The sequence below is a fragment of the Orcinus orca genome, chromosome 9 (genome assembly GCF_937001465.1).
Source record: "Orcinus orca chromosome 9, mOrcOrc1.1, whole genome shotgun sequence".
Taxonomy (NCBI): domain Eukaryota; kingdom Metazoa; phylum Chordata; class Mammalia; order Artiodactyla; family Delphinidae; genus Orcinus; species Orcinus orca.
In genome coordinates, this window is record NC_064567.1 from 59,834,424 (window position 1) to 59,906,512 (window position 72,089).

The 72,089-nt window shown below is 38.5% G+C and overlaps 1 long non-coding RNA gene and 1 pseudogene across 1 annotated transcript; one reads left to right on the top strand and one right to left on the bottom strand.

The window, feature by feature from the left end:
* Window positions 1-6,746: 6,746 nt before the first annotated feature.
* On the bottom strand, window positions 6,747-47,300 carry LOC117199826 (uncharacterized). The gene is made up of 3 exons (XR_004481159.2): window positions 47,190-47,300; window positions 10,088-10,466; window positions 6,747-8,461 (listed from the first exon to the last, which is right to left on the bottom strand). It is a non-coding gene; the product is annotated as an uncharacterized LOC117199826 (long non-coding RNA).
* Window positions 47,301-51,063: 3,763 nt separating this feature from the next.
* Window positions 51,064-52,185, top strand: LOC125965363 (heterogeneous nuclear ribonucleoprotein A3-like; annotated as a pseudogene).
* The last annotated feature ends 19,904 nt before the right edge of the window (window positions 52,186-72,089 follow it).

A 72,089-nucleotide genomic window follows, 5' to 3' on the forward strand; every position in this document is an offset into this window, starting at 1 on the left:
GTAAAAGGTACAAATTACTAGCTATAAAATAAATAAGTTACAAGGATGTAATATATAGCACAGGGAATATAGTCAATATTTTATAATAACTTTACATGAAATATAATCTATAAAAATATCAAATCATTGTGTTGTACACCTAAAACTAATACGATATTGTAAGTCAACTATACTTCAATGAAAAATAAATTTTTAATTAAAGTTTTAAAGAATCATAAATAAAAAATAAAATAAAACAAAAATCTCATTCTGGGGGCAGAATATCCATGACTTCTGAATGAAGAAATAATTATTCTCATTCTAGACTAAATGCATTTTACTTAGAGAAAGGAACATTCTTCACATTTCCCAGAGATCACAAAAGAAAATTTAAAACATTACAAAAGTTGTGTGGCTGCCTTATGAATTAGTCCTTTAATGTTTTAAAAGCAAGTACAGCAAATAAGCTTCATAGCAGTGCATTTTTTCCTCTAAGGGACCAATGAAGATCTCTGTGGTTAGTGATATTTTTAATTCAGCTCTGGACTTTCTCCAGGAAATCACTCATAATTACTAATTGTATTTTTGTAAGTTAATGAAAGGATGCAGAATTTTTTCAATGCCTCCTTTCACTTGTGTAATTAATGATGTTGCTTTTTTACATGATTGAGTAAAGCTAAAATACAGAGACATGAATTAACTGAGAAAGCTTCTTTGTGCAGTCTGATAGAAATTAAGTATAAATCCTAGTCATGCAATTGTCTTAAACTATTCCTTCATCATCATTTTTCTTCATTTTTTGCTGCTTAGATTTATAATAAAAACTAGCAGAAAAGAGAATCATTTAGTGAGGTTGTTTTAAATGTAGTTTTCCATTGATTTGTGGACAACCATATTTGCAAAAATATATTAATGGGATTTCCTCAGAGAGCTTTTTCACAGTGTTGAATTTAACTGAATGTCAGTAAGAGTAAAGCACCCAGAGTGTATTCTCTGATGCCTCCAAGATTTCCAGACTGAAATTTAGATAGCTCCTTAAATTTGTGAAGTCAGGTCTTTTCAATAAAATCTCCAAACACTGAACACACTATCAACCAAATATTCAATTAACATTTAAAGAATAACAAACAACTGCAAAGTGCACTTGTTTTTTTAAACAGATATGGATTTTCAGCAAAAGAAACTATATTCTGGGCAAAAAGCAAGCAAACAAAACTCGAGACCAATAAATTTAAAGGATTAAAATCATACACAGTTTTCTCTGACCACAGAGAAAATTAAATTAGAAAATAACAAAAAGAAGACACCTAGAAGATTCCCAAGTATTTGAGAATCAAATAAGACACTTTTGAATGACTCATGAGTCAAAGAATATATCACAAGGGAAATTAGGAAATATTTTGGTGTGAAGGAAAATGAAAATAAAACTTTCAAAATTAGAAAAAAAAAATCTCCAGTTCTTTTATTAGATTGAATGGAAGTTTATGATTTGGGGGAAAACATTCTAGGAATAATAAGGAGGAAAAACTAACGTTTTGCATCAGAAGGTGTTGGTTTCCCTTTCAGACTCTTCTGATAACTAGAAGGGCATCATCATGGAAGTACACAGGTAGTCACAAATGGTATGTGTTTCTGAGCCTCTTAAAGACTGTTACAGAAACTTAACCATGCATTAGACTCTTCTTTCCCCTTGCAAGCTCCCTGCTATGTTGCTCTCTAACATATCCTTCCTTCCTTCTTTTGTTCCTCCCTCCCTCCCTTTCTTTTTTTTTTTTTTTTTTTTTTTTTTTTGTGGTATGCGGGCCTCTCACTGTTGTGGCCTCTCCCATTGCGGAGCACAGGCTCCGCAGCGGCCATGGCTCACGGGCCCAGCCGCTCCGCGGCATGTGGGATCTTCCCGGACCGGGGCACGAACCCGTGTCCCCTGCATCGGCAGGCGGACTCTCAACCACTGCGCCACCAGGGAAGCCCCCTCCCTCCCTTTCTGCTTCCCTCCCTTCCCCTTTCCTTCCTTCCTTCCTTCCTTCCTTCCTTCCTTCCTTCCTCTTTCCCTCCCTCCCAACTTTCTCACTCTCACTTTCTTGTTTAAAATTGCTTCTTTCCTTCCTTCCTTGCTATTATTGTTGTTGTTGTTGTTGTTTGCTTTATTTTTCACAAAGGAGAAATATTCCAGCCCTTGAAGATAGTTTGAAGCCAGGCGTTTATTCCCAGTTTGGGCATGGAGAAGAGATTCACTACTAGATATTTAAAGCTCAGCTAAACATTCAGTCTGTGATTGGAATGATTAGGTTGTAGGCTGATAGCAGGGGCACTGAGTGCAAAGTAACCCAAAACTACTAAGGAGGTACCAAGAGTTATATGTCAATGAATATCAGGTTACCTAGGACCATAGTCAGATATCAGGAGAGAGGAATGATCAAATACAAAGCATTATACTACTACTACTAGCAAATAGTTAAAGAGTGCATACTATGTGCTAGGTACTTAGTATATATACTCATATTTTTTGACAACAGTCCTATGAACCAGGTACAATTATTATGCCCTTTTTATAGATTAGGAAGTGGAGGCACAGAGGAGATAAATAACTTGTCCAAGATCACACATTAGTATAAGGATTTAAACCCAGGCATTCTGGCTTCAAAATCATCCTCTTAGATGTGGATGTACATAGAGACTGTCATACAGAGTGAAGTAAGTCAGAAAGAGAAAAACAAATATCGTACATGAACACATTTATGTGGAGTCTAGAAAAATGGTACAGATGAACCTATTTGCAGGGCAGGAATAGAAAGGCAGACATAGAGAACGGACATGTGGACATGAGGGGGAAGGGGAGGGTGGGGCGAACTGGGAGATTAGGATTGACATATATACACTACCAAGTGTAAAATAGATAGCTAGTGGGAACCTGCTGTATAGCACAGGGACCTCAGCTCAGTGCTCTATGAAGACCTAGACGGGTGGGATGTGGGAAGGCAGGAGGTCCAAGAGGGAGGGGATATATGTATACATATAGCTGATTCACTTCACTGTTTAGCAGAAACTAACATAGCATTGTAAAGCAATTATACTCCAATAAAAATAATAATAATAAAAATAAATAAAATTAAAAAAAAAAAAAACCAGGGAAAGATTTCTGCAAAGAGAGTTATGCAGCCTGAGAAGAGCACAAGGAATGAAGGAGTGTATTGTGGTTAAGAACATTGGCTCTGGAATCCAGACAGAGCTGAGCTTAAATTCTGCTTCTGCCACTCCATAGCTGTGAGACCATAGGCAAGGTACTTTTCTGAGCCTGTCTTCTCAGCTCTCAAATCTGAATAATTATACATACCTTTCAACATTGTTGTGAGAATTAAATGAAGCAATGTCTGTTAAGTTCTTTGTAGCCCAACACCAGGCACAAGGTGCTTAATGAACAAGACATTCATACATATACGTACATACAGGTATGGATAATCTGAAGGGTGGAAAGGAGCCTGGGAATTTCTAAGTGGGAAGAAATGTTCTTTATTTCTGTGATGAAGAATACTCATTGGTCTTTTCCTATAGAGGTGTTGAGTTTTAAAATAATTTTTTAAATTGGCAACTCTTATTTAGTTTTCAAGAATTCACCTGTACTTTTGAGGCTCCTTCTGAAAAGGAGCAGTGTCCATCACTATGCAAAAGACACACACACATAATATTGGGACAAACCTTTTTGTGGCTTGGACCTCTTGCCAAGAAATATAAATAGAATGGATGAAAAACACTGGAGGTGAAGGCTGTGCATGACTCTCCCAACCCTCAGCCAGTGCTGATGCACTTACGTTTGATACACACTTTAGTTAAGGCAGTAAACAAACTTCACAGCCCAAGAATAATTTTGGATTACTTATTTCGACGAACACATTCCCACTGCGTTCCTACTGATTATGAATTAATTCCACTCAGGTATTTCTCACAGGGAATGTTTTATAAAATTATCATATGCAAATAGCTTGTGGCATATTTACCCTTTTTTATTTATTTATTTTTTTATCCACACCAGTTATTTTGTGGAGTGCTTCTCCAGCAGCACATCAAAACTTGCTTTTCAGTCATTAGGCACAAAATAAAGACTTCTACACTTGGTATTGTTTCACAAGTCTTGGAACTAGATGACTTAGTTTTCTTATTTCAGAATCTGAGAATCCCAAAGTATGAAGGCCTGTTCTTTGCATATTCATTTATGCCTGGCGACTCAGACAGGTACGGGGGAGAAAAAAATCATCACGTGGAATAAATTGCAGTATTGTTAGTCTCAACATGCAAAGTTATTCTATGATACCTAATTTCAATCTGCTATGCCTAATTAAAGTGGTGATAAAATGAGAAATAGAGAATCTGAATTTTAAATAAATTTTAAAATATATGAGCATTTTTAAAGAACTTAGTGGTAGAACACTTCCAAGTAAAATAACCCATCATGCTTAAAATAATCTTCAGAGTCTTTCCTTTTGGTGGGATTGGCAGACCACCCTTCAGAAAGCTTAGGCGGACAGTCTCACAGTAGACCAAGAAGTTGGTTCTTTTTGAAGATAGTAAATAGAATTCATGCTCCATGTTGCCTGAGGAGGTTTAAGTGATGCATTTCATACTCTATCTTGGGCTTAGTGAATTCCAAATTCAAATCTAATACCAAGATTAAATTAGAAGCTCAGAAGCTTTGTGGCAGAGACTTTTGTTTCTCTCAGACTTAAACACGTAACTGGTCAGACTGTGTCAGCTCATGATGGCACCTACTGAGAAAGATAGTCCTTAGGTTAATCAGGGCACAAGCTAGTGACAATATATTTGGCAAAACATTTCCATATGTAAAAATTTAAATACAAAGTGTTATTCATCAAGATGCTAACAGTGTATTAGTAAGCAAATACATCTATGTAAAATAATGAGTCTGGTTTTTGGACAGCCTAGGAAAACCCAGAATCACATGTTTAATTATTTGGTAAGTAGCAACACAGGTCACCCCAGGGAATCTCTGTCTATTCGTGGTAGTGCCTTGACCTAAACCAGCTTCACAACTACTAGACATTGTCCTCAAGTTACATGGCAGCTTAATTTGCCTGTATATGCTCATGAGCTAAAAGACATGACAGAAAAGGATGTCTGGTAAAGAAAAAGGGCACCAACCCACTGTACCTCCAATGTCTTGGGGATCCTAGAGGTGAGCTAATCCCATGCAGTGCTGAGGTCTTATATTTGCCACCGTAGCTACTCTGTGAGTTCTGGACTGAGTGGAAGCCCTTTCTTCTGCTGGGGTCTGTGTAAGAGATTTCAGTTTTCTCTAAATGGAATAGATGTGGCTCAGAATCAGGCACCCAAGACTACTGCCAGTTTTCTTTCTGTTCCCCCTTTCCCTGCTATGGAAGCCACAAGACACAGTGGAGGTGAGGAAATGCATTTTTCAGAAAAGCAGAAGGATTCTCCTAAAAAGGGAGGCACTGGCACTTTGGATCCTCGGAAGTGGGAGAATCTAAGACCAGATGAAGTCCTAGTTGGAATAATTAAGGTAAACAGCTAATTAGAGGCTTTTGAAGCCTGAGTGGATGGAGGAAATGAGAAATAAAGGTGAAGTAAGCCAAAATGGCAAGCTTTCTTGAAAAATTGCTGCCTGAAGCCAAGAGGCATGAAGTTCTGCCAAAGAGAACAGAGACTGGAAGGTTTCAGACACAGAAGGGATTCAGAATTATTGCTTTGTAGACTTAAGAAGGAAGGGCCCAAATCTAGTGATAGAATATATTTAACCCATCTTTAAATGCTTACAACTTTTAAATATTGTTCTTTAATATGTATGCCTCTTCATCCATTAGGCTATTAGAATAAGTCATTCCAGGTATTCATTTTTTTTTGCCAAAAGACTATATTTACCAATTCACAGTAACACTAACTTGGCTCTTCTTGGGAAAGTCCCACTAGTTGCTTCATACAGCCATAAAGTAAGGCGCCATTATTCATTGGGCAGGGGCTTCTTGAACTGGAACATTGAAATTGGGAAGAACTGCCCAGCCCAGCCTTTATCAGGGTATTCCTACACCTTCCCAGTAATAAAGACCATACAATCATGTCCATCCCAGAGAAAATCCCTAGTGTCATCCTAAATTGCCATGGTCCCCTTGGGTACATGGAGGATGCTGAGTCATGCCCCAGCTCAAAGCTTTATTGTCTTTCCACCTCAAACCACAGAGAATTTATGTATTAAGCTCAACAGCTTAAACTTTCCTCTGTGGCCTACTGCGTACTCCTGGCCCTTGGTGCAGTGTGCAGTGTGGCTTTAACAGTTAAAGTATTTTCTTTATGCTCTACCAAGGAAACAGGAAATCATACATAATTCTGGTTGTAGTGGCATTAAAGAAAAAGCATCTCAGCCTGCTTTCACATACCTAATTCAGATAGGAAAAGACAGTCTTAACCATAAATTCCAAAAAGGAATCCAGAAGTAAACGTGGAATCAGGGGAGTGACTGAGAAATACGGAGATTAGAAATCTAAATGTCACAAATATATATTTACAAAAATGTTCATTGCACTATTTTTCATGATCATAAGAAATTGGAAGCAGCTTGAATATCTATCAGTAAGATGATGGTTAGGTTAATTATACAACCACCATACCATGGTGTGTGGTAGACAGGGAGATTATATGAGATAAAGGAGTGTGGTAGATAGAGAAAAATCCCTTATACATATTGTTAAAAGGAGAAACGAATTGCATAGCAATACATAGTGTATAATCACATTTATTTCATAATCAACATTATGCATATACAGAAATATTATACATATATTCTTAAATGCATTTTTTATATGGTCTGAGAGAATATTCCTATCAGTGGTTACTTCCGAAGTGGAAAGTGAGTTGGGGAATGAAGGGGGAAAGAGAGACCTAGACTTTTTTACTGCACTGATTTAGGATTTTAAAAAATGTTTTTACAATGAACATATATTATTCACATATCACTTATTTATATAAAAAATAAATAAAGGTGAAGAGCAACACCTAATGGTTCCTTACCTTAGTATCTTAATTTTTTTCTTTTCACCTTATCCCGTTTTCTCTCTCTCATTCTCCTAGGGATTTTTATAGATACCTCTTCATTTTTATAACACTTGATAGAATCATGTTCCTATGCTTTTTTAGGCCAGCAAATATTGATGGATTAATATATCAGGGTCTCAGTGGTTATATTAATTTGCTAGGGCTACCATAAAAAAATACTACCGATTGGGTGATTTAAACAACATAAATTTATTTTCTCACAGTTCTGGAGGCTAGAAGTCCAAAATCAAGGTTTGATTTCTTATGAGGCCTCTCTCCTTGTTTTCTGTTTCTTGTGAGGCCTCTCTCCTTGGCTTACAGATAACCGTCTTCTTGCTTTGTCCTTACATGGTATTTCTCATGTGCACACTCAGCAATTTGTATTTCAATTTCCTCTTCTTATAAAGACATGAGTAAAATTGGACTAGGGACCACACTAACAGCCTCAGTTTAACTTAATCATGTCTTTGACGGCCCTGTTTCCAAATACAGTAGCATTCTGAGGAATTGGGGGATTAGGGCTTCAACATATACATTTTAGAGGGACAAAATTCAGTCATAAGAATGAACCGGAGCTCAAAATTTTCTTTAAATGTTCACATTTGTCCACCAGAAGAAACCATAAAGACCTTGAGTCCTTTAAGTGCAGATCTGTGTTCTTAAACGAGGACTCCTTGTCACCTCCAGGCCACTCCAAGGGAATGGGCATGCACCAAAAGTCAGCACTTTGAGACCCCTCTCATTCACCTCAAGGGAGGTGGTATGGCACACCATGGTGAAGAGAGGATGGGCTTTAGAGTGAGACTACCTTCTCTGCCACTTACCTGCTCTTCTTAGACTCTAGTTTTCCATCTGAGGTAGGAGGACAGTAATACCTGCCTCAGGGTCAGGGCCAACTACATACATTTTTGGCCTTAGAGCAAAATGAAAATGTGGGGCCTTGGTTGGGGTGGGGATGTCAGTCTTCCCAACCCACTGGCAAATGGATAACACCCAAGGGATTGTTACCTCTGTGCTAGAACATAGGTAGTACCTGGATCAGGGCTGGGCAAAAGGCCTCCAGCCACTCATTCCAGTTGTCAGCTACCTCCTTGCTGCACTGAGATGCCCCAGGAGACACACGCCTGACCATGATCCTCCCCATGGTCATGTCCAGGTCTCCAGCAGGAACAGACGGCAATGATGGATCACAGCCTCTCCTTGTCGATGCAACCTGGTTGCCACCCCAGAAGAAGGGTGGCTTATTTCCCATGTGTGGGGATGGGGGAAGGGGGAGGTCAAGTGCTGCATGCAGCTCCAGGTAGTGGGGAGCTGGGGGCTGAGAACCTGTCCAGAGAGGTGTGGAGGTGGTGAGACATGGGACAGCATGTGAGTTCAGGCTTCAAATCCCCAGCGCATACTTCAATGTTCTATCGGATTTCACCTACAAACCACAAATTCAAAGATAAAATTATTAAGAATTTCAAAACACTAACTGCAGAGCATTAAGCCCCAAGTACAGGGCCCTTCTGAGTACAGTGTCCTGTGCGAACGGGCTGATCTCATGCTCATGAAGCCACTCTGCTCACGGCTAAATAACCTAAGAAGGGCTTACTTAACACAGAGCCTGATACACAGTATGAGTTCAGAACAAGAGTGTCTCTCTCCATTCCCATTCATTAAAGGAAGCTTAAAGTTACTCTTGCATAATTCACTGCCTTCATAGGACTTCCTGTCACTTATCAAAATGAGTTTATCAAAGGATCCAAACAAAAATAAACCATGCCCTCTCATCCTTCAAGACCCAGCTTAATTTCCATCTACTTCAATAAGCCCTTGCTTTTGAATTAACCTCTCTATTTCCTCGGGTGGAAATTCTCCAAGAACTTTGCTTGTTCCTGTATTTAAACTCTGCCTTAGTCCAACCCAGGCATGTTGGACTATAGACATCAGAAGGCCCTGGGAGACAAGCTAGCCTCATCTGATTGTGTCCTTATAATACCTAGCACATGAAAATAAGTTTGGGGTTGAATTAAATCCAATGGAATTGAAATGGATTCTATCTATTCTAAGGAAGCACTTTTCTAATTTCTGAGTTTCTCATTCCCAAGTTTGGTTATACATTTTTAAAGTAACACTAAGTGACCTAAAACAAATACAGGAAAAAGCCAAAGCTCTAAAATGAGTTTAAACGAATTCTGGGTTTTCTTTGAGATTTCAGGGAAAAAGTTCTAGTCCAACACAAACAAAATGTTCTTACCAAATGATAATTAGCCAGATTGCTAAGTACATACATGAAACTCCGTAAATTCAAGACATTGAATAATATTTAAATGGTAAAGTGACAAGGCTTCCATTAAGTTATTATTTAGGAAAAAAGTGTCTATCCTAGCACACCTGTAATATTCTTTAAAAAACTGCATGATATGGACTTGAAGAGAATGTAGAGATATGAAAAGACATTGATTTGTCAGGATGATGGGGTTATAGTAAAATTATTTCTTTATTTACTCTTGTGTTCAATACATTTAGGAAATAAGCTAAAACAAAATGTTTCTATTCATACTGCTACTTAACTTTAGTCCTCGAGTATACTATTCCTTCACGAATACTAGTCCCAAGGGAAGGGTAAGGTTTTGACTAATCAAGATTTGTCACATTTGGAAAGAAAACACAAGAACAACCGAATTCCCCTACCAGATGATTTCCTAATATTCTTAACTAATCAATTTCTAAGATTAGTGGACTTTCCTGTTAGTTTCTTAAGAGGTCTAAGATTCCTATGAACATTTATACCTTTTTAAAAGCATACCTTTGGCATTTTATTCAAACTCCATTCATTACCGGTATGTGCCAGGTGATGGATTCTCATGGATTGTTTTTCCTAGAATTTGCCTCCCACCAAAAGAGCATAAACTATCAGTTGTGGTGTTCCCTAAATATGTGATGATTATCAGGAACACTTTTTGTAGACTTGTTCTGGAAGATTTTATTTAGGCAAGGGCCAGCTATTTGTAATATCCTCTAACTAATTTATCGCAGACAAACTTGTTCTATTTCAAATACCAACCTTAAAGAAGTAGGACTTCTAATAAGCCAAAAACCATTCCTTGTACTTTGAGAGTCCTTTGGCTTATAATAGCTTGTGGTCTCTGCTCCCATGAAGTTTTGGCAACCCTCACTTAAAAAAAAAAAAAACTCAAAAGAAATTCACATCTGGATTCAATTGATTGGACTTTAACCAGCCTCCATTGCAGTATGCAAATAATCGTCCTCCGTGGTATGTACTTCATGGCTGATAAAACTGAGGTGTCTTATTCTCAGAGCCCCAAACTTCTTTCTCATTTCCTTCCTTCCTCTGATACCAAAACCTTTCAAACAGACAGATGTCTTCATCCAGAATGCATCTCAAATGCTGGACAATATTGCCGAAAAACGTCAGTGCTGTACTGCAAAACATAAAACAAGCAGATGTGAAATTTCATTAACAAGATTGCCTCACTGTGAGGCAAACGGACTCCTTTCAACCATCTCCATAAGAGCAGACTTAGAATATGGACACAATTCTCTCCACATCTCTGTTTTCCTCACTTAATTCCTCACACTTTTATACTGACCCATGCTCTCTCCACCTCCCACTCACCCACCTGTCCACAACATCCAAAGTCCCCTTGTTTTTGCAAATCTAAAGGTCATTCATCTCTTCCCTTCTTTCAACTCTTCACTGCTGTCTATATTTTGTTTCAATGACTTGCTTATTTTTCATGATCTCTCTTAAGATGTCTAAAACATGGAGATTGTTTTAATACTTGGAAAGTGACCTAGGACACCCAAAGAAAGTAAAGTAAAAATTTTGGCATGCCCAAATTTCCAGAATACCCAGTAATCTGAATTTCCTAAAATCTGGAGGCAGATGCTTCTAATACTAAACTCGAGAACTTGAGGACAGCTAATCAACATGATTATATATTATATATCCTTAATTTCAATTCTAGATGTGAAGCAATATGCCTACACAAATGTTCCCATTGATGGTCTCTGCAATGGATGCTAGTCCATTTGAGAATTCAAACTTAGATATATCATCCTATTAGTTTCTCTGACATTTATCCCCACCCCCACACCCCCAATTTCAATTCCATGTGAATTTAACACAGGTGCAGACTCAGGCTTAACATAAGGGAGCAATTTTCTGATTCATTCGTGTAAGACCCCACGGGAAAGGGAGAACAAGATGTACCAAGGTAGTATTGTATTGTCAAAAAATTAACTTAGCTTGTTTTTCCACTGAGGCAAAACTACCCACATCCAAATGCTTAGATATGTAAATTAGGTCTCACATACAGTTCTTGTCTTAGTCATAGTGTGGTAGCATTTTGAAAACTCATTCTCAAGAAAATAATTTTAAGGGAATATAGATAGATGATTATTTTAATGGGATTTTGAGGGGAGAAGTCCATATACATTGTTGTTTCAGTTCTGCTGGGGGCAGGGATGCAACAGCAAAAAATAAGGTGGTCCCTCCCCCCAGTCACACTGCTCTGCAAAAGCCACTCTTGTTCTGAAAGGAAATGGCATGTTGAAACATTTTTTATTATTATTTATTAAAATTCTTAGGTTTTATTAGTGCAGGGCTCAGTGAGTCTTCTAGCCGAACTGTACAGTTATTCAGTGCCTAGGAGCAGAATGGAGGGAGAAACTAATTAGCATAGCTCTTACATCACCACCAGAAATTCTTTATTTGCCTTCAGGATCCACATTGCCGTGTGCTGATCAATATGACAAGGTCAGTAACCGTGTTTTTGTAACAATGAATGCTAACAAACTCAGGCCTCACACACATTGTCATTGTTTAACAGGGTCAGCTGAGTTAACTGAGAGCATTATGCATGTACAGTGCCAAGAAGACCCCATCAACAGTCAAATATACAGTGTTATCATTTTAGCATAAGTAGTGGAGCAACAGATTGCCCAGCTGTGCGCAAGTCAGATTTATCCAAAGATTGTGCACCAACCGTTGAGCCATAAGAAGGATTTATACCATGGCACAGGGGCACTGGACAGGGAGATGGGAGACAAGGGTGCTAGTCTTGCCTCTGCCACTTCTTCTCTGAAGGCTCAGTTTACACAGCAATAGGATGAGAAGTCAGACCAGATGACTTTGAAAACCTCTTTATGCCCCCAAGGCTATGATTCTAAGGCAGTGTACAGGATAAATGCATTGCCATTATGAATTTCAATGAAAACATAGTTTTAATATAGTATGTTTTGTACTGAGTTTCTATTTTTGTTACTTTGGCATTTGGCAGAGAGATAAAGAAACTGAATTCCAGCAAGTCTGGTTACCTCAGGTGGCATATGTGCAGGAACTCAGAAGTCTGTACAAGATGAATCACGTGATGACTGACATGTGCTCCTTAGGCCTTGCAACATCATCAGCCCTATAATACAATCTACTTAGCACTTTTCTTCTAAGAAATGCTGTTTAAATGTCCAGTGGGAGTGTGTGACTCCCTTTAGAATACCGGGGAAATAAACATTGTTTAATCCGTTTTTCCATATTGAGAAATGGAGTTGATTCCAGTTAAGTCAATATTAGGATAATTTTAAGGCTTAACCAACAATTTTTTCATTTTTGTTATTAAAATTTGCTTTTTTAATGTCATCACACACACAGAAACAATTCATAAATATCAAATATTAAGACAGAGTGGAACTGTAACAATTGCCTAGAAAGAAGAAAACCCAATATTCTATAAACAAGTAACAAGGTTCTTTTGGTGGAAGAAGGGAAAACAAGGATAAAAGAAAAACTGTCTAGGGCTTCCCTGGTGGTGCAGTGGTTGAGAGTCCGCCTGCCGATGCAGGGGACACGGGTTCGTGCCCTGGTCCGGGAAGATCCCACATGCCGCGGAGCGGCTGGGCCCCGTGAGCCATGGCCGCTGAGCCTGCGCATCCAGAGCCTGTGCTCCGCAACTGGAGAGGCCACAACAGTGAGAGGCCCACGTACCGCAAAAAAAAAAAAGAAAGAAAAAAACTGTCTAATGGAAAAGTACCATAAAGTATTGTAGATTGACATATATATAAGACAAAAAATATGAAGGAAGGAGTGTTGCTTTTAAATCCATTTTAGGGGGCTTCCCTGGTGGCGCAGTGGTTGAGAGTCTGCCTGACGATGCAGGGGACACGGGTTCGTGCCCCGGTCCGGGAAGATCCCATATGCCGCGGAGCGGCTAGGCCCGTGAGCCATGGCCGCTGAGCCTACGCGTCTGGAGCCTGTGCTCCGCAACGGGAGAGGCCACAACAGTGAGAGGCCCGCGTACCGGAAAAAAAAAAAAAAAAAAATCCATTTTAGTATAAATAGACATCTTAGAAAACAATTTATTTTTAATGCAAATTGTTCTACTGTTATAGCACAAACTTCCTTTGCATATCGTATTGGTTAAACTATGTCTTTTCAACCTTAATTTTTTATAATAAATTGTAAATGTTTGGGCCTTTTAAATGCTTGATGCAGTGTTATTATTCTGCAGCAAAACATTTTTCAGATGTGCAACATTATTTTACAATAAATCCCTCAAGATGAATATAGTTGCTGGAGTCCCTTGAAATTTATGGCATTTAAGACTATGTTTCTTCAGTGCGGGGGCTCTTCAAGGGAATTTTTGACCGCTGATGCAAACGTTAGTAAGCAATGCACTTGTTTGGTTAAGACTTTTAGCCTTGACCTCCAGCTTTAAACCCTTGTCCTTTATTAATCACGTGTTTCCTGAATGAAAGAGAATATTTTCGGAGGGGGAAAATTGTTCTGGGACTGAAGGAGTGTTATATACCAAACAGACATGCCCAGATGACAAATAACCCCTGCATGATAGCCAGGGTTCATCCAGCTGGTCGGCCCCATATTTTGTGATTGATGGTGTTGATGTTCTAAATAGGCCTAAGATGTGCCAAGTATAAGAGCCATAACAAAGTCCTTCAGATTTATACTGTAGATAGAAGGAGGAAGCAAGAAGGCATGTTCCCAGCACATGGCAATTCTAAGAATGGTGTCATGATTACAAGTAACCTTGCAGAGTTTGTCTGGTTTCTTTCGAAATTAAACAAAAACTATTTGCTGGTCAGGAATGAGTAGGGTCACGTAAGGTCTGTCTGAACCTTACGATTACTAAAATGTTTCTCTGTAACTGGACACCTCCTGAAACTAGGATGACATTGGAATCCATTGTAGGGATTAATCCACTGATTTTTCCTTTGCCTTTTGAGGCTTGAGAAAATAACAGTTCTTTGCTTTAAAAGAAAGAGAGAAAGAAAAGAAAAAGAAAGTGGCACCATGACATATATTGAAGTCATTAAATATTTAAAGTAAAAAACCTTAAAGATTATTTAACTTAATCCTACTCTCCTTACATTTAGGAAAATGGGATGTTTTTATTTTAATTTAATTAATTTATTTTTTATACAGCAGGTTCTTATTAGCTATCTGTTGTATACATATTAGTGTATACATGTCAATCCCAATCTCCCAATTCATCCCACCACCACCACAACCCTCCCCCTGCTTTCCCCCCTTGGTGTCCACATGTTTGTTCTCTACATCTGTGTCTCTATTGCTGCCTTGCAAACCGGTTCATCTGTACCACTTTTTTAGATTCCACACATATGCATTAATACATGATATTTGTTTTTCTCTTTCTGACTTACTTCACTCTACATGACAGTCTCTAGGTCCATCCACGTCTCTACAAATGACCCAACTTCATTCCTCTTTATGTCGGAGTAATAGTCCATTGTATCTATGTACCACATCTTCTTTATCCATTCATCTGTCAATGGGCATTTAAGTTGCTTCCATGACCTGGCTCTTGTAAAGAGTGCTGCAATGAACATTGGGGTGCATGTGTCTTTTTGAATTATGGTTTTCTCTGGGTATATGCCGAGTAGTGGGATTGCTGGATCATATGGTAGCTCTATATTTACTTTTTTAAGGAACCTCTGTACTGTTCTCCACAATGGCTGTATCAATTTATATTCCCACCAACAGTGCAAGAAGGTTCCCTTTTCTTCACACCCTCTGCAGCATTTGTTGTTTGTAGATTTTCTGATGATGCCCATTCTAACTGGTGTGAGGTGATACCTCATTGTAGTTTTGATTTGCATTTCTCTAATAATTATTGATGTTGAGCAGCTTTTCATGTGCCTCTTGGCCATCTGTATGTCATCTTTGGAGACATGTCTATTTAGGTCTTCTGCCCATTTTTTGACTGGATTGTTTTCTTTTCATCTTGTTTATAGTTTCCTTTGCTGTGTAAAAGCTTTTAAGTTTAATTAGGTCCCATTTGTTTATTTTTGTTTTTATTTCCATTACTCTAGGAGGTGGGTCAAAAAAGATCTTGCTGTGATTTATGTCAAAGAGTGTTCTTCCTATGTTTTCCTCTAAGAGTTTTATAGTGTCTGGTCTTACATTATGTCTTTAATCCATTTTGAGTTTATTTTTGTGTATGGTGTTAAGGAGTGTCCTAATTTCATTCTTTTACATGTAGCTGTCCAGTTTTCCCAGCACCACTTGTTGAAGAGAGTGTCTTTTCTCTTGTATATCCTAGCCTCCTTTGTCATAGATTAGGTGACCATAGGTGCATGGGTTTATCTCTGGGCTTTCTGTCCTGTTCCACTGATCTATATTTCTGTTTTTGTGCCAGTAGCATATTGCCTTGATTACTGTAGATTTGTAGTGTAGTCTGAAGTCAGGGGGTCTGATTCCTCCAGCTCCGTTTTTTTCTCCCAAGATTGCTTTGGCTATTCAGGGTCTTCTATGTTTCCATATAAATTTTAAGATTTTTTGTTCTAGTTCTGTAAAAAATGCCATTGGTAATTTGATAGGGATTGCATTGTATCTGTTATAGTTTTCTGAGTACAGGTCTTTTACCTCCTTAGGTTTATTCTTAGGTATTTTATTCTTTTTGTTGCAATGGTAAATGGGAGTGTTCCCTTAATTTCTCTTTCAGATATTTCATCATTAGTGTATAGGAATACAGGAGATGTCTGTGCATTAATTTTGTATCCTGCAACTTTACCAAATATATTGATTAGCTCTAATAGTTTTCTGGTGGCACCTTTAGGATTATCTATGTATACTATCATATCATCTGCAAACAGTGACAGTCTTACTTCTTGTTTTTGAATTTGTATTCCTCTTATTTCTTCTTCTTCTCTGATTGCCATGGCTAGGACTTCCAAAACTATTGAATAATAGTGGCGAGAGTGGACATCCTTCTTTTGTTACTGACCTTAAAGGAAATGCTTTCAGTTCTTCACCATTGAGAATGATGTTTGCTGTGGGTTTGTTGTATATGGCCTTTATTATGTTGAGGTAGGTTCCCTCTATGCCCACTTTCTGCAGAGTTTTTATCATAAATCGGTGTTGAATTTTGTCAGAAGCTTTTTCTGCATCTCTTGAGATGATCATATGGTCATTATTCTTCAATTTGTTAATACGGTGTATCACATTGATTGATTTGCATATATTGAAGAGTCGTTGCATCCCTGGGATAAATCCCATTTGATCATGGTGTATGATCCTTTTAACATGTTTTTGGATTCTGTTTGCTAGTATGTTGTTGAGGATTTTTGCATCTATATTCATCAGTGATATTGGTCTGTAACTTTTTTTTTGTAGTATCTTTGTCTGGTTTTGGTATCTGGGTGATGGTGGCCTCATAGAATGAGTTAGGGAGTGTTCCTTCCTCTACAATTTTTTGGAAGAGTTTGAGAAGGGTGGGTGTTAGCTATGCTCTAAATGTTTAATAGAATTCACCTGTGAAGCCATCTGGTCCTGGACTTCTGTTTGTTGGAAGATTTATAATTACGGTTTCAATTTCCTTACTTGTGATTGGTCTGTTCATATTTTCTATTTCTTCCTGGTTCAGTCTTGGAAGGTTATACTTTTCTAAGAATTTGTCCATTTCTTCCAGGTTGTCTATTTTATTGGCATAGAGTTGCTTGTAGTCGTCTCTTATGATGCTTTGTATTTCTGTAGTGTCTGTTGTAACTTCTTTTTCATATCTAATTTTAGTGATTTGAGTCCTCGCCCTCTTTTTCTTGATGAGTCTGGCTAAAGGTTATCAATTTTGTTTATCTTCTCAAAGAACCAGCTTTTAGTTTTATTGATCTTTGCTACTGTTTTCTTTGTTTCTATTTCATTTATTTCTGCTCTGATGTTTATGATTTCTTTCCTTCTACTAACTTTGGGTTTTGTTTGTTCTTCTTTTTCTAGTTCCTTTAGGTGTAAGTTTAGGTTGTTTATTTGAGATTTTCTTGTTTCTTAAGGCAGGATTTTATTGCTATAAAGTTCCCTCTTAGAACTGCTTTTGCTGCATCCCATAGGTTTTGGACCATCATGTTTTCATTGCCATTTTTCTCTAGGTATTTTTTGATTTCCTCTTCGATTTCTCCAGTGATCTCTTGGTTATTTAGTAACATATTGTTTAGCCTCCATGTGTATGTGTTTTTTACATTTTTTTCCCTGTAATTTATTTCTAATCTCATAGCGTTGTGGTCAGAAAAGGTGCTTGATATGATTTCAGTTTTCTTAAATTTACCAAGGCTTGATTTGTGACCCAAGATGTGATCTCTCCTGGAGAATGTTCCATGTGCACTTGAGAAGAAAGTGTAATCTGCTGTTTTTGGATGGAATGTCAATTAAATGTCAATTAAATATCAATTAAATCTATCTAGTCTATTGTGTTATTATTTAAAGCTTGTGTTTCCTTATTAATTTTCTGTCTGGATGATCTGTCCATTGGTGTAAGTGAGGTGTTAAAGTCCCCTACGATTACTTGTGTTACTGTCGATTTCCTCTTCTATAGCTGTTACCATTCACCTCTGTATTGAGGTGCTCCTATGTTGGGTGCGTATATATTTATAATTGTTATATCTTCTTCTTGGATTGGTCCTCTGATCGTTATGTAGTGTCCTTCCTTGTGTCTTGTAACATTCTTTATTTTAAAGTCTATTTTATCTGATATGAGTATGCTACTCCAGCTTTCTTTTGATTTCCATTTGCATGGATTATCTTTTTCCATCCCCTCACTTTCAGTCTCTTTGTGTCCCTAGGTCTGAAGTGGGTCTCTGGTAGAGAGCATATATATGGGTCTTGTTTCTGTATCCATTCAGCAAGCCTGTGTCTTTTAGTTGGAGCATTTAATCCATTCACATTTAAGGTAATTATCCATATGTATGTTCCTATTGACATTTTCTTAATAGTTTTGGGTTTGTTTTTGTAGATCCTTTTCTTCTCTTGTGTTTCCTGCTTAGAGAAGGTCCTTTTGCATTTGTTGTAGAGCTGCTTTGGTGGTGCTGAATTCTCTTAGCTTTTGCTTGTCTGTAAAGCTTTTGATTTCTCTGTCGAATCTGAATGAGATCCTTGCTGGGTAGAGTAATCTTGGTTGTAGTTTCTTCCCTTTCATCACTTTAAGTATATCATGCCACTGCCTTCTGGCTTGTAGAGTTTCTGCAGAGAAATCAGCTGTTATCCTTATGGGAGTTCCCTTGTATGTTATTTGTCATTTTTCCCGTGCTGCTTTCAATAATTTTTCTTTGTCTTTAATTTTTGTCAGTTTGATTACTATGTGTCTTGGTGTGTTTCTCCTTGGGTTTATCCTGCCTGGGACTCTCTGCACTTCCTGGACTTGGGTGGCTATTTCCTTTCCCATGTTAGGGAAGTTTTCTACTATAATCTCTTCAAATATTTTCTCGGGTCCTTTCTCTCTCTCTTCTCCTTCTGGGACCCCTATAATGTGAATGTTATTGCGTTTAATGTTGTCCCAGAGGTCTCTTAGGCTGTCTTCATTTCTTTTCATTCTTTTTTCTTTATTCTCTTCTGTGGCAGTGAATTCCACCATTCTGTCTTCCAGGCCAGTTATTCGTTCTTCTCCCTCAGTTATTCTGCTATTGATTCCTTCTAGTGTATTTGTCATATCAGTTATTGTATTGTTCATCTCTGTTGTTTGTTCTTTAATTTTTCTAGGTGTTTGTTCTTTAATTCTTCTAGGTCTTTGTTAAACATTTCTTGCATCTTCTCGATGTTTGCCTCCATTCTCTTTCCGAGGTCCTGGATCATCTTCACTATCATTATTCTGAATTCTGTTTCTGGAAGGTTGCCTATATCCACTTCATTTAGTTGTTTTTCTGGGGTTTTATCTTGTTCCTTCATCTGGTACATAGTCCTCTGCCTTTTCACTTTGTCTATCTTTCTGTGAATGTGGTTTTCATTCCACAGACTGCAGGATTGTAGTTCTTCTTGCTTCTGCTGTCTGCCTTCTTCACATTGAATCTTTAATTTTCTTATCCTAACTTCCTTGTAGTGTTGGAGGGTCTCCTGCAGAGGTGGGGGGTGGGGTGGCTGTGCCTCACTGTGGGGACAAGGACACTGGCAGCAGAAGTTCTGGGAAGTATTCCTTGGTGTGAGCCCTCCCAGAGTCTGCCATTAGCCATACCAAAGAGCCCGTAGGCACCAGTGCTCAGGAAAATGGGATGTTTATAAATCAGGGAGAGTCATAAGAACTTCGTGCTGTTTATTTTTTAAGGCATTTATAAACAATTCTTTTTTTTGTTAATGTCATAATAATTTATCTAAAATCCATATGCAGTCACACATCTAAACTTCCATAATTTTCTCTTCTGGGACAGTGAAAAAGAATATGCTCCTCGGGGCAGTGGGGACTTCAGACTATACTACAAAGCTACAGTAATCAAGATAGTATGGTACTGGCACAAAAACAGAAATATAGATCAATGGAACAGGATAGAAAGCCCAGAGATAAACCCACGCACATATGATCACCTTATCTTTGATAAAGGAGGGAAGAATGTACAGTGGAGTAAAGGCAGCCTCTTCAATAAGTTGTGCTGGGAAAACTGGACAGCTACTTGTAAAAGAAGGATATCAGAACACTCCCTAACACCATACACAAAAATAAACTCAGAATGGATTAAAGACCTAAATGTAAGGCCAGAAACTATCAAACTCTTAGAGGAAAACACAGGCAGAACACTCTATGACATAAATCACAGCAAGATCCTTTTTGACCCACCTCCTAGAGAAATGGAAATAAAAACAAAAATAAACAAATGGGACCTAATTCAACTTAAAAGCTTTTGCACAGCGAAGGAAACCATAAATAAGATGAAAAGACAACCTTCAGAATGGGAGAAAATATTTGCAAATGAAGCAACTGACAAAGGATTAATCTCCAAAATTTACAAGCAGCTCATGCACCTCAAAATCAAAAAACAAACAACCCAATCCAAATATGGGCAGAAGACCTAAATAGACATTTCTCCAAAGAAGATATACAGATTGCCAAACACATGAAAGGATGCTCAACATCACTAATCATTAGAGAAATACAAATCAAAACTACAATAAGGTATCACCTCACACTGGCCAGAATGGCCATCATCAAAAAATCTAGAAACAATAAATGCTGGAGAGGGTGTGGAGAAAAGGGAACCCTCTTGCACTGTTAGTGGGAATGTAAATTGATAGAGCCACTATGGAGAACAGTATGGAGGTTCCTTAAAAAACTAGAAGTAGAACTACCGTACGACCCAGCCATCCCACTACTGGGCATATACCCTGAGAAAACCAGAATTCAAAAAGAGACATGTACCACAATGTTCATTTCAGCTCCATTTACAATAGCCAGGACATGGAAGCAACCTAAGTGTCCATCAACAGAGAATGTGGCACATATATACAAAGGAATATGACTCAGCCATAAAAAGAAACGAAATTGAGTTATTTGTAGTGAGGTGGGTGGACCTAGAGTCTGTCATACAGAGTGAAGTAAGCCAGAAAGAGAAAAACAAATACTATATGCTAACACATGTATATGGAATCTAAAAAACAACCAAAAAAATGGTCATGAAGAACCTAGGGGCAAGGAGGGAATAAAGACGCAGACCTACTAGAGAGAATGGACTTGAGGATATGGGGAAGGGGAAGGGTAAGATGGGACAAAGTGAGAGACTGGCATGGACATATATACACTATCAAATGTAAAATAGCTAGCTAGCGGGAAGCAGCCACATAGCACAGGGAGATCAGCTCAGTGCTTTGTGACCACCTAGAGGGGTGGGATAGGGAGGGTGGGAGGGAGGGAGATGCAAGAGGGAAGAGATATGGGGATATATGTATATGTATAACTGATTCACTTTGTTATAAAGCAGAAACTAACACACCATTGTAAAGCAATTATACTCCAATAAAGATGTTAAAAAAAAAAAAAGAATATGCTCCTGTTAAACACTTCCCTTTGGTTATAAACAATTCTTTGAAAGCAGATAACATATGGAAAAGCCAAAAAGTCATATTTGAGCTTTTCAAGAAGAGGCACAATGATAGCACTTCCCATTTTAAAATGAATATTAAATAGAACTCATATGCATGGGAAGTTGATACTGTTATTTTATGAGGCTTTCATTAGTAAGAGTTCATATCCTCATGTTTATGTAGCAGTTATTTTTGTGAACCTTCAGAGCACTGAGGAAGCAGATCCCAGTAAACTATCCCCCATTCCTCATCTCCTGTATATTTGCTAAATTGATTCCACTGGGTGCTTTAAGGAACAGTTCTAGGAAACTTATTCCTGAGATTGATGTAAGCATGTTGGTCAGGACAATTTCTATGCAGACTCTTTGAGAAATTTCTTTCTACTCTTAGTATGTGAAATAGTTGTGCTTCTCTGAGACAGTGTATTTACATTTATCATAAAGACCCTGAGGTGCACATAACTCAGGGCATTCCTTCTTTGCATTGGCCATTAAAAAGCGTGGAACCTAATTGGAAACCCATCTTTCACAGTAAAATAGGGCTCAACAGTGCACATTTCAGTTTCTAGTCCATTCCTGGGCTCATTAGCTGGTCCTGTCTTTTCTTTTCATTGTAGATTTCTCACTAAATTGTGTTATCTTGCTGTATCTATCTTTGTGATCCTCAAGTTTTCTGGGAACAAAATAAGCCTGTTAATTAATGTTTTGATTCCTTGTGAGAAAATGTTTTTCCCTATCACCTTTTACAAATTCTAGAAGACTTTATAAATGGGAAAACTAATAAAATGCAAAGTTTGTTGAATGGACATAAATAGTACTATGGCTTAATAAGACAGAATATTTAAGATCAGAATTGTCAACTAATCAGATCATATGAGGCTTATATTATTATTAATGTTAGAAATCTATTTCCCAACTGAGGATGGGTTTATCAGTCAGGGAAGCCAGTTAGATTCTGTTACCTGATACTTATAATATTTATGTATAATTGGGTATGACTACATCTAGAAACCTAAGGTTGATAAAATACTATATACCAGTGAAGAAAATCAAAGAAAATTAAATCATGATGTTTTCATTATGTCTTTATGACTCCTATGTCAACAGTATTTGCTATAACATTAGCAAAAGTGTTAAAGAGACCAGGTAAATTATAATCATTTATTATGAAATCAGAAATCAACTGGTGATATGACAAATTTTCGATGGCACAATATTTTAAATGCTGCTGAATTGCCAGTTCTGAAAAATATTCAACAAGTACATGTAGAATCACCTAATTTGCCAAGATCAGACTTTGATGAGTTTTAGTTACTATTGCTAATATAATAATTTAGAAAATCTTTAAACCTGCAAGTCATGGGACATTATCTCAGGGAAAACATCCATAGTTTTAAGGATGAAATTCTCCTCCCGACTTAAAGGAACAAAAATGAAGTTTTCCTCTCTATTGTAGTTCTGAAAAATAGCGTGCTACAGTACTCCTTGGTTTTGTTTTTATCTTTGGCACATTGTTGTTTCTGTTATCAATATAGTTGTTATGTTTTAAAGTGCTTTATATATGCCCATTAGCCTTCACTTCAGCTTTCCAAGGCTGGGGAATATCTAGTTTCTTACGTCTAGTTAACAAATACGTAAACCAAGGCACACATTTAGATTCCTTTTCACCCATTACATAGCAAGTGTGGAGTATAGCTAAGAATAAAGTCTGTGATCACATGACTTAAGATGATTGGCTGCACCACCAGCTCATGTCTCCATGAGAGATGTGGCCAATGATGGTCAATGAGATCTAGCAACATAAATATGTAGGGATATGACCAACAGAAGAATTCTACTCCAAGCTCTATTCTGACTGGAGAAATTTCACATCTCTAAATTAACTTCAGATGATTTTTAATACAGATAAAAGTAAAAATAATGTCCCAAGAAACTAATGCTGTCATTTGCTAAAAAAATCCTCCCACTGACAAGATTGTGAATTTAGTCAGAGTTTGTCACAGTACAACCTGTAGTTCCAATAGAGTCCTAAGCTTTTCCACCTCTACATAGAATTTTAGCTGCTATAATCAGAGTTTGCTCAGTTCAGATATTTATTTTCAGCAATAGATGACTTTGCTATGAAGACAACAAAAGTGCCTATCCTAAGGAATAATAATTACGCATATGCTATAATATACGTGTATACAATATATGTATATACACATATATTTATGAATAATTATTTTCAGACGCTTTACTTCAGATGAGATTCTGATGATTCCAGTGCTCCTATCTGCCTAGGAAATTGTAAAACTCTTAGCTAGGAGTGGTTAATGGGAGACCCTGGGATCTGGGTTCTCTTTTCCTCTGGTTCTGCTGCTTTCTTTCTTATATCAGGGCTCTTGTAACTATTGGTGGGTTTGCTCAGTTATTGAAGCTGCAGTTGCTCCAAGTTCCCTTGAAACAGGGATTATATTATCTATTAATAGTATTTTAAGGATGTTTGCTTCTTCCCAACTTCCTCAGGAAAATTTTGTCATGGTTACATAAGAGGCTGGGAATGCCAGCTCTCTTATTTTTTGCCTTAACTTTGCTCAGAGCACTGCTGTAACCACTTCCCTCTGTGTTCTCCCTGTGCAAAATAGAAGAGGATCTATTTTGTACCTTGGGGGGAGGGGGGAGGGGGAGTAGTTTCTAGAACAGAACTAAAATTCCACAAGTACACATCATGATCCCACCCCACTGTCATTTTTTTTTTTTTAACATCTTTATTGGGGTATAATTGCTTTACAATGGTGTGTTAGTTTCTGCTTTATAACAAAGTGAATCAGTCATACATAAACATATGTTCCCATATGTCTTCCCTGTTGCGTCTCCCTCCCTCCCACCCTCCCCATCCCACCCCTCCAGGCTGTCACAAAGCACCGAGCCAATATCCCTGTGCCATGCGGCTGCTTCCCACTAGCTATCTACCTTACTGCGTTTGTTAGTGTGTATATGCCCATGACTCTCTCTCGCCCTGTCACAGCTCACCCTTCCCCCTCCCCATAACCTCAAGTCCGTTCTCTAAGAGGTCTGCGTCTTTATTCCTGCTTTACCCCTACGTTCTTCATGACATTTTTTTCTTAAATTCCATATATATGTGTTAGCATACGGTATTTGTCTTTTTCTTTCTTACTTACTTCACTCTGTATGACAGACTCTAGGTCTATCCACCTCATTACAAATAGCTCAATTTCGTTTCTTTTTATGGCTGAGTAATATTCCATTGTATATATGTGCCACATCTTCTTTATCCATTCATCCGATGACCGGCACTTAGGTTGTTTCCATCTCCGGGCTATTGTAAATAGAGCTGCAATGAACATTTTGGTACATGACTCTTTTTGAATTTTGGTTTTCTCAGGGTATATGCCCAGTAGTGGGATTGCTGGGTCATATGGTAGTTCTATTTGTAGTTTTTTAAGGAACCTCCATACTGTTCTCCATAGTGGCTGAACCAATTCACATTCCCACCAGCAGTGCAAGAGTGTTCCCTTTTCTCCACACCCTCTCCAGCATTTATTGTTTCTAGATTTTTTGATGATGGCCATTCTGACTGGTGTGAGATGATATCTCATTGTAGTTTTGATTTGCATTTCTCTAATGATTAATGATGTTGAGCATTCTTTCATGTGTTTGTTGGCAGTCTGACTTCAGACTATACTACAAAGCTACAGTCATCAAGACGGTATGGTACTGGCACAAAAACAGAAAGATAGATCAATGGAACAGGATAGAAAGCCCAGAGATAAACCCATGCACATATGGACACCTTATCTTTGATAAAGGTGGCAGTAATGTACAATGGAGAAAGGACAGCCTCTTCAATAAGTGGTGCTGGGAAAACTGGACAGGTACATGTAAAAGTATGAGATTAGATCACTCCCTAACACCATACACAAAAATAAGCTCAAAATGGATTAAAGACCTAAATGTAAGGCCAGAAACTATCAAACTCTTAGAGGAAAACATAGGCAGAACACTCTATGACATAAATCAAAGCAAGATCCTTTCTGACCCACCTCCTAGAGTAATGGAAATAAAAACAAAAATAAACAAATGGGACCTAATGAAACTTCAAAGCTTTTGCACAGCAAAGGAAACCATAAACAAGACCAAAAGACAACCCTCAGAATGGGAGAAAATATTTGCAAATGAAGCAACCGACAAAGGATTAATCTCCAAAATTTACAAGCAGCTCATGCAGCTCAATAACAAGAAAACAAACAACCCAATCCAAAAATGGGCAGAAGACCTAAATAGACATTTCCCCACTGTCATTTTAAATAAACACTATATCATGTTACCTCCTCTTTAACAACATTAAATATGCATGGACTGGAGGATTCATCAGTATTCCAGATTAGATTTTATTTTGCTTTAGGGTGAGTCTTTCATTCAAGTTAGTTGTCAGTGTTGATGGAGTCGTTTCCACTGTACTAAATATATGCCCACTTACAGTTTCTCCGAGACACCTATGAAGTCACCAGTCCTTTAGTTCTGACCACTCCCTCAGGTATCCTCCTCTGTTCCTGGCCTTTTATTTGTTTTCACTTCCAGTTATAGTGAGTGTACACTGTCTCCCTGAGCGCTTTCCTCAGAGACTCTCTACTGATATTCCAAAGGGCCTAAACTTCTATTCTGTCTGTCAAAAATGGTTAATACATGAGTATTAACGTCCCTTTTTTTATATAGTAATTGAAAGGTTGCCTGCTGTGCACAAGACTCTGTTCTGCTAGCCTGGAACCTGACTGGACACAGCATTTGCCAACTACATGCTGGGAGTGACAGCGCAATGAGATAGCAGGTGAACTCTGTCACCCAACAGGCATTTGCCAGGGTCTGATTTCTGTGATTCAGGCATGTGCCTTTTACAGGCTCTTCATCCAACTGCAAATCTTCCCTTCACTCATCCACTTGTTTGGATTCAGAAGATAGCACTTGGCACAAAGAGACACATTCCCTAATAACGTTTTATTCTTTTCTGTCAACCACCCTCTCTTTAATTCCCTGCATGTGGTGAGCTTGCTTACTTGCAGTCCCCTGACTATATACCCTGAGCCCATATCCTTGAATCTTTGTGTCCCTTTTCACCATTATCACTCCAGAGAGATTTTCTTTGTAATCTTCGTCAGCTCTGCAGACTCGTCCTTTGTAATAGTCTGTATTAATATCCTTTCCTTTCAATAGCATCCTGTAGGTTTTCAAAACCTTTTGATTTTTAGCTTTTCTTTTGTGATTTTCTTTATGGTTCCATTTTGCACTTGTTTAGATACTTCCAATCTGATTGAAACATCTGTCAAGTTCAATTTTTTGACCCACTTTCTGCTCAGCTTCTAGGATTCATTTCAGCAGTACACTGTGGTTTATTCATCTTTCTTGACTTTCCCTACAAGCTAGACTACTGTAGATGATTAGTGTCACTTTCTCAGCGTGGTTTTCACAGGTGTTATAGGGCTTAAGAACTCTTGCAAAGGTCTAAGATTCTTGCATCTGTAACTTTTAACTGCCTTAATGAATTTACAAGGGTTTTTCTTCTCTACAGTGAATAAACTTCTCTTGTCCTTTACGGGAACTCTCAGTATCATAATGGTTTCCATGCTGCTTAGTTTCTTAACCTTCTTTTTGATTAGTTTGTACTAATATTCAATATGCTTAGCTTCTGTTTTAACTCTCCTGCTCTCTATGACTCTAAGATTTTAAATCATCTCCGTGGATGATGAGTTTGTATTTCTCCTTCCTCCAAACTGTAGTTTTCATCAACACAATGTCTATTTATACAAATAGGTAATTTAAGGCTGAGCCATAAACCTAAATATTCTTCATCTTGCATGTGTTAAAAACATACAAACCTAAATGTGTAGCTCCTAATTTAACTGATTCAGTTGGAGAACTGCAGGATTTTTTTTCTGTCTTTGAGCCTCTAAAAGATCATTGTTTCCAAATATCTTACATTTTGTGACTTTTCTAAAGTTTAAGCCCATTATTGACTAATGAGGGTAATTGGAATCTCTCTTAACATTCTTGAATGTGTTTATAGCCTGTTATTATGTCTCATTTCAGTATTTTTTTGCCTCTCAAGTGAGTATGCTCAATACGCTGCACTTCCTTTTCCGGAGGCTAACTTATACAGACCCTTTATCAATGTTTTTGTTCTCCTCTGAACTCTGTCCTATGTACTTGTATTTTAAAAACTTTGTTTACACATTCTACCACATTTCCAATGGTTCCAAAGAAAAGTACAGAAGGAATTTAGTGCTCACTCTGCCTCTATTACTTAATCTGCACTTTGTGAGTTGTCAGGAGCCAACTGGACCCCCTCATATCTCATAAGAGCTCAGTGGTAGGTCTGACATCCCAAGGGTACTTTCTGGCACACCTAGTCCCCTTAAACAATGATCTCCTCCAACACGGCTCTGCTTTGCAAGGGAGTGGGTATCAGAGTATGCAGCCCTCCATAGCCCTTTGGTACTAAAGAAGCCACACTGCCCTTAACAACCAGAAAATGACAAAGTTGCTTATGTATTAAGATGGGACCTTAAAATAAGAATCTTTAGCAAAAGATTTCTTAGTCAGTTGGATGGCCATGTAGGTTGATATTCTCATAAGAAATGAATCTGGAAACATCCCCTCTTCTATCAAATCCTGCTCAGTCAATTCAGTCACACTGCCTCTACTGTTCTCTATATAGTATATAGAGAGAGTCACACTGCCTCTACTATACCCAGGTCCTGGGTTCTCAGAGAGATGGTTTGGATAATTTTGTTAAAGTTGTATTTGTTTTGCCAATGTACAAGAGAAACAGATAAAATTGAATGAAAAAGTGGGAAACATAAGAGGACAAGAAAGATTTTAAAAGAAAAATAGCTAAATATAAGTATAGATATAGATTCCAACTAACAATAGAGAAGTTAGGTAAAATGTACATCCTCTTTTCAAAACTCCCTCCTCTAATAAAACCTTTGGATTTTTTATGAAACCAAGAAGATAAAAATTTTTTTTCTAGCAAGAGAGCGCTGCTAAAAGAAGTTACAAAAATTTTTCCCAAAACAATAGCAATTATAATATTAAATTCAATTTCCCAGTATGCTTTAGGAAGCAAGCACTAGTCTTTGATTTTCATCCAGAGAGGGACATTCTCCATGTAAACCTGTGGAGAAATTAGCTTCACATGTTTCTGCCTTCTCTTACCTTATTCTACAAGATTAAGAATTTATTTCCTGCATCATTTTATTGGTTATTTTTTTTATAGTGACATTGGATTTTAAATTCCCAGTGATGCTGTGGATAATGATGTTGGAAAGATTGTACACCTGTCCTCCCATCCTGATTAACAAAGGAATTGGCATGGATCTCTGAGTATAAATTTAGGATCATTTTAGATGGGGAAAGAACCATAATAACTGACAAACTGGTCAATATAACAGGTATTTTGCCACTTTAAAAAATGCTTGTAGGGGCTTCCCTGGTGGCGCAGTGGTTGAGAGTCCGCCTGCCGATGCGGGGGACAAGGATTCGTGCCCCGGTTCGGGAAGAGGCCACATGCCGCGGAGCGGCTGGGCCCGTGAGCCGTGGGTGCTGGACTTGCGTGTCTGGAGCCTGTGCTCCGTAACGGGAGGGGCCACAACAGTGAGAGGCCCACGTACCGCAAAAAAAAAAAAAAAAAAAAAAAAAAAAAAATTGCTTGTAGAGGGGCATTAGCTGAGGTTGCTGCTGCAGCTACTAGGCTCCTGTTAGCTGTGGTGGTACAAGTCCTAGTGGAGTTGATTTGTCTGTACTGATTTTCATGAAAGCTTTGGTTTTGGTGAAAGGAGGAAGGTAGAGGTTTTTTGGTGTGAGCGTTTCCCATCACTGTCCCAAATCCTGTACATGCTCCCACAGTGATTAAACTCTTTCATGGGCCCAGATCAAATGCTGGCCCTTTTTAGCTTTTACAATCCCTCCTGATTAAGGCCTTGAAGCAAGTTCACAGAGGCTGTGCTGGAGGTGTTTGAGAGACACCACCCAGTGATGCATTTGACTGTATTCTTCTCTGCTGAGAGTCAGCCAGAGTAGCACAGTAAGGCATCCATCTATGCCTTTCTACAGTACAACCTCCAGGTAAATTTCCTGCATTACTAGGGGCACCACATTCCAAAGGCTGGACCACTATGTCCTTTCCTTACTTGGAAATATTATTCCTGGTCTCCTAGGAGTTCCAAAGCTTTCTATACCAATTCCCCAAGATCCTGGTGACTTGCCCTAATTATCTCAGATTTGCTGAGAAGTTTATATAGATTATCACTCCCATAGGGATCTTTCAACAAAAAAAAAAGAGTGCCACTCCTAAGGAGACTACAAAAAGTGGCTTGCTATTTAGTTGAGGAGGCAAATCAAAGGTTAAAGTAGCAATCCTCATTACTTGTGTTTTTTTAGCACTTTGCATATTAAAAAACGCTATCATTTAGCTGATCTCTATTTTGCATCTACAGATACCCTGTGACACAAGTAGGGGCAACAAAATTAATTTTTAGAACTGAAGAAACTGAAACTCAGAAATATTAAACAGCTTTCCAAAGTTAGCTTCTCATAAACACAGACACAAAAATCCTCATGAAAATATTAACAAATCAAATCTATCAATATGTAAACAGAATACTGCAGCATGAACAAGTGGATTTTAAACTGGGAATGCAAGGCTGCAGTTTTATATTTAAAATCAATCAATGTGATCTACCATATTAATAGTACAAAGAAGAAAACCCACATAATCTTATCAATTGATGCAGAAAAGGCATTTGACAAAATTCAACGTCAATTTCTGATCAAAATTTTTCAACAAATAGGGACTAGAAGGGAATTTCCTCAACCTGATAAAGGACATCTACCAAAACCTACAGCTAATATCATATTTAATGGTAAAAGACTGAATACTTTACCCCAAGATCAGGAACAAAGCAAGGATGTCAGTGAGCACCACTCATACTGCCACTTGTAATAAGGCAAGAAAATAAATAAATAAATAAAAGGCATACACATTACAGAAGAGGAAATAAAACTGTTTCTATCCTGAGATGACATGATTATATGAAGATTATAAGATTATAAGAAAATCCCAAAGATTCTAAAAATAAAACAAAACATCTCTTAAAACTAATAAGTGACTTTAACAAGGTTGCAGGATATGAAGTCAACAGGCAAAAATCAATCTATTTTATCGAGTAGCAATGACAGTTGGAAACTAAAACTTTAATTTATATAATTTATATATGTATTGACAAATTAAATACATATATGTTTATTATAGCTTCAAGAAAAATGTTAGATTTAAAATGTTTTGTTAGATTTATACCTAAGTATAACATATGACAGAGCCTATATGATGACAATTACAAAAAGCCGATGAAAGAAATCAAAGAAGGCCTACAGTGGTCATGGATTGGAAGAATAAATATACTAACAGTGTCAGTTCTCTACCAAACTAATCTAGGGATTTAATAAAATTCCAGTCAAAATTGCAGCAAGATTATTTTTTAGATATAGAAAAGCTTATTCTAAAAGTTTTTGGGGGAGCTTCCCTGGTGGCACAGTGGTTGAGAGTCCACGTGCCGATGCAGGGGACGCGGGTTCGTGCCCCGGTCTGGGAAGATCCCACATGCTGCGGAGTGGCTGGGCCTGTGAGCCATGGCCGCTGAGCCTGCGCGTCCGGAGCCTGTGCTCTCCAATGGGAGAGGCCACAACAGTGAGAGGCCCGCGTACCGCAAAAAAATAAATAAATAAATAAAAGTTTTTTGGGAAGGCAAAGGACCTAGAACAGCAAAATCAATTTTGAAAAAGAAGAATAAACTGAGGGAATCATATTAACCAATTTTACAACTCACTGTATAGCTACAGTAATTACAAGAGTGTAGTGTTGATGAAGAGATAAATCACAGACACATAGATCAGTGCAACCAAGCAGAGAATGCAGAACTAGATTCCACACCAATAAATGGCCAACTGATTTTTGACAAGGTTGCCAGGGCAGTTCAATGGAGAAAGGATAGTGTGTTCAACAAATGGTGTTGGATCAGTTGGATATCCATATGCCCAAAAATGAACCTCAACCTGAACGTCATAGTATATGCAAAAATTAACTCAAACTGCACCAGAGATATAAATGTAAAATGTAAAACTATAAAAATTTTAGAAGATACTTTTCATGATCAGAGTTTAAGCAATGAGCTCTTGGACCTGACACCAAAAGCGTGATCCATAAGGAAAAAAATTAGATAAATCAAACCTCATCAAGGTTTAAAATGTTTGCAATATGTACATGCATCAAATTATCACATTGTACACCTTAAATTTATCAACGTTATATGCCAGTTATATCTCAATAAAGCTGGAGGGGGAAAGTTTTTAAATGTTGTTCTATGAAAGACCCTATTAAAGAGAATGCAAACAACAAAATGTACAAACCACATATCTGACAAAAGACTAGTATTCAGAATAGATAAAGAACTCTCAAAACTCAACAGAAAAAATAAAGCAATCCAATTAGAAAATGGGAAAAAGACATGTATAGACATTTCACCAAAAAGGATATACAGATGGCAAACAAAAGCACAACATCAGTAGTGATTAGGTAAATGCAAATTAAAACCACAAGAGATATCACTACATAGTTATCAGAATGACTAAAATGAAAAATAGTGAGCACTCTCTGCTGACAATGATGCAGAGACACTAGATCACTCATATATTGCTGGTGAAAATATAAAGTATACAGCCACCCTCGAAAGCAGTTTGGTAGTTTCTTAAAAAAGTAAATATGCAACCACTATGTCATCAATCAGTTATACTCTTGGGGGTATTTATCTCAGAGGAATGAAAACTTATCACATAAAAACTGTATACAAATATTCATAGCAACTGTGTTCATAATATAATATAATAAAACTGAAAACAACTTAGATGTCCTTCAGTGGGTGAATGGTTAAACAAATTTATAGTACATGCATATCATGGAGTATACCACTCAGCAAAAAAAGGAACAAATTATTGATAAAAACAACAGCTTGGATGAATCTCCACGGAATTATGCTGAGTGAAAAAAAGTAAATCTTAACAATTACATATTGTATGATTCTATATTATGTAACATTCTTGAAGTAACAAAATGTATGGAAATAGAGAAGAGATTAGTGGTCATCAGGGTTAAGGAGGAGGTAGGACTGGGAGGGAAGTGGATAAGGCTACAAAAGGGCCACATGAGAGAGCCTGTGGTGATGGAATGGCTCTGTGTTTTGATTATTTCAATACCAACATTCTGGCTGTATATCGTACAACAGTTTTGCAAGCTGTTACCATTGGCTGACACTAAGTAAAGGGCATATGCGGTTCCTCTGCATTATTTCTTGAAACTGTGTATAAACCTACAATTATCTCAAATTTTTAAATTTAATTTAAAAAAATGCTTGCTCTATGGAAGTTGACAGAATGAACAGACAAGATGGAGACTGGGAGAAAATATTTACAAAACTATATCGAACAACAACTTGTATCCAGAGTATGTAATGAATTCTGAAAGCTCAATGGTAGTACAACAAGCAACTCAATTTTTTTTCCAGTGAGCAAAAGACTTGACTATAAACTTCACCAAAGAGTATATATAAATAACATATAATCACATGAAAAGATGTTCAACATCATTAGCCATTCTAATAGGTGCACAGGGAAATGCAAATTAGGGAATTTGGGAGGCGCAAATGTTAAGCTATGATGAAATACTGTTATGCACTTATTAGAATGGCCAAAATAAAAAATACTGACAGCACGAGGAGTTTTCAAGAATGTAAAGCAACTAGAACTTTCATACTTTGCTAGTAGGACTGTAACATGGTACAGCCCCTCTGGAAAAGAGTCTGGCAGTTTCTTTTTTAAAATTTTTATTGGAGTATGCTTGATTTACAATGTTGTATTAGTTTCTGCTGTACAGCAAAGTGAATCAATTATACATATACATATATCCACTCTTTTTTAGATTCTTTTCCCATATAGGTCATTACAGAGTATTGAGTAGAGTTCCCTGTGCTATACAGTAAGTCCTCATTAGTTTTCTGTTTTATATACAGTAGTGTATACATGTCAATCCCAACCTTCCAATTTATCCCTCCCACTTCTTCCCCCCAGTAACCATAAGTTTGTTTTCTACATCTGTGACTCTATTTCTGTTTTGTAAATAAGTTCATTTGTATCATTTTTAATAGGTTCTGCATATAAGCAATAACATATGATATTTATCTTTCTCTGTCTGACTTACTTCACTTATTATGATAATCTCTAGGTCCGTCCATGTTGCTGCAAATGGCATTATTTCATTGTTTTTTTATGGCTGAGTAATATTCCATTGTATATAAGTACCACATCTTCTTTATCCATTCATCTGTCGATGGACATTTAGGTTGCTTCCATGTCTTGGCTCTTGTAAATAGTGCTGCTGTGAACTTTGAGGTGCACGTATCTTTTCAAATTAGAGTTTTCTCTGGATATATGCCCAGGAGTGGGATTGCTGGATCATAGGGTAGTTCTATATTTAGTTTTTTTAAGGAACCTCCGTACTGTTCTCCATAATGGCTGTACCAACTTACATTCATATCAACAGTGTCAGAGGGTTCCCTTTTCTTCACACCCTCTACAGCATTTATTGTTTGTAGACTTTTTGATGATGTCCATTCTGACTGGTATGACGTGATACCTCATTGTAGATTTGATTTTCATTCCTCTAATAATTAGTGATGTTGAGCGTCTTTTCATGTGCTTTTTGGCCATCTGTGTGTCTTCTTTGGAGAAGTGTCTATTTAGATCTACTGCCCATCTTTTTGATTGTGTTGGTTTTTTTTGATATGAGCCACATGAGCTGTTTGTATATTTTGGAGATTAATCCCTTGTTGGTTGCTTCCTTTGCAGATATGTTCTCCCATTTTGTGGGTTGTCTTTTTGTTTTGTTTATGGTTTCCTTTGCTGTGCAGAAGCCTTGAAGTTTAATAAGGTCCCATTTGTTTATATTTGTTTTTATTTTCATTACTTTAGGAGGTGGATCAAAAAAGATATTGCTGCAATTTATGTCAAAGTGTGTTCTGCCTATGTTTTCCTCTAAGAGTTTTACAGTGTCCGGCCTTACATTTAGGTCTTAGATGCATTTCGAGTTTATTTTTGTGTATGGTGTTAGGGAGTGTTCTAATTTCATTCTTTTTTACACGTAGCTGTCCAGTTTTCCCAGCACCACTTATTGAAGAGACTGTCTTTTCTCCATTGTATATTCTTGCCTTCTTTGTCATAGATTAGTTGACCATAGGTGTGTGAGTTTATCTCTGGACTATCTATCCTGTTCCATTGATCTATATTTCTGATTTTGTACCAGTACCATACTGTTTTGATGACTGTAGCTTTGTAGTATAGTCTGAAGGCAGGGAGTCTGATTCCTGCAGCTCCATTTTTCTTTCTCAGGATTGCTTTGGTTATTCAGGGTCTTTTGTGTTTCCATATAAATTTTAGAATTTTTTGTTCTAGTTCTGGGAAAAACACCATTGGTAATTTGATAGGAATTGCATTGAATCTGTAGACTGCCTTGGGTAGTATACTGATTTTGACAATATTGGTTCTTCCATTCCAAGAACATGGTATATCTCTCCATCTCTTTGTGTCATCTTCTATTTCTTTCATAAGCATCTTATAGTTTTCAGAGTAGAGGTCTTCTGTCTCCTTAAATAGGTTTATTCCTAGGTATTTTATTATTTTTGATGAGAGGGAAATGTAATTGTTTCCTTGATTTCTCTTTCTGATCTTTTGTTTTTAGTGTATAGGAATGCAAGAGATTTCTGTATATTAATTTTGTATCCTGCAACTTTATCCAATTCATTGATTATCTCTAGTAGTTTTCTGGTAGCATCTTTAGGATTCTCTATGTATAGTATCATGTCATCTGCAAACAGTGATAGTTTTACTTCCTTTTCCTGGATTACTTTTATTTCTTTTTGTTTTCTGATTGCCATGGCTAGGACTTCCAAAATTATGTTGAAGAAAAGTGGTGACAATGGACATCCTTGCCTGGTTCCTGATCTTAAAGGGAATGCTTTCAGCTTTTCACCATTAAGAATGATGTTAGCTGTGAGTTTGTCATATTTGGCCTTTATTATGTTGAGGTAAGTTCTCTCTGTGCCCACTTTCTGGAGAGCTTTTATCATAAATGGGTTTTGAATTTTGTCAAAAGCTTTTTCTGAATCTATTGAGATGATCATATGGTTTTTATGCTTCAGTTTGTTAATGTGATATATCACACAGATTGATTTGCAGATATTAAAGAATCCTTGCATCCCTGGGATAAATCCCACTTGATCATGATGGATGATCCTTTTAATGTATTGTTGGATTTGGTTTGCTAGTATTTTGTTGAGTATTTTTGTGTCTATTTTCATCAGTGTTATTGGCCTGTAATTTTCTTTTTTTGTGATATCTTTCTCTGGTTTTGGTATCAGGGTGATGGTGGCCTCATAGAATGAGGTTGGGAGTGTTCCTTCTTTCTGCAATTTTTTGGAATAGTTTCAGAGGGATAGGTATTAACTCTTCTCTAAATGTTTGATAGAATTCTCCTGTGAAGCCATCTAATTCCCAAATTAGGGAATTAGGGAGGCGCAAATATAAACCATGATGAAATACTATTAATGCACTTATTAGAATGGCTAAAATAAAAAATACTGACAGCACCAGGTGCTGACAAGAATATAAACCAACTAGAACTTTCCTACTTTGCTAATGGTACTGTAACATGGTACACCCCTCTGGAAAATAATCTGGCTGTTTCTTATGAAGTTAAATATGCAATTACCGTAAGACCTAGAATTTGTACTATTGAGCATTTATCCCAGAGGAATAAAAATATATGTTCATTCAAACACCTACACACTAACTTTCTAGTAGCAGTGTTCATGATCACCCCAAACTGGAAACAACCCACTGTCCTTTACCAGGTGAATGGATAAACAAATTGTGGTACAGCCATATAATGGAATACTACTAATTAATGAAAAAGAACAAACTATGAACACAAGCAACAACTTGAATGAATCTCAAAGACATTGCACCAAGTGAAAGAAGCCAGTCTCAAAATGTTACCTACTATATGATTCTATTTATATGACTTTCTTGAAAATACCAGACTATAGTGATAGAGAACAGTGTTTGACAAGGGTTAGGTTGAGAGAGTTTTAGGAGTTTGAGGAACTGTTCTAGATTCTGAATGTGGTGGTAACTATTTAAATCTGTATGTGTTTTAATATTCATTGACCTGTACACCAAAAAGAGTCAAGTTTATTCAATGATATTTTGTTTAAAATGCAAAAAATATATATACACTCCCAGTATCTGACGAATCCTCATCAGCCTCTATTGCCACCTGGTCCCGGCTACCACCATCTATCTATTGCATTATTTTATTTTTTTATATAAATTTATTTATTTTATTTATTTATTTTTGGCTGTGTTGGGTCTTTGTTGCTGCGCGTGGGCTTTCTCTAGTTGCGGCGAACAGGGGCTACTCTTCGTTGCAGTGCATAGGCTTCTCATTGCAGTTCTTCTCTTGTTGTGGAGCACAGGCTCTAGGCACGCCAGCTTCAGTAGTTGTGGCACATGGGCTCAGTAGTTGTGGCTCGCAGGCTCCAGAGCGCAGGCTCGGTAGTCGTAGCACATGGGCTTAGTTGCTCCGTGGCATGTGGGATCTTCCTGGACCAGGGCTCGAACCCGTGTCCCCTGCATTGGCAGGCGGATTCTTAACCACTGTGCCGCCAGGGAAGCCTCTATAGTAGCCTCCTTACCGCTCTCCCTACTTCTTGTCTTTCAAACGTGTGTCGAATAATGTCTCTCTTCAGCTCCAGAGCCTTCACTGGGTCCCAGTTTCTCTCAGCATAAAAACTGAAGTCTTTACCACTACCTAGATGGCTTTCAGGTCCCCCAGGAACCTCTCTGACCTCTTCTTCTGTGAGTCCTCCTCACTCACTGTGCTCCAGATGCACTAGCTCTCTTGCTGCTCCTTGAACATGCCAGGCCTTTGCACTGGCTGCTTCCTCTGCCTGGAACATCCTTTCTCCAAATAACCAAATGGCTCCCTTCCTTACTTCATCCTATTCTTTGCTGAAATGCCATCTTCTGTGTGTGTGACCTACTCTGACCACTCTATTTAAAATGACATCTCTCCCTGCATCCTCCCCTTCCATTTACAGCTTACTATTTCTCCACAGCACTTACCATCTTCTAACATACAGCATTATTTATTAGTTAATACACTTCGTTTCTGTCACCCCCAACACAAACACACGGGTGTAAGGTCTTTGAGGGCAGAGCTTTTCCTGTTTTGCTCACTAATGCACCTTCAGTGACTGGCACATAGAAGAGTGTCAATAAATATTTGTGGAATGAAGAAGTGAAGGAGGGGAGAGAGAGAGAGAAGGAAGGAGAGAAAAGGTTAATTTGTTATTAGCCATGTGAGAAAAGGGGGAGGACAAGGACAGCATCACCGGAAGAGCCGGTGACTCAGCAAAGGCCAGTAAACTAGAGCAGTGTGAGTGCTCGCAGGGCAGGAGCACAGGGCAAGGCCAGAGCGGGCACTGGGAATCAGCCTTAAATGTCACAATAAAGAATTTGGTCTTTATCTTTAGGTTGAAAGCATTTAAGTGACTGAGAAACATAATGATGTTTGTGGAGAGTCAATTGGGTGAGGGCAGTGAGCTAGTTAAGAGGCTAATTGTAATCTAGTAACTAGTTATTTAAGCAAAAGTGTTGACCTGAACTAAGACTGTGGTAAAATCAACAACACAAGGGGGCACATTCCAGAATCTTTAACAGAATCAGTAGGACCTCTGTTAAGTGTGAGAAGGGTAAGAAATCGAGGATGCCCCCACCCACCCACCCAACAAATTCTTCCTTGTGCCTCTAGGAAGGCGAGCACAGACGAATGGCTTTAACAAAAGAGGATGAGTCCAGAAGCAAATTACTTGTAATGTGGTGAACACACTACTCTTTCCCATCTCAGTGCCTTCAACCATCAGGGTTGTTATGTCCAGAGTACCCATCTCATCCATCTTGCTAACTCCTACCTCAGCTTTCAACTCACTGACCCTGACTCAGCTTATAAATATTATGAAAAGTATACCCAAAGATTTTGGTAACTATCAGAAAAGACAAGATGTAGGAACTGATAATGCAGTTATCGGACAGCTTATGGAGGTGGAGATTGATCCCATTTAAAAAAGCAGATATTTTCCATACCAGCAGATTTCTGTCTGAGAAATATGTTATTGTAATGTAAGTGGCCCATAAGGCTCATACTGTTATAATGAGTTTACACAGGATGCACTGGGGTTATAAAAATAAAAACATTAGCTTTGCACTGTCAATGCCAAATGTAAATACAGTGATTCTATGTGTTCCCTTGATATTTGCCCTTGAGCAAGTTTTCAACCCACTTTTGCCTCTATTTTCTCATCAAAATTGACAAAATGATCTCTCAGGGCTATTACAGCTCCCCAAATCAGGAATTTTTCTTTTCTTTCTTTGTGAAGAGTCAGAGCAGGCACTATGCATATTTTACAGATGGAAAACCAAGGCTCAAGAGGATACTCCCCTTTGAACAGACCTGAATAAGAGCCACCTCCCCTGCTACCCTGATACCTGTTCCCATGGGCTACCCAACATCCAACTACTGCAACATTAAAAACAATCATGTTTTTAAAACTATAAGGATAACTTGATCATATGATATTTTTAAATTTTGCCAATACAAAAAAGGAAATTTTTATTTTGCTCTTTTGCAGCTAAAATAAGTTTAAGTCAACTTTCAGCCTAGAGGGTTTTTGTTTTTGTTTTTTTTGGCTATTGCAAAATAATGGAAAGTGACTGACTCAGATTTAACTACTGTGAGGGTTTGGACTCTTAAGAAACAATAAAGTAAATTAGGTGTTTTTATAGATATTTATATGAAGGGGATCATTAAAAAGATTGAAAAAGAATGTTAAATATGAAAAGATGTTATAGAGCATTATTTGGTTGGAAAATGCTGTAGTTATTTTAAAAATAAATTAGTTTTACATGTTATGTTTTAAAAACTTAAATCTGATAAAAAGTTTCATAATAAAGCGCAGTATAACGACAGAAAGAAAACCATAGATCCAGGAAGCTCAGAGAACACTATTTAGGAAAATACCTAAAACTCTATAAAATCAAAGAGAAAATCTTTAAGGAAGCCGGAGAGGTGGGGGAAAGAACCTTATCTATAAAGGAACAAGGATAAGAATGACATCAGACCTTCCTTCAGAAACCATGCATGCAGAAAAGAACAAAACCACCAACCTAGAATTCTGTATCCAGTAAAATTATCCTTCAAAAGTATAGGAAAAATAAAGATTTTCACAGGCAAAAATTGAAGGAATTTTTCATCCATAGATCTGCCTGTCACGAAATGTTAAAAAATATTCTTCAGAGAGAAGGAAAATGATTAGGTCAGAAACTCAGATCTACATGAAGAAAGGAAGAGCATTAGTGAAGGAATAAATAAAGGGACTCCCCAGTTCCCTCCTCTGAGATACGGGAGACATGTCCAGCACCCGGATTCCCCTACCAATGCTGAATAAGTCAGACACGAGCACGATGAATTGTTGGGCTTAAAAAGAAAGAGGAGACAACTTGCTGCTTTCTTGCCCTACAGCTGCACCCTCTGCCTTTAAAGATACAGGAATGTGAAGTAAGTCAGAAAAAAAAAGACAAATACCATATGCTAACACATATATATGGAATCTAAAAAAAAATGGTTATGAAGAACATAGAGGCAGGACAGGAATAAAGGCGCAGATGTAGAGAATAGATTTGAGGACATGGGGAGGGGGAAGGGTAAGCTGGGGACTAAGTGAGAGAGTGGCATGGACTTATATATATACCACCAAACGTAAAATAGATAGCTAGTGGGAAGCAACCGCATAGCACAGGGAGATCAGCTTAGTGCTTTGTGACCACCTAGAGGGGTGGGATAGGGAGGGTGGGAGGGAGATGCAAGAGGGAGGAGATATGGGGATATATGTATATGTATAGCTGATTCACTTTGTTATAAAGCAGAAACTAACACACCATTGTAAAGCAATTATACTCCAATAAAGATGTTAAAAAAAAACCCCACAAACCTATTGAAAAATAAATAAATAAATAAAGATATAGGAATGGACATAGCAGACTATCTGGGCTCATGGAAAAGGAATCTACTGCAAAGAAACTGGGCAAAACTGTAAATAAGAAATAAAATTATGTTGAAAGCTATCTTCCTCTTAACTTTACAGATTTTAATGATATACCTTATTGTGTCTTACACAATGGAACAGTTTCATATAGTATCATGATGCCAGCTAAGTCGTCCGTTGAGACCAATCGTTCAGAGTTTAAGGACAAAAGAATTAATGTTTTAAGTGTAGACTTTAATGAGCTCTTTAAAAACCAAAAATTATAATAGGTTTTCAAACTAGAAATGAAAAGACCACTGAAGCATCCTATAGGTTTTAATTTCTCATAAGGTAAATACCAATTGCTATAACCCACATAAAAAGAAAGTGCTTCAGGTGTCTCTTTTTTAAAAAAAAATAAAAGAGTCTTGAGACCAGAAAGTGAGAAAACCACTGTGTTTTATCCCTAGCTTTCATAGATTCATTTCTTGCTATTACCTCATAAAGAGCCATTTTTATGGAATTCCAAGCACCTATACAAATCCCTGGCTGGGCCTAGGTTTCTGGTCGTTCTAGCTCAGGAATTTGGTTTTTGATGACCTGAGGGACTTTTACCATAGTTAGTTTTTTCCCTCTTTGGCTTTTTGTCTGTTTTGTTTCCTTTTTGTTCCTCTGCTTTGTTTTCTCTTTTAATCATTTGTGTGTGTGTGTGTGTGTGTGTAAACCACTTTATTGAGGTATGATTGACATACAAAAAGCTGTACACATTTAATGTTCACAACCTGAGGAGTTTGGATATAAGTGTATACCCATGTGGGGGGGGAACTATAAATGGATCTTACTTAATTACATCTATATAAATAGTGTTCACTACAGAGCTAATAATATAATAGGATCAAGACCCCTTTTCTAAAGAGTCTAATATGATGACTGCTGTGCTCCTGCAATTCAGTTGGAATGGATTTCCCATTTTTGTGCTCTTCCATTTGCCTTAACTATATTCCCAAGGTCTCAATCATACCTTCTATTCTGTTGATTCTTCTTATTTCTTGAAGATCTCCCTCCCAGAGCCATTAATCCTCATATTCCCAACTGGACCAGTTGCTTTCAGGTCTGCTGCACAGTTACCATTCTAGAGGAGGAATGTCAGTACTCTCAAATTGGATTAATTGCCTGAAAGCTTCTTAATAATTATTACTACAGAAATGCTGTGTAACCGTAATGCTGCCTGACAAGCAGCCCTGACATCTCAGTGGTAACAACAAACATTTACTGTTCTCACTCTGCTTCAGAATGTGGGTTGAATTCAAGACTGCTCCATGTGTCTCATGTGGTACCAGCAGCTATTTGGGGCACGCTCTTCTCATGGAAGATGGAAGAAGAAAGAGAAAGACCAAGACACGCCAAATAAGCATACTGAAAGCCTCTGCTCATGCGGCATCCACCAGTGTCCCACTAGCCAAAGCAAATCACATGGGCAACCCCAACATCAAAGGAGTAGGGAAATGTAGACATGAATGTATACGTCAATGACAGGGGAGATGTGAACAATAGGAAGCAATAGTCCAGTCCACCAAAGGAGCATATGCCTTACTCATTACTCTTTTGTTTTGGTGGAGAATACGCTCTAGTAACTTCCTAAGAAAAGATGTATGGAACATGTCTGAAAATGTATTCTATCCTCCTACCTAATGGTTAAAAAACCTTGAGAGCCTTGCTGCATTATCTTCCAGTACCCAGGGCTGCTAATGAGAAGCTTCTTGCCAGGCAGTTATCTTGTAAGTGCCTCTTTCTGTCTCTCTCCATACTCTCTTTACCCCTGATGTTTTAAAATGCCTGAATGAGACAGATATAGGTAACTTTTCCTTTATTGTGCCAGGCTGTAGGTTCTCTCCAACTGACAGACTTTTAACAAATCTTCCTGTTTTGCTGCACAACTCATTCCTGACCCCCTCTGCATCAAATGTTTCCAAGTGTGGTGACTTATACCCCTCCAGGTACAGTATAGGCTGCCACTTTCTCCAGTATGCTTCATCAACTTTCTATATTTCATAAACCTCTTGAATCCCCTTGTCCACTGATGATCCTTGTCTTACTCTCTTCATGTTGTGGAGTGAGAGCACTTAAAACATTTTTTTGCTTAGTTTTATTGGTGTCTCAGGAGGGAGAAATAAGAAAATGGTGCACCTAGGTCATCGTGTGACTCACTAGTCTCAATATTTTATTTTTCTGAACACTTTTTACATTTAAATATAGACTGTTTAAAATATTTGTAAAAGATTTGTCTGTACCAGAGAATGTAATATATCTAAGACTAGTATTTTAAAACCTGGCTATATTAGCATTCAGATGTTCAAAGGTAATTAGTTTGAATATGATTATTTACTTTACAGAAGAATTTGAAACATTACCAAAGATATCCAGTTTCTCTAAGGTAGCACTGTTCAATACAGTTTTTTGCAGTGATGGAAATGTTCTCTGTCTGTGTTGTTTAATACAGTGGCTAAAAGCCACATGTGTCTATTGAACACTTAAAATGTGGCTGGTGCTGCTACTGAGGAACTGACTTTTTAATTTTATTTAATTTTCACTGATTTAAATTTAAATAGCCACATGTGGCTAGCAACTCCTTTATAGGACAATGCAGCATGGATCTAGAATTTTATTAAATTCACAAAATTAAAAATATGTTTTTAGGCATGCATCACTTATGTAAAGAAAATTATACCTGAAAGAGATAGATATGAGAAATCTTATAAGATATATGGGCAGTATAAAGTTATGTTTATGATTTACACCAAGGAATATACTCATTCACTCAGTAAATATTTCAAGGGCACATACCATGTGTGAAAGCACTATGCCAGGTTTCAGGGTTACAAAAATGCAGACACACAAAGCACCTGCCCCCAAGAATATTTCAGTCTCCTGAGGAATCAGACATGCAAACCAGCCAGCAAATACAATCAGAAGATTACCTTACCTGCGTATGCTGGGAGTGAGAGGAGAATGTCCCGTTACCCAGGCAGTAGCATTTGAGTCCTGACTCAAAGCTGAGATTAATGAGTAGGACACTTCAGACAGAGAAAGAACAGCAAGGGTACAGGCATGGAGACAGGTTGCAGAAAAGCGAGACACCTGGTATTGCTAGAAGCTACAGTGCAATTGTGGGAAAATCAGGACAAGAGACTGGCCAGTTAGTTAGGCAGAGTGACAAATCACTGCAAAGTGTGAAGAGCCACCCCACTCCCGCTGAGGATAGGTAAAGTATAAACCTGATAGGGTGTAGACTTTTTGAGTTGGAAGAATGGTAAACTTATTATATGTTCCAACCCAACCCTCTCCGTTGTCAGTCAACAAATATTTTTTGATATTCTCCTAAATCTTTTTTTACACTGATGATTGGCTTTAGGAACTTTTTATTTTTCCTTTTTTCTTTTTCTTCCAGTCTTATTGAGATATAATATACAACACTATATAAGTTTAAGATGTACAGCATAATGATTTGATTTACATACATCATGAAATGATTACCACAATTAGATTAGTGAAATCCATCACTTCATATAGATACAAAATTAAAGAAATAGAAAAATTTTTCCTTGTGATGAGAACTCTTAAGATTCACTCTCTTTACAACTTTCATAGATAACACGCAGCAGTATTACTTATATTTATCATGTTGTACATTATATCCCTAGTACTTATTTATCTTATAACTGGAAGTTTGTACCTTTTGACTACCTTCATCCAGTTACCTCTCCCCCCAGCTCCCCTCTGGTAACCACAAATCTGATCTCTTTTTCTGTGAGTTTGTTTGTTTGTTTTTGAGGCATACTTGACCTACAACACATTGTTAGTTCCTGGTACACAACATAGTGATTCAATATTTCTATACATTTCAAAATTATCACTATTATAAGTCTAGTTACCATCTGTCACTATACAAATATACTACATAACTGTTAACTGTATTTCCCACAATGTACACTTCATCCCTATGACTCATTTACTTTGTAACTGGAAGTTTGTACCTCTTAATCTCCCTCACCTATTTCTCTCCTCTTCCAACTTCCCTCCCCTCTGGCAACTGCCTGTTTGTTCTCTGTATCTATGACTCTGTTTCTGTTTGGTTATATTTGTTCATTTGTTTTGTCTTTTAGATTCCACATATAAGTGAAATCATACAGTATTTTTCTTTCTCTGACTTACCTCACTTCACATAATTCCCTCTAGGTCCATCCACTTTGTCACAAATGGCAAGATCTCTTTTCTTTCTATGGCTGAGTAATTTTCCATTGTGTGTGTGTGTGTGTGTGTGTGTGTGTGTGTGTGTGTGTGTGTGTGTATCTATGTATACCACATCGTCTTTACCCATTTATCTATTGATGGGCACTTAGGTTTCTTCCATATCATGGCTATTGTAAATAATGCTGCACAGGAGTGCATATATCTTTTTGAATTAATGTTTTTGTTTTTGTTTTTGTTTTTTGGATAAATAGCCAGGAGTGGAGTTGCTGGATTAGGAACTCTTTTTAAGTAGCTGGTGAAAAAGTACATTTTAACCCAATATCAATTGGAATGAGAGCAGATTCCTAATTAGAGACCTCCCACTCAATAAACACATTTAAAATGATGATGAATATCATACTACAGACTTTTGCAGCTCCAGAAAACACAGGATTTAACTCCAACGTGCAACTGCAGAATAACAGAAGTCATTCCAGTTGCCCTTGAACTTTCCAATAAATCACAAATGTGCTTGTGCTAATTACCTATCGACAGGCACATCTAATAAACTTTTCAAGTTTACACTTTTTATTTATTTACATCAGCACTATTTGAATCTGGTGAAATTTGGGCATTTGGAAAATGAATTCCTCTAAACAGTTACTTCTCCCTGAGAATCTGATACCACAGAGAATGGTAATTTTTGGCATAAGTGTTCTAGGGAGAGTCAGGGAATGGAGAAGAGATCTAGCCCAAGATTTCTATATGCTTTAAATTTCTCTGAACCAAGACATAACAAAGTACAGAGTATCATTTCCCGGTCCTTTAAACACACACACACACACACACACACACACACACACAAAATCACTAAAATATTCTCAATTAGAGTCAGTGAAAATAAAGTCCTGGGTTAGCACAGTGAGTTTTAAAACATAATAAAAAATACTTACCAAGGTGTCATGATCCCATCTTATTGTTGAGTTCATCTTTTCCATTCTAGATCCCTATTTTCTGTTTATAACTTACTCCAAAATGTTCCCTTTGACCTTTGGGTCTGATATTTCTCTTGCCTTGTCTCAGTCCAAAGGTGAATTTATTTGCAATTTGAACTAAATATCTTCAGTTATTTCAGTTACTTGAGTTTGAAGAAAATACCTGCTTTGTGCTTTCAGAAATCGTTCAGATTTTTTTTCCAAATATTTTAAGTTCAAATAGCTTAAAAATGACTTTGTTGGGCTTCCCTGGTGGCGCAGTGGTCGAGAATCTGCCTGCTAATGCAGGGGACACGGGTTCGAGCCCTGGTCTGGGAGGATCCCACATGCCGCGGAGCAACTAAGCCTGTGAGCCACAACTACTGAGCCTGCGCGTCTGGAGCCTGTGCTCCGCAACAAGAGAGGCCGCGATAGTGAGAGGCCCACGCACCGCAATGAAGAGTGGCCCCCGCTTGCCACAACTAGAGAAAGCCCTTGCACAGAAACGAAGACACAACACAGCAAAAATAAATAAATAAATATTTTTTAAAATGACTTTGTTTTGGAGCTATAGAATTAGAATGGCTGTACTAAAGATCCAATTTGAAAGGAGTTGGTTAAGAAATTTGGATTAAAGAACCAGAAATGATGAGGCTCCGTAGCATGTAATTACTTGGAGGCAAGTACACATCCTCTCCCATCAGCTGTCTTGCACATGCGTGTGACAGTAGTAACAAGAGAGGTCAAAACCTACCCCCAAAAATCAATTTAAAGTGCATGTCTGACTTTTAAAGGTTTGACATAATAATAAAACGGTTCCAATTCCCACAAAGGACATATTCATATGCAAGGAACATCCATGTGATTTTTGCTGGAACTTGGATAATATGATGCAAAATACACTACTGGGACTTGAATCCTCTGGATTCTTGCTCAGGTTTTCTTCTGACTTTTATTTATGACTCTAAGTTGGGCCTCTAATCTTGCTTCATCATTCTGTCTACAAAATGAAAGATGACCTGATATGTGATCATGCTGAAAAGAATTAACCATACCATCTATGCTTTTCAAGGGCATTCCTTTCAATAAATAACTTTATTTCACACCTACTGAAAGCCAGGCTCTGTGCTAACTAATGCTGTGGGTATGGAGATGGAGAAGACAAAGATGCTCACTCAGGAAATTCCCTGAATATGGAAGAGGATGATGAAGTATAATAGTATAGAATAAATATAAATATTGATTATTTTCAATAAAGACAGATAACTTGAGTCTATTGCTTTCACTAAAAGAAAGCAAAAGAGAGATAGACGAGTAGACAGATAAAGATACAGATCTAGACATAAATTCCTATATGCCTAAAATGGAAAATTTTTAAATTCTACATACTCACCATCAACCCCTCCTCACCTCCAGTCCTATCCAGGCCCTCCAGATAATAAACATACAATCTAAAGAAATCAGCATGCTCGCTAAACAAATGCATTTTTAGAACAAGTCTCTTCCCAACCAGATTGTTTCCTCCAAGCCACTCCTACTCAGGAATTCTGGAGCTCTCAAAAAAGGGCCCATCCTAACAGTGCCTCCAGATAATTATAGTAAAAAATTTATCTGGTCCCTCTGTCTGAAATTAAACTCTTTGTCCGTCAGACTTCCAATGCATTTATACTTGCCACTCCTAGAGCAACTACTGCTTTCCCTAGATTCTTTTTTTTTAAACATACATTTAATATTTATTTATTTTATTATTTATTTATTTTACTATTTTTGGCTGTGTGGCATCTTAGTTGCAGCACACAGGATAATTGTTGCAGCATGCTAGGTCTTTCGTTGCAGCACACGGGCTTCTCTCTACTTGTGGCATGTGGGTTTTCTCTCTTTAGTTGTGGCGTGTGGGCTCCAGAGCACGTGGGCTCTGTAGTTTGCGTCACGCAGTCTCTCTAGTTGAGGTGTGCAGGCTCAGTAGTTGTGTCACGTGGGCTTAGTTGCCCCGCGGCATGTGGGATCTTAGTTCCTCGACCAGGGAGCGAACCCGTGTCCCCTGCATTGGAAGGTGGATTCTTTACCACTGGACCACCGGAGAAGTCCCTCCCTAGATTCTTTTTTTTTTTTTTTTTTTTTTTTAAATTTTTGCGGTACGCGGGCCTCTCACTGTTGTGGCCTCTGCCGTTGCGGAGCATAGGCTCCGGACGCGCAGACTCAGCAGCCATGGCTCACGGGCCCAGCCGCTCTGCGGCATGTGGGATCTTTCCGGACCGGGGCACGAACCCGCGTCCCCTGCATTGGCAGGCAGACTAAACCACTGCGCCACCAGGGAAGCCCCCTCCGTAGATTCTTAATCAGTTTTTTTCACATTTTAAAAATCATCCCTGGTGATGCAATGGATAAGACTCCATGCTCCCAATGCAGGGGGCCTGGGTTCGATCCCTGGTCAGGGAACTAGATCCCACACGCATGCCGCAACTAAGAGTTCACATGCCACAACTAAGGAGCTGGTGAGCCACAACTAAAGAGCCCTAGAACCGCAAGTAAGGAGCCCGCCTGCCACAACTAAGACCTGGGGCAACCAAATAAATAAATAAATATTTTTTAAAATTAAATCATTGTACATCTTGCAGTCAACGGGTACATTTACTTTAAGGTTTCTTTTTTCCCAAGAATATGTTATTTATTTATTTTTTTGGCTGCGTTGGGTCTTCGTTGCTATACACGGGCTTTCTCTAATTGCAGCGAGCTAGGGCTACTCTTCATTGCAGTGCATGGTCTTCTCTTGCGCTGGCTTCTCTTGTTTCAGAGCACAGGCTCTAGGCACACGGGCTTCAGTAGTTGTGGCACACAGGCTGAGTTGCTCTGTGGCACATGGGATCTTCCTGAAAGGGATCAAACCTGTGTCCCCTGTATTGGCAGGCAGATTCTTAACCACTGCAGATTCTTCCCCATCAGGGAAGCCCCTCAAGAATATGTTATGAAATTGATGGTGCATCTTGTGCTGATTCATTAATTCAACAAACATTTTTTGAGCATCTGCTGTGTACTGGGCTCGATGCTAGGCACTTGGGCCATATCTCACAGCCTTTGAAGACCTGTATCTCATGACAGTTTCAAAATTTATCAAATGCTAGGCAAATTCAAAGCAGCTGGAGAATATTGCTTCTAAAATCTGGATTCAAAATCTGTTGACTTCTTGATTTGGATTTTTACATGCATATTAAAGTGACTTTTAAAAACCTTACAATAATGTCATTCTAAATAAAGTGAGGTTTTGGAGCTGAGACGCAATGAACACATTACAGTGTGTGCTGTGGTAATGTAGAGCTGCTATCCACACAGATGGTATTGATTTTCATTTCCTGTGAAGCTGAATCAACATGTTGTGGCTAATGTCTACATAATTTAATGTATTGAATAAAATGTACCATTTCTCTCTACTGGGGGATAAAAGGTCTTACTTGACTGTGGTACCTTGTGCTCTAAAAGCCACAACAGACATGTTTAACAATCCTTAAAAAAAAAAAAAAAAAAATCAACCTAAGAAAATCTTTCCTGTTTCTTAAAAAAAACCATAATTTTTCTTTAACTCTTTTTTTTTTTAATATCAGAGTAGAAGAAAGGAAAGGCAAGTGTTAATAGAATTTTCTCTTAGGCTAACGTGTTTTGCAGATAAAATTCCATTATGGTGCCAACATCATAAGATAGCCACAAAATGCCTGGAAGGATATACAGCAAGAATCAACAAGCTAAGGCATCAGTACCAAATGAGATGCTCTGCTCCTCAGGGTCCATGGCAGGGCTAAGAGGGGCCCTCCCTTCCTGTGCCCCTCATCGGCCTCCCTCCTGGGTGACCAGGGCTCTCATCTGACTCTCTGACTGTCTGAAGCCACTCACTGCAGCACCTCCCATGTCAATCTCCTATGTTACAGTCTCTGCATTTATTAAAACGGAGACAATTATCCTCAGTCTGCCAACCTCACAAGATTTTTGTGGGGAATCAGATTAAATAACTTATGTGAAAACACTCATAAAATTGTAAAGTGTAATACAAATGTACATCATACTTTAAATGGTATTATGGTTTTCTTATTATCACTCAGTGTTTGGAGCATCTTGCTCCAAAATTACCTGCTCCCCTGACCATCAAAACTACGAGTCCTTTGGATATGATTGGTCAGTGATTCAGTTTTCTGGCTGCAGAACCTTACAATAATGTGTGAATGAATGACAGTTTTTAAAAGGACATCAGAATTGATAAAATGTGATGGGAGAAAGCAGTTTTTGTATATTGGTATGTTGGCCATTTTATCACCATCAAACAAACAGTGGTTAACAACCACTAAGAGAATTTTGATTTTGCCCACTCATTTTCTTCTTCAGATCTCCCCAGAGAAGTGTCTTTCCTTGCTATTAGGTGATTCAAAATTGGGAGAAGAGGGAGGACTGAAAGGAGGAGAGGCTCTTTGTCTATGGGGCAGGAGTTTAAGGTGAGTCAAATGACTGACTGAGTAGGTGTGAAAGCAAAGAGGGTTTAAGAAGTGTTGCTAAAGGCTATGTGTCCTCTTCAGAGGGTTGGTTAAGTATAAGTAAGGAGACTGAGCATATTAGATTTTTTTCAACTTCCAGGCTTTGACTGCTATACTGCTGTAAGACTGGACCACATGTGTCATAGCTTCATATCAACATTTATTTAACACTGAACTAATGCCAGATAATATATGTAATCACTTTTCATACATTATCCTATTTAATATTTACTCTCATCCCGCAAAACATGCTACTGCACCCAGTTCTATACATGAGGAAAACCCAGGCTTGAAGTTAGAGCCTACCACAGTAACACAACTAGGATGTTTCAAAGCCAGGACTTGAATTTCAGAGACTGACCTCTCAATCACTCACTGTACAATTTCATGCAAACCAGTACCCCTCCCCCATTGGTAGATTGTACAGGAGAAAGGACTTTGATCAGCTGTGATGAGGGATAGTAGGGGAGAAAAGTGGAGTCTTTAGTTTCCCTTCTCTAATCAAGTTGGTGCCTCAAGTTCAGGAAAGCAGAGTTGGAACAGCCCTCATTTGTGTAGGTTAGTGACAACTTTGCTATTTATTGTTAAAGAAGCTGAATAATGGTGTACCAGATGGTCCACAGAAATAGCTTTTGAAATAACATTCAAAAAGAATACAAGAGCCAACACCTACATTCCCTACAAGCAAAAAAGGAAGCTGCCTACATGAAATTAAGTTATTTGACTACACTTAAAGTAGAGGCGATATTGAACTCAATTTGGAAGAGGTGAGTCCAGTCTCAAAATGCAGGGCCATGATCCAAAGGAACCAGAATAGTTGAGAAAACTGTTTATTGGTGGTTGGAGCTTTGAAACTACAGATGATAGCTTAAGAGAACATTTTGAGAAATGGGGCACACTTACAGATTACGTGGTGATGAGAGACCCCCAAATAAAACGTTCCAGGGGCTTTGGTTTTGTGACTAACTCTTGTGTTGAAGAGGTGGATGCAGCAATGTGTGCTCAACCACACAAGGTTGATGCCCATCTAACAGTGAAGAAAATTTTTGGTGGTGGTATTAAAGAAGATACAGGGAAGCAGCTGCATAGCACAGGGAGATCAGCTCAGTGCTTTGTGACCACCTAGAGGGGTGGGATAGGGAGGGTGGGAGGGAGACGCAAGAGGGAGGAGATATGGGGATATATGTATACATATAGCTGATTCACTTTGTTATACCTCAGAAACTAACCCAACATTGTAAAGCAATTATACTCCAATAAAGATGTTAAAAAAAAAGATACAGAAGAATATAATTTGAGAGACTACTTTGAAAAGTATGGCAAGATTGAAACCATAGTAGTTATGGAAGACAGGCAGAGTGGAAAAAAGAGAAGATTTTCTTTTGTAACTTTTGATGATCATGATACAGTTGATAAAATTATTGTTCAAAAGTACCGCACTATTAATGGGGATAAGTGTAAAGTGAAAAAGGCCCCTTTCTAAACAAGAAATGCAGTCTGTTGGATCACAAAGAGGTCGTGGAGGTGGATCTGGCAACGTTATGTGTGGTGGAGGAAACTTTGGAGGTGGTGGAGGTAACTTTGGCCGTGGTGGAAACTTTGGTGGAAGAGGAGGCTGGTGGTGGTAGACCTGGATATGGAAACCAAGGTGGTGGATATGGAGGCAGTGGTGGAGGATATGATGGTTACAATGAAGGAGGAAGTTTTGGAGGTAACTATGGTGGTGTTGGGAACTATAATGATTTTGGAAATTATAGTGGACAACAGCAATCAAATTATGGACCCATAAAGGGGGACAGTTTTGGTGGAAGAAGTTTGGGCAGTCCCTATGGTGGTGGTTATGGATCTGGTGGTGTAAGTGGTAGATGGTAGCAGAAGATTCTAAAAACTCAGAAGAAAAGGGCTACATTTCTTAGCAGGAGAGAGAGCAAGGAGTTGTCAAGAAAACTGCAGGTTACTTTGAGACAGTCGTCCCCAAAGCATTAGAGCAACTGTAAAAATCTGCCACAGAAGGAATGATGATCCATAGTTAGAAACGGTACTGCAGCTTAACAGGAAACCCTTCTTGTTCAGGACTGTCACAGACACAGTTTGCAAAAAGTGCAGCTATTTATTAATGCAATGTAGTGTCAATTAGATGTACATTCCTGAGGTCTTTTATCTGTTGTAGCTTTGTCATTTTCTTTTCATTATATCAGGTATATTGCCCTGTAAAAAATTAAGGAATTTTTAACTTTTCAAAACAATAAAAATAAAGTAAGGGCATTCCCTGTTACAGATATCTTTGTAACTGGCAGATTAATTCATAAGTAATCCCAAATTTAGACATTATGATCAATCAAATCTACAGCCATATCTAGATGTTTCTGCTTTAACAACAATGGAAGGAAATTCTTTTTATTTTTTGAAATTTGTAATTAAATAAATTAATACACAGAATTATGTCATGGGTAAACTATAAACAAAATTACCAGATACTTATCTGATTTATAGATAGTCTGCTAGGCTTAAGTTGATTCTATTGTCTTTGGATTCCTAACGATATCTAGTACACTGGCTTACCTATATAGATGACTATTGAATTAAAGAATGAACATGGACAGCTAACAGATTACAATACCTATATTTCTTCAGTAGAATATGATTCTTGGTTAACCACTAATGCCGTTTTGCAAGGGACAGCTAAATTCTAGCCCTCAGTGGCTAGGCTCAAATGATAGACTAAATGTCCAAAGAAAACCTTCTAGTACAGCACAAGTTAATATGCTAAATAAAACATTTAAAATGTTTAAAATCTATAGCAAAGCTGTTGAGAAGTAAAGGATTCCTTCAGAGGCCAGAAATAAGAAAATAAGAGCCAACAGAGCCAACAGTGCTTGTTCAAACACTGGAGGCAACTTTTGCCCTACAGGTACTTGCTGAGGCTTTCTGGCTGAGAGCTGAGCTTCCCAGCCAGTGTGAAAATCCTGTCAACCCTTGGGGTGATCAGCTGGACTTGGGGCAGCTAGAGCTTCCACTAGGCTAATCACCTCCATCCAGATACGGCCTCTTCCAGGACTGAGGAGGACTGCTCAGGCACAGTGAGTGGGTGGGCCCACAGTCCTTCCAGAGGACAAGCCCTATAATGTCAGCTGCCCCTCAGCACTGCCTGAACTCACTGAGTACAGCCCAACAGGAGCTCTACAACCTGACATCAACTCCGTCAGCCAGCTGCAGATGGACCATCATGGACAGCAGTTCAGCCTGTGGAACTGTTGTAGGAGGTCATGATCCTGGTGCCCAAGGAGCCCCACCAAGATGAGAGTTTTGAAGCTGGGAAACTAGGCAGGGTCTTCTAGAATCCAAAGCTCCATGAGGTGCATCTCATCCGTCTTTACTCATGGAGGGTGTTTTAGTTTCCCAGGGCAGCCATGACACATGATCACAAACTGAGTGGCTGAAAACAACAGAAACTTATTCTCTCACAGTCCTGGAGGCTAGAAGTCTGAAATCAGTTGGCAGGACCATGTTCCCTCTGAAGCCTCTAGGAAAAGACTCCTTCCTTGCCTCTTCCTAGTTTCTGGTGGCTCCCAGCAATCCTTAGCATACTTTGACTTGTAACTACATTATTCTAATCTCTGCCTCCATAGTCATATGGCCTTCTTCTCCGTGCATCTGTGTCTCTCTGTATCCTCTCTTCTTGTCAGGACACCAGTCATTGGATTTACTGCCCACCCTAATCCAGTATGACCTCATCTTAATTAGTTGCATCTGCAAAGACCCTAGTTCCAAATAAGTTCACATAATGATGTTCCTGGTGGGCATGGACTTTCAGGGGGAGCACTTATTCAACCCACTACAGAATATATTTCTGTCTATCTGTGGCTGATGTGCCCTTTTAGCGACATACCACTAGTATCTTTTCAAAGTGACTGCTATGATAATGCCTGAGCAGTTTACGAATTAGAGAAACATTCAGTTGAATTGCATATAGCCATTTCAGGCAAAAAGGAAATATGATTAAACAATTTGAAAATATTTTGTAGAGAAATTTTCTATTTAATATCTTAAAGTAAGGTATAATGTATAATCTTAGGGTATACAATTTAACAACCCACATATCCATTGATAAGAGAATAGATATAAAAATTGAGATCAAACAATAGATTAAATACAACAATAAAAATAAACAAAACACAGCTTTAGATGACAACACAGGTTAATCTCAAAGCCATAATGTTGAGCAAAAAAGGGCCGGTCACAGAATCATACACGTAGATGTGATTCAGTTCATATGAAGTTCAGAAGCTCATGAAATTAAGTGATTTATTATTTAAGGATACATACATATGTGGTATAACCATAAAGAAAAGCAAGGGAATTAATACAACAGTATTCAGGATAGTGGTTACCTCTGAATGGCAAGAGGTGATAGGATTAGGAAGGGACCCACGACATAGGGAAATTCAGAGGTATTGTTATGTTCTATTTCTCAAACTGGGTGGAGGGTACATTGCTGTTCATTTTATTATTTTTTACTGTACATTTACATTATATGCACTCTTCCATGTATGTTTCAGAATGTAAAAGCCAACCTAAGGAAGGGCGTCATGCATCCAGTGAGAGCTTTGTGTTTTTTTTTTTTAATATCCTCCATAGCTGATTCAACATAGAGAGTGTCTTGATATTATTTATGAGAATAAAGGATAAATATAAGTGAAAATAGAATCATGAGAGTTTACTGACACCATGACTCTGGGATTTAGAGAAGTCCCACTAAATCCAGTTACCATCTCTTTGAGATGCTGAGCAGTGGCTGCCAACTAGAAATAGCACAAGGAAATTAATGGAGGGGGGGCGGTGGGACTTCAGAGGGATTAGCCAAAGGTATGTTGCACCACTTCCTGTTATTCACTGCACAAGTCCAGAACTTCTCGAGCTTCGCCCTATCAGTTGCCCAAGTTGTCCATTGTTGGAAGAGTGGGGCAGAATAGCCAAAGACAGAGAAACACCAGTTTGAAGGGAAACTATCCACAGCATCTTTAAAAATAACTCTGGTCAAAACTTGCAACCAATAGATAAATAAGTCCTGGAGATCTAACGTACAGTATAGTGAACATAGACAACAATATTGTATTATAATCATCAAACTTGCTAAGAGACTAGATCTTAATTATTCCCACCACAAAAAAAGAAATAATAATTGTGTGACCTGATAGAGGTGCCAACTGATGCTACAATGGCAATCATATTACAATCTATAATCATATTATGTGTATCAAATCAACGTATTGTACACCTTAAACTTATACAATGTTATATGTCAAATATCTTTCAATTAAATAAACAAAACTCTAGTCAGACTAGCACAGAGGGTCAGAGTCAAAGGAATCTATTGTTCCTTCTCTTGGTGTCAGGCTTCCTTACGGGGTGGGGGAGGCAGGTGTGGGAGAATTATTTAAAAAAAAAAAAGTTATATCTCAAAATAATTCATGTTGTCTAACAAAGATAAATTAAAGTGAAGATAAATTAAAAACATCTATCTGCCTACCAACAATGCCGTTACCACAGACTCACCCCCCAGCCAATCTCCATAGCCCTATTATACACATTTATTAATTTCATGCAACTGGTAGCAATTCACGATAGTGACATGAAAAAATCTGGTACCAGAGTAGAAACGTAGGCTCTCAAACCTTATTTAAAATCAAACTTTCTCATAGCTTGGTTTCCATTCAGCTCAACCTAATTTCTCTCAGGACCTGGGCCAGCAATCATACTAATTTGCATGACCACCACTGTTTAAACAGCCCCCTTAGTTTTCGATGAATGACCTTCTATGTACTATCAGACTTTTGATGCATAAATCAACTACCCTTATTCTCGTAGGCCTGGGGCAAGGGTGGAGAAGACTGACTGTAGCTACAAAGCTGCATAACTAAAAGGCAAAGACATTAAAAGCAACCCTCCAAAAAGGAAAACAAAACTAGTGAAATGAGGCATACAGTAGGCCCTACTCAAAGCAAGAATATGTGCATGCAACTTTTTGATTGAGCTGCTGTATCTAGGCAGCAATATTTTTGTCTGTAGTTGGGCTACCACCCTTTCCGGCCTGATACCATTGTCCTAAAGGTCAATAATCATTTATTTATGCTGATTGAAAAGGAGTCTCAAAGGCAAAAAGGTAGCTGTACTTGAGCAATTTACATTCTAAGGGGGAAAACATGAGACAAACCAAAGGCAGTGTGAGAGCCTTCCAGCCACTCACAGCCTTGGCAACTTAAAACATTAAGTATTTTTACTAATGACCTACTGTATAGCAAAGAGAACTCTACTCAGTACTCTATACAGTGAATATGGAATTGGGTGGAGAAATGGAATCCACATGTATGGAGAGCATTATATATGAGTATGTAGAGGATGTCAAATATTTTACCTTCTCCTGTCAAATTTTCTAACTGCATTTCATTTAACCACCACTAAGAGAGGTTCTCCTTGCTGAATTTTAAGAAATCTAGTGAAGAGTTGCCTTATCAACTTCTAGGGAGTGGAAACATTCAGAACTCATGCTGTCAGAGCAAAATAACTATTATGTTTCCTCCATAAAGCTAAATTAAATTATTAAGTCAGCAATTTTCAAATCGTGGACTCTGAAGACCCAGGGCTCTAAAAGGCATCAGTGGGGAGTCCTTAAAAAGCACACACAGTAATCATATAAGACATTTAAATTAGAACAGCCTCTGTTTCTCCAACACAACTCTACAGTAAGAAACTTTAAGAAGTTTCTTCCTTAAAGCAAGAAACAAAAACACAACGACTAAATCTAAGGCAAAAGGATACCATAACTTGAGAGTGTGTCATGGGTTAGGCAGTGACTCCACAGGATCCTGTCCTAGGAGTAAATGGTACTTATATCAGACTTGCTTTCAAAAATAATTGGGGGAAAGGGTAAAGATAATGAAAGGTTTGAGTCTACTTAGTGTTGGCTACATCTCAAGTGCTGTATGTTTTGCTATATAGTCTCTCAGATTGCAAGGCCACTTTCAATTCCAAATAGCATTTCCTCTAGATTCAGAAAAGTAGACCTGCTTCTTCCATAGTCTGTGTCTGAGCCCTGAGAAGATTGACAATCACCATAAAATATTACCAGAAATATTTTAGATTTGGCAAATTTAACCACATTTTTGCCTTCTGAACAGTTTCTCTGAATTTAAATCTGAGGACATTTCAAGGAAAATTTAATTTTCACTTCTCTGATTAACTTGCACTTCATTTTTCATAATATTTTCTAAGATCTACTTTATAGCCAAAAAGAGAAATCAGCCTTTGGGTCTGTGAACAAGTAAACCATATTTTCCACAAAATAAGTGAACTAAAGTTAATTAAATGGTAACATGTTTTCAAACTCAAAACTCTTATAGAATTGATACTTTGCAAACCCTTACACTCATTCAGCTCATTTAAAGATCACCTATAGTGTACAAAGCCTTACACTACATAGTGGGTTGGTATAGAAAAATGAACAAAAAAATTGCCCTTGCTTTCACAAAGCTTCCTACCTCCTGGGAAGGCCAGTGATACCAAACTAAAACAAAATGTAATAAATATGAAGGAAATGGGATTCAAAAAGTACAATAGGAGGTGCAAAGTATGAAACTGCCAATCACAATTGGGAGTGCCAATTTACAAGGACGGTTTCTTGGAGAAAATACCAATCTATTTGGGCCTCAAAGGATGTGTGGAGTTTTAACAGTAAAACAGGGAATGAAAGGCATCGCATGCAGTGACTAACATGACCAAAAACAAAGTGTGAGAATATATTTTGTACTGGAGGATGTAAAAAAATCTATTGGTGTGGCAGGAGTGAAGCTTACTTGGCCAAGAGGAAGATGTGGTAATAAAAATGTTGAAGTGGTAGTTTGGACCAGATTATAAAAGACCTTGAATGCCTTGCTGAGGAATTCGAACTTTTTAATTTAAATAATAGAATCATAGATGAAGATGGTGGAGTAGGAGGACATGGAGCTCCCTCCCACCACAAACACATCAAAAATACATCTACATGTGGAATAATTCTCCCAGAAAACTAACCGGAAACCATCAGAAGAACTAAACAATCAAAGCTGCAAGAAAGATCTTCATGTAACTGGGTAGGACAGAAAAGAGGCATCGGGTCGGGAGCTGCACCCCAGGGAAGGGTCTGTAAGGAAGAGAAGGTTCACATGGGTGGACCCTCACCCTGGGGCGCCAACACGTCAAGCCACAATCTGGACATCACAGTCTTGGGATCCTGTGTGGAGGAGACAAGCCCCCGTGGCTGCTGGGAGAATCACTGGGACAGACAGAAGGGCTGGTGAAGCCTAGACTCCACTTGTGAGGAGTGTGTGCATGCTGGCTTGCCGACAATCAAGGCAGAGAGAGCCTTGCACAGACAGCAGCCGACTCACTGCACATCCCAGTCTGAACAGGGTGAACACCCGAGGCCCACTCACTCCACACCACAGCCTGCTGTAAGATCTGGGCCAACTGAGAGCCCTGGGAAAAGACGCAGTCTAGTCATGCAGAGACAGACCAGGGGTTCTGGACTGTGATCTGGGTGGGGCGGCAGTGGCCAGTGTCAGTGCCCACAGGAGCACACAGCGGTTCCTCTCCCAGCAACAGTACCCCGGCTCCACCCGCCCACTCCACGCTGCAGCTTAGTGCTGGATCTGGGGAAAATAGGTGTTGGGTCAAAACTGCCACAGAGGCAGCCCAGATCTCTGGCAGAAGCACAGCCACCTCAATTGCTACAGCCACAGCGCCTCAACCCCCAGCCCCAGCCTACTCCACACCACAGCTTTGCACCAGATCTGGGACAGGCACAACAGAGGAAGGGATGCAACCTTGGGCTGCTTCTGAACAGAGCCACAGACGCCTACACAAGCAGTGCATAGGTTCTCTGTGAGCGCAAGGGCCTCACGTGCTACAGCAATCGCCTCCTTTGGGGCAGAGCATGCACTCAAGGGCAACAGAGCCTGATCAAGCCAACCCTCAGGGCTTCGTTCCAACAACTGGGGAGCAGACCCTGCCCCTGACAGGGCCACAACAGCCAAGGAGCAGGGAGCAAGTCCCGTCTCACACCCTGCTGAGGCTCTAGACCCTCCCTATCAAGGGAATAACAGCACACGCTGAGAAAAGAGCCAAAGTAGGATAAACTGACTCTTTTGATGTGTACTCAAAGGGATGTATAGGAGGGCAGGGGCAGAAGTCTAGAATGAGTCTTAGGCCTCTCCATGGCCATTATGTAAGATAGAAACAACCAGAGATTAGCAGAATTGAAGGAAAACATCACGACTTAGATTTGGAGCACTTGAGTTCCAGGTGCTAGGTAGATATCCATGGAGGAATGGCAAAAATACAGTTGATGAGTGGGTCTACTCCTCAGAAAAAAGACCAAAATAGAGCCATAGGTTTGGACAGGGCAAGGTTAAGGTATATGGGCATGATAACTAGAATAAAGTTTGGTGCACCTCTTTATTTTTTTTTAACATGACTATTTTCTTCCAGGTTTACTGAGATACAATTGACATGTAGCATTGTGTAAATTTAAGGTGTACAACGTGACAATTTGATATACAGACAGACTGTGAAATAATTACCACAATATGATTAGTTAACACATCCATCACTTCACATAGTTAACTTCTTTTCTGGTGCACCTGTTTGGACTGATATTCTTTCAATACCTGGTTGTATTAGTTTGCTGGAGCTGCCATGACAAAGTACTACAGACTGGGTGCCTTAAAAAAATAGAAATTTATTTTCTCACAGTTCTGGAGACTAGAAGTCCAAGATTAAGGTGTCAACTGTTTTGATGCCTTCTGAGGCTTCTCCCCTTGGTTTGTAGATGGCCAACTTCCCCCTGTGTCTGAATACTGTCTTTCCTCTGTACATTTCTGTGTCCAAATTTTTTATTCTTAATAAGGGCAGCAGTAATATTGGATTAGGACTCACCTTAATGACATCATTTTAACTTAATTGCCTCTTTAAAGATCCTATCTCCAAATATATCACATTCTGAGGTACTAGGATTAGGACTTCAACATAGGCATTTTTTGGTGGGGGTGGGGGAGTGGGGGGAGGACATAATTCAGCCCATAGTCAGTATTATTGAAAGGAAAGATGGAGCACTGTGTAGGAAAGGGTGGAGAAGGAAAATCACAGGTGACAAATCAGTAATTCAGCTTATCTTTTTGTTGTATACCTTGCTCAGCAAAACAGAAGTACTAAAGATCACCCCTCACCCTCTCTACATGGTAGTTTAAAATCATCTGTTGGTAATTGAGCATGATGGATAGTGTGAAGATCATAATATACTGAATCTGACATATATGTATATGACTATAAGGCACATGAACTGTCTACCAGATATTCAGGCACACTACACAGCCAGAATAATAAAAGCAACACACAAATAGACCAATGGAATAAAATGCAGAGCCTAGAAACACATTTGCATAAATGGGAAGTTGATATATGATAAAGGTGGCATCACCAGGGCTTCCCTGGTGGCGCAGTGGTTGAGAGTCCGCCTGCCGATGCAGGGGACACGGGTTCGTGCCCCGGTCCGGGAAGATCCCACATGCCGCAGAGCAGCTGGGACCGTGAGCCGTGGCCGCTGAGCCTGCACGTCCGGAGCCTGTGCTCCGCAAAGGGAGAGGCTGCAGCAATGAGAGGCTCGCGTACCGCAAAAAAAAAAAAAAAAAAAGGTGGCATCACAAATCAGTGATGATTTTTAGGAAGGTTCATGGTAAACTGGCTTATTCTATGGAGAAAAAATGAATCTATATGATATACAGAAGTGAATTCTAGATGGTTTATAAAACTTACCTGTGAAAGGTAATACTGTATAGTTAATAGAAGAAAATGTTGGCTCTTTGCAGCCAGCACACATTGATGGGCATTTCTGGAGACAACTGGATTAGTCCTGTTTTAAACTACCATTACACCTCGTGTGTGTGCTGTGCTTGCTGCTGGGACTCTGACCGAGGCAGTAATTGGTACCAGGTATGGGGGCGTGACAAATAGATCCTCAAAATGGGATTCTGGGATTGAGTTGCTCCTATTTGAAGAGTGCACAGAGTGCCAGAGGAATAGAAAACACCTGTAATCAACAGCATAGCATCACGGTCACTCAGATTATCACCAGTTGTGGCCTTGAGTGAAGATAGAGACCAAGGCGCTGTCAGGTAGCGGCTGTGGTAATATTAGTGATTACCAAGATGTTGGAGGTGGGGTGGGGGAATGACTACTTACAGCTGCTCTGGAGAGTGTATGTAAAGAAAAAGATAAACATAAAGTCTTCAATTTCCAACCCAAGGCAGTTGTAGAGAACCAGAAAGCCTCTATGGTGCCATATAATTTCCTCATCTCATGTAGCTGAAAGGCAGACTTGGCTGAGAATCAGGCCAGGGCTTGACTGTAAGAGTTGGAATTGCTATTTCATTTAAATATACCAGGCACCAGGTCTCTTTTGCTAACATGGGAGACTAGTTGGCAAGGAGTAGGGCTCTCGTGATCGGGGTGGGATATTTGGACAAACACAGGCAATAGCTTTAAATACCCACTTATCTCTGTATCATTCTCACAGGGACCTTGATTGAATTGGTATCCCACAAAACATCACCCCAGTCCATTTTCTGGGGACAGTATACTAATTGGATCTGATGAGTGGGAAAAGGCAAGGATCTCAAAGCCTTAATAAGATATGTGTGCCAGAGAGGGGACGTAAAGAAAGTTCACAAGTCTGCCCCATGGGGAAGTTTCTGTGAGTTCAGTGTTCTGGAGCATATTGGGATATTTTTTCTAAAGAAGAGACATACTGATGCACCTTGAGCCTTTCTCTATGATGATAAAGGTACAAACAACACCTGGTGGACCTTCTTGGACTTTAGAGGCAACATATATTTGTGTTACTCTGATACTAGTAACACTAGAACAAAACAGAAAGAAAAGTATAAATGCATAAACATTAAAAAGGGTGATGGTGGACAGGATATGTGTTTAACCCATTTGTAGACTGATAATAATAACCAGAAAAGTTGCTACATTCTCTATTGGTTGGTTAGTTGTTATACATTTGTGTATAGTCCTCAGGATGAACTTAAGTATGTACACCTGTGTGTGTGTGTGAGCGAGAGAGAGAGAGAGAGAGAGAGAGAGAGAGAAAGAATGACAGCATGTATTTTTTAGGTAAATTATTTCAAAATACTGAAACTTTCAGTACATTGATCTCCCTGAATTGAGCCTTCCTTAAGTGCTTTAAGACCTTGCTATTTGAAGCGAGGTCCTCAATCACAGGGATCAGCATCACCTGGGAACTTTAAATGGCAACTCTGAGGCCTACCCAGGGTCTCAGAATCAGAATTCTGCGCCCAGTCTTAGGCCCACCCAGACTGAATCAGAATCTGCATTCTAACAAAACCGCCAGGTGATTTTTATACAAATTAAAAACTTAGAAGCCTCACCCTAAAGTATGTGTTTATTTTGGAAAATGCATCAGACATTGGGGAAGCCTGGGTTGCATCCTCACTAGCTTCAGGGGTGCTGGTATCATATAAGAAATTTCCACTTGTCACTTTAAGCAAAGCCTTGGGCCTTCAGCTGTGTGCTTTTCCATGAAACCTTTGGACTAAAAAAAAAGGAAAACTGAATGAGAACCATTGATAACTACTACAGATACTATTCGTAGGTTTATCATCTTTGCAGTTTGTCTCCAAAAGATTCTAGTTCTCCACAAAACTCTTGTCTCAAAACACATATATTAGGCTGAAAGCCCACCCAGAAAGTATTTGCAGATCAAGTGCCTTTGGGTCTTCACATGTTGTCTTTGTCTAAAGCTCTCTTTCCACAACCCCTCCTTGCTCTTCTGCTGGCTAACTCCTACTAGAGCCTCTGGTCCCAGTCTTATCTTCTGAGGACTATTCCCTGGCCTCCCCTCCTCACCCCACCCCACCCCATTGCACCCTCAGCACTCAGTTAGCAGCCCTTCCTGGGAACCTCCAGGTCATGCTTCTATTCTAGAATGGGGCACACTGAAGTGAAATTGCCTAAAAGCTCTGTGAGGGTGAGATGGCAATCTCTGTGTAACTACAGCACATACACCTACCCTGTCGCTTCTCAGGTGCCTATTTTACTTGCTAGGTGAAGGAATGATACATACAGGAAAACCTGTACCCAAGACCATATAGCTGGGATTAGAGCCAAGTTCTGACTAAGCCTCCAAACCCCGTGGGTACTACCCCACGGTGCCTCTAGGTAACCTCCTAAATAACCAGAGTAAAAGAATTTCAAAGCAGAGATTGTGACATATAATCATCACGTTTATTTTATGCAGAAAGTGCATATTTTTACATATATAATCATGTTAGCATCACCATGCAGAGCTCCAGTACCGCCAAGTAAAGAGTAGTGAGAAATACATTAGAAAGAAAAGCTGTCCTTAGAATAAAATAGTTGTAAGGAAATGATTATCAGACACAATAAGTGCTTTGAAAGAAAATTCAAATATATATTGTAGTCTTCCTTTATTGCAAAAAAAAGTAGTCTAATTTTCACTCTCTTCAGTCACTTAAATTCTTAAATTTATTTTCAGAAATGAGTGATTGTTTAGTTGTGACAGTTCACACTTGATCCCTTAAGAGTTCTTCCATTTTCTGTTTGAATTTGTTAATTATGGTAGCCTGAAGGCTGAAAATTATTTCTCTCTTACCCTGGCACACCTTTCTTTTCTTTCCTTCTCTTTCTCCCTTTTTTTTTTAAGTATAAATGAAACTCTAACCCAGTTAGTTCTTCTTGGTCTGATTGCCAGACTTTCCAGTAATCACATCTGAGTTTTTTCCAACATGTGGGCAATTTTCATTATTTCAATCCAGCAGTGACCTTTGGAATTCCGGAATCATTTTCCCTCCCCTTCCTGGTGCCCCCAGGAGACTTAGAAGCACAAACACTTGAGGTACCTCTGGGCATCTTCACATCTGTTGGCATAGAAGATGAAGGCCACTGTGTGGTAGATTTTCAACAACAGGTGTTGAGCTTGGGGAAGAGTTCCTTGGTTTTTGAGGGCTGGGCAGAAGCAGTACTTGATCCTTAGTTTCCAGGCTCTTTGGAAACACTTAGAAAACAAAGTTAATCTGTTTATACAAAGCTCACATTGAGAAACCACAGTATGCAATTGCTAAGCAAAAGTAGGCAGGTTTCTGGTTTCAAAGTTCTACATTTTGTATCAATTTTCTATGCAGAGCAACTCAGTCTTTCTGTCTGGGGTTATGCCTCCTTGATGCATGTTGAATCCATGAAATATTATGTTTTCAAGGAGTACCTTATTGTTCTTATGCCCAGTTTTCAACAGTGCATACAAAGTTGAAATTTTTTCCAAGATGAATTAGCCCAGTGGAAGTTTTTCACTAGGAACAATGCAAAAGAGTGAATACCATCTATATTATCTGCCTTATGAAAGTCTCTGGAATCACTGCTTTTCTTTGTTCACTGGTAGTAAAGACTCTAAAGTCCAGAAACAATAGAAACATTGTGTTTAACTCAAAATATCACTGAAATCCCATTTTAGGAAAATCTGTTTCTTGCAGGTTTTCTCTGAAAAGTACAAAGTGTCGCTTGGTGTGCAGTTATCTGCCAGTATAAATGGTATAAATGGATGATTACTTAAACACGGCTTCTTTTAGAAGAGAGTTCGAGGACTTTACAAAAGCACCAAGCTGTGCTTGCCATCCAGGTGAGCCTCTTGAAGGTAAATAATTTGACTTAAAGGATTGTTAGAAACTTTTGTTATCTCCTTATCTGGGCAATAATTACTATATCTCTAATCTGCTTTTTTAAGATCGGTTGGGGTTTGATTCCTTCCAAATATCTTAAAATCAGGAATTATTTAATGGGAATGGAAAGGTAGCTGAGAGTGTCAAAGATAAGTGGTCATCTTTATCTAAACACCAAGAAATATTACCTTTCCTATCCTGTAGCATGAAGCTGACCGCAATCTGCCTCTGAGGCCTTGCAGTAAATGTGTTTTAAATATCCCATAGATTTGGAATTTTGGAGCAATGTTCATCTCAGAACATCACGTTCAGAAGAGCCTAATGATCTTGAAGAGATGAGTTCCAACTCAGATATTCTGTAGTACTATAATCAGTCAGGTAGTCCTTTCATTGGGCACCACCAGATCCTTTTGCAGAGTATGAGCTTTCACTGACTTCCAAGTAGTGGAACAATCTTTGTCCTGTTGGGTTACCCTTTTAAGGTAGGCTTCTGATGCCTGTGGACTAAACATTCCTCTTACAGTACCACATTCTTGTTTCTGCTTTCAGGTATGCAAGTGCCTACGTACTGCTCATTCTCAAGTTTATATCAGATTTCAGTAGGCATTTGCCTCGGAGGTTTTGCAGACCTTTGTGATCGGACTTATTTTTCTCACTTAGTGAAAATTTGCTGTTAATAGACCAAAGTGTCAGAAAATTCAGAGTATTTTATTCCTCTTAGTAGGGGTTTAGCTCACCCTGCCAGCTACCAAGCAAGGACATTCCACTGCTGGAGAGGAAGACCAGGTAGGAATGTGGGTGTCTTAGCAGAAATCCAACCCCACTAGAGGAAAAAAAAATTCAAAGGAAGTGTCCTGGTGATGGGTCCATGGTCCAAAGACAAAGACCATGCCATAGACATGTAGGCAAGCCAATCCAAGAGCCATAATTGCATCTTCCAGTTGGCATTCAGATGGAACCATGTATTTACAAATTGTTTCCCAAATATTTTTCTTAGCTTTGATTCACCGTTGTTTTGTCAGGAGTGCTCCTTTCTATTTCACAGAAGGGGAAAGTTGCACCAAGAGAGATTACCAGACTGGCATAAGATAGTTTATCGCCTCTGTCAGTTCAATGTCGACATGAGTTTTCTCCTCTTTCCTAACCTAACTGAGCCAAATGGCCTTTACTTCTCTGTTATTCCCACTGTTGCTGGATCTTTGTAATAAAAGTGAATCTGTTTCAATTAAGGGTGTAATTCCAGACCTACTGGCAGGCCTGAGGCAGAAGAAATAACAAAGACCTACTAATGATGAGGGAAATTACTAGAATTTCCATGGAATAGAGATATCACTAACAAATAATACATCTTGCCTCAAGGAGTCAAGAGACTACTAGATTCCTTTTATTATTTTAATTTTTTACTATAATAATTCATCATCAGTTACCTACTAGCAGAGAGTACATTTACTTTTACTCAAAATATCACCATCCCCAACTTTGCAAAAATAACCTTTTCAGAGTAAAAAACACTGGCAGTATTTTCCAAAGATGGCCATCCCAATATCTCTGTTCCCACAAGATCTGCTAAACCTTACCACTCCCATATCAAGAAGTGGAATCTAATTATCCTCTTTCCTTGTAACCAATGAAATGTGGTAGAAGTCTGTGTGACTCTGAACCTAGGTCAGAAAAAAAAACTGTTATATCTTCCACCTTGTTGGACGGAACACTCATACTGAGTCCTAAGCAACCATGTACGCAGTCGGACTGCCATTCGGCCACCATACTGTGAGGAAGCCTAACTTAGCCCACCAGGAGAGGCCACATGGAGGAGCCCTGACACTATGTGAAGACAATAGATAGATGGAGAGATGGGAAGATAGAGAGATAGATAGGAAGAGATATGCCAGGCCAGCCAGCAACTGCTCCAGACCATTATTTCAGCACCAACTACTAGTTATTTATAACCGTGTAAAAGACTGCAAGCTAGATCCACCTAGCTGAGCCCATCCCAAGTTTGTGACCCACAGAAACGATGAGATTATGTTATGATTGTTGTTGTTTTAAGCCACTGACTTCCTGGGGTGATTTGTTATGCAGCAGTAATAACCAAAACAGATACCATTCTATAAAGAAGAAGAGACTGCCTATGAATTTATTTCTCTGAGACTTCTGTAATCACCAAGATAGGAATTGAAGGGATGATGGACTAACCATCATCCATAACACTCACTTCCTTTTGCTCCTTTAACTAGAATTAGTTTCATAGAAAAATTGGGAGGTAATATGGCTTAATAACCTACACACACATCTTACAGCACCAGGTTTTGCCAGCTTATACTCATCTGACAGCATTGTCTTCAAGACAGGCAATGCCTTTCTGGATCTAGAACTAATTTAAATTACACTATGTACATTCCCTCCATCCCTAGAAATTCTGTCACTCTCTGGATGCAAGAACAAAATAGCATCACGTCATCTCTCAATAGTTAGCAATAAGCTTTGCAAAATATTTTTCTTGTTGCCCTTGTCTTACTTATTTTGAAATGTATTTATTTTTACGTAAAGCTGAAAGTATTGACACATGCTGTACCTTTCCTTTAGAAAAAGTGCATTTGCTTGACATGGCAGCTGTGCGCGTACAGCTGACGTGTTCTACTGGTGCAAACGGATAATTTCTACATTTCACAGATCCTGCCTTCTCACTAATTTGGCAAAGTGGGTGTTTGGGATTGCTTCTTTTTATTTATTTTATTATTTTATTTTTATTTTTTGGCACTTTGCAAAGCTTGAGTGTAAGGAGAGAGAGGAAATAATACCAAGCTGATTTTGAAAAAGCAAACCTGCAAAGAATCTGCTGTTAGATATTCTGCTGTGCTGGGTGGTTGTGCTCTAATTAAGTGTTATAAGTTAGAGACATCCAGGTTTATGGCAACTAAAATTACAGCCAGTAACTTTTACTTTTGCATTTTTCATGAAAACAATGAGAAATTGCTCTAGCACATGAACAGTCGGTCATGCCCTTAATAAAAGGTGGATGAGAGTGAGTGTTACCTACTTGAATATCACATTTATTTTAAACATCAAGTAGGCAACTCCATGGTTAAGAAGTGTAATGTTTCTCTGAATCATAAAAATGAAAAACTATGGCCCACTTCATTTTAACTAATTCATCCAAAGAGCTCTGGGAGTAGGAAGAAATTTTATTTTGTAGAAAATGGGAATTCTAAACACTGGTCACCTGCTTTAGAACATGACCACATGATTTTTTTGGTTACTTGATCACTTATTATTATGGGCTTTCTATAGGTTTTTATGATGATTATTATTCATAGTTCTTAAATAAAAATACCTCCATAGTTCTTGAATTTTCCCCATTTATGTTATTTGTGTCCTTTCAAAGCAGCTTAGTAATTTGTGTGTACTTAATACTCTTTCCTAGGTAATAAATGCATAACCTCTATACCAAGTAGGGCCTTATTCATCTCCTTTTTTGAAAACACTATCAGTAAAAACTACCCACATTCAATCTGCCTATGGTTTTGGCAGAGCTTGAAAACGTTATGACTCCAAGATACACCATTAGCTTAATATCTGATCTCATTAAGCTATGTTGCTTTCTAAGCATAATGTAAACAAAGTAGAATTATTAACAACTTCCCTGAGTCATACGGTATAATTTATTTTTATAGCAGCTAGTTGTTAAATGAGGATATGTCTTTACATAGCACTTGTATTTCATTGTGCCCTCTGTCTTAACTGTTCATGAAAAAAACAGTTCTGCTTTCAAACACATGAAAGAAGTAAGGAAAAGAACTGTAAAATAAAAAACCTTATTTTACTTTCACATTTCCAATAGTATGAACAGATTTTTTAAAAATCCACAAGGCTGTATTTTAAAAAGGTGCTCTCCCTTAATTTACTGTGTTCCTTATTTGGCATTAAATATAAAACTAATTCAAAATTAAATTTCAACTCTATAAAATATATCATGATTACATATATATTTATTGCAAATTTCTACTTAGATAACACTTTTAGAATATCAGTATTAGCAACTGAGCTTAGGGCTTGGATTATTAATTTACTTTCTTTCCCCAACCAAGCAAAATGAAAACCAACTCTTGTGGATGTAACCAATTTTGACTTAGGTTTTCTATAGCAAACTACTCCTGAGTTTGTCGTTTTACACCACTGGACTTTTCATTAACAGAACTTAAACTGGAGACAGTTCTGTGCTATGCCAAACAAAATGAGGCCCATTATGAACAGGAAATGTACCCCTCCCTTTTCGTTTTATTACTTTCACTTAGAGAGTGATTAAAAGTAAACAAAAACTTCAAAAAATCAACAATAAAGTGTTCTTCATTTGGACAGCATGCTTTGTTGTTGACTTGGATGAAAAAGGACCTCTAAAAATATGTTATATCATTTGGCCAGGTTTATATATACTATAACTATAGATATAGATGTCTAAAATTTTCTGCAGACTTTGATTTCAGACTACATGCGGACTATAAGAAATTATGGAACTTAGCTTCCCTATGGTGACTTCAAGCAGGCTACACCTATTCAGGAGTACGCACTCCAGTACCACGTGAGAGCTAGCACAATTCAGGAGAACGAGACTATGGAGCATTCAGTGAGGGACACTTGACTCGCTTTACATCATGCAATAAACAATAAGTTAATATTCACAAAACAAGCAATGCCCAGGGAGGACTAAAAACACCTCCCTTGCCTCTTTTATGACATTTCCGATAACATTACTTGGATAGTGCCTTCCAGACAAAGACATTTTGGCAATGGTTACACTGGGACTGTTTAAACAGAGCCATTTTTCAGCAACTAATTGCATTTCTTAGAGCAATATGAGTTGCCACCCACCCAGCACAAACCCCACTAAAAGCTTTCTTAGATTCCAAATAGGAAGTCACAGTCCTCAACCATCTGAACTTTGTGTTGTTGTATAACACCTACATTAACAACTTTGTTCCTGATATTATGACAATGAATGAAGCACACCTCTTATTTAACAAGATGAAAATCTTGAGATGAACAGTTGATTTCCCATTTACCTCCACGTTTCCATGAATATGTAACTAGCATTGCTATTTTTCTAAAATAAGGAATAGTTAATACAGAAATTTTATGCAAAGTTCTTTCAGAAATTGGTTCCCCCCACCACCCCACCGCAAAAGGTTCCCTGAGTTGCTGCCTTCTGTCCATTTTAAAAGCTGAGTTTGGCACCAAAAAAGTTTAAGAAAATGACAGAAAAATAGCGTCATCAGCAACTTCAAAGTAAGGCCATAAAATTCAGAATTTGTTGCTAAAAATCTTCCAGGTCTAAACCACACATGGAGATATTTTTCCCCTCATTTCTCAAAGCAAAAAAAGCTGTGTTGAGGATCGCCCAGGTTTATTAATTTTGCAATTGATTATACTGATTGCATGAAGATTTCCATTGCAAAAATAGATTTTTAAGGACTAAAAATATGGCAGTTATGCAGGTTACTCATTTAAGCGAATAAGTAACTACAGGTTTTTTAAGTAGCAGACACTTAAAACCCAGGGAGTCATTTGCCCCCTTCTTTCACCTGCTTGAAATTTCTATTCATCATTTTGAATAAGAGAGTGGGGGAGGGAGGCAACGCATGTTAACTGGTAACAATCAAGACCCTTCGATGCAACAATTCAAAAATCTAAAATGATGATCTGTGGGAGCTTTACAGATAATTAAAATACAACATTGTCTTAATAAAGTACCTCCACGTAATTAAATAGAGCCTGATCCCCAGAAGGGGGAACGAAAAAATCCTCTAGGGGCTGAAAGGCCTTCAAAGACTCCAAAGGCCTTCTGAGGCTCAGCCAGAGCTTCCTCCCACCAGTACACTTCTCCTTCAGTGCCTCCAGCGGTTCTCAACAGGAAAGGGGGACTGGGCATTTTCAGTTGTCCCAACTGAAAATGAGGGGGTGCTCATGGCATTTAGTGCCAGGGGCCAGGGATGCCAAGCAGGCCTACGAAAAAAAGATTGCTCCACCCCAAAAGCCCTGACTCCTTATCAAAAGAAGACCTTTTGTATTTGCTTTCATCTGCCCAGAATGCTCTTAGCTCTCACAACAAATTTGGTGAAGGGATGAATGAAATCTCCCTTGGATGCTAATTTTAACTGAATAAACAGACCTATTATCATCACAGTATAATGCAGAGTTTCTCGAACTGGCCTGATGTCCCACTGACACTTAAGTTCCATGAGGGCAGAGGTTCTTGCCTGTTTTGTTTGCTGATGGAGCCCTAGCGCCTAGAATGTGACTGATATATATTACATGTTTAATACATACATGTTCAAAAATGATTGAGTCAAAAGGATCCAGTGGGATGACTCATAAAAACACAAATAATTGGGCTCAGCTTAGACCTGCTGAATGAGAAACTCCAGGGATCAAGCCAAATGGATCTGAGACAATGCCTTGCTCTACCACTTAATTGCATGTCACCATAAGCAAGGCACCTCATCTCTCTGAGTCTGATTCATTCATTAAACAGATAGTTTAGGATGCCTACTGTGTTTCAGCTTTGTGCTACTGCTGTGGATATACTGATGGGCAAAACAATATAGCCCTTGCCTTCATGGAGTTCTTGGGTCCTTATCTTTAAAATAGGAATAAATAATATCAATGCCTAGGGTTAATGTGCAAGTCAAATGAGATAAAAATGTAAATTCAAAATTTAACACCAAAGCCTTAGTATGGAATTTGTTTCTTTACTGATGTCCTGTTTACATGTCAACAAAGGAAAAATCACCCGCACTCGGCACACAGCAAAGCTTTCTGAAAACAGTCTTTAACATGTCTCTTACCCAAGCACCACCCTGTGTCAGAAGCCACCCAACTCTACTGTCAGTCAAGAAATCAGACCAGTGAGATATCCGTGTTATGAAACCTTTTGTCTTTTTCGCATTTTAAGTTTTCATTATTCAGGACTCCACATTTCAACTGAAGTGT